General features: G+C 34.7%; 1 protein-coding gene across 5 annotated transcripts; it reads left to right on the plus strand.

The window, feature by feature from the left end:
* Positions 1-39,143: 39,143 nt before the first annotated feature.
* LOC149145494 (protein GLUTAMINE DUMPER 5-like) lies at positions 39,144-51,483 on the plus strand. 5 transcript variants are annotated; one of them, XR_016264165.1, is made up of 4 exons: positions 39,144-39,746; positions 50,539-50,657; positions 50,818-50,871; positions 50,981-51,483. XR_016264165.1 is itself a non-coding variant. In XM_089447171.1 (3 exons), the coding sequence occupies exons 1-3, from the start codon at positions 39,389-39,391 to the stop codon at positions 51,016-51,018; spliced, it is 450 nt and encodes a 149-aa protein (XP_089303297.1). In that variant the 5' UTR covers positions 39,150-39,388; the 3' UTR covers positions 51,019-51,478. The 5 variants fall into 5 exon arrangements, 1 of the variants encoding a protein (XP_089303297.1); XR_016264164.1 differs by lacking the exon at positions 50,539-50,657 and having other exon boundaries at positions 39,150-39,746; positions 50,981-51,165; positions 51,284-51,476; XR_016264163.1 differs by lacking the exon at positions 50,539-50,657 and having other exon boundaries at positions 39,150-39,746; positions 50,981-51,165; positions 51,299-51,475.
* The last annotated feature ends 20,606 nt before the right edge of the window (positions 51,484-72,089 follow it).

Raw genomic sequence — 72,089 nt, forward strand, 5'->3', positions numbered from 1 at the left:
ACCTCACGTTCTAGTTAAGTTTGTCTCCCAAAATAGATTCCCAGGTCATATTGTGTGTCAAATGTGTTTATGGGATTTTATTTTTTCGTTCTCTGGTTTCTGTAAAATTTTAATTTGCATGAAAAAATTATTAATAGTAATCCATAGATCTATAAATCTAGAGAAATATAAAACTGTAATAGTGTATATTTTGGAACTCATAGGTGTAATTTTATCAAGTACATTGTGACAAACTATCCAGTGGAATATCCATGGTAGTTTGCAAATCACACATGCATATATAACACATCTATTAAATTTATATTATTCTTGATGGACAATGAAGATCCAAAGGTTTGGATGCGGTATGTATTTTTGGCAGTCACTAAGTTGAGACAAAATCCTCATACTATTGTTTCTTGTATTCACAAATGGCACCTACCAATCTTCCATGGCCACAAATTCATATCTTCTTACTTCCTACTCTCCTTGCTCGTATTTACTGCCTACTCCACTTTCCTTCTTTTACTAGTTGCTAAGAGTGTTGCAATTATGAATTTAGCTAAATGTCTTCTTTATGCCTATTTAATATCAAGACACAATAATAGCTACTAGGAATCAAAACTAATTAAATACATGCATGAATTTTAATTAGAAAAGACAAGAAATAAGTAGTATTCAATTTAAAAATTAGTTTTTTTAGACAAATAAATAATTCTATTTTTGTGCTATTTTGTCATCTATATTATGAGTCATAATGCATATGTGCAATAATCATTGGGTCTATAATTCTTTTGGAAAAATATTCTTATTATTTATATTTCTTTTATAGAAAATTGTGTTGTTGGAGGTTTCAAATACTAGCCATTATTTTTAACATTTTATTATTGTTCTAGATCACAATAATGGGGTCTTGGATAGATGGTGATTGGGTTCCTTGTTAAGTCACTCCTTGATGTGAAGTCATTGGTCCAATTCACTCACCCCAGTCAGGGTGATATGTTAGACATGGTGAATATGTAGTCCCACCAAACTTAACAAAATAAATAAATAAAAGAATACTATAATTTGATTACTTTTAGGAAACTCATTGCAATTGTTTGAAGCATTATATTTACCCTATAAGAAATAAGAACAATGTTATTGTATTTTAGAGATGGAGTCTGTGAAATAGAAGAATAAATGGTTGGTCTTATTGAATTTTCTCATTATAATTCTTATATATATTATAAGTACTGAATTCCCTCCATATAAATTATATAGTGTAAGTAAAATTTCTTCTATTCCTTTTCAATGTGTTAGACATCATGTGATAGATCTCTTGATGATAAATGTACTGGTGCATTATGTAAATCAGTCTTTCTTTCTTTAAAAATAAAAATAAAAAAATTCTTCTATGTGATTCCTATATATTGTAATATTGATGAACTAGTGTCATTTAAGTATGTTCATTTGAATGTACTTGGAAATTTGATTTACCATTAACATTATTTGTTTGAAATTTTAAATTTACACAACTTAAAATATGAGTTGTATTTAGTGTGACTTTTTCGAAGCTTTTTCAGTCGGTTTTTTCGGTTTGATTTCTCTAAAATCCAAGAGGAATTTATTGAAATCACAAGTTTAATGGGTAACCCTGCACAATAAAAATTCCCTACGATTTTTTCAAGGTGTTGAATCCATATATACAATCAAAAAACCAGTTTAAATAACACAAATCAAGATTTCACCTCAAAAAGTTCCACTAAATTCTGACACCAAAAAGTCCAAAAAATAGCACTAAAGACAACTCCCTTAAAATAATGAAAGTATGACATATGAAATTATATAAACTTTTAAATTATTTTTCATTTTCATAGATTAAAAAAATATATATATATTGAAAATGTAAAATAAAATTAATCATTAAAATTAAAATATTTTTCTTTTACAAATTTAACCCCTATATAGTATTGTTTTGTTTTGTAACATAGCCCTTATATTGAAATTTAATCCTTGTATATTATTGTTTCATTTATTTTGTAACACTTATATATTTTTCATAAAATGGATCACTAAAATCATGACAACATATTCCATATCCTCTTAAATTGTGGAATATACAACTCTCATGTTTCCATTTAGTTGATGGTTGACTAAAGAAAAACACATATGTTTTGGAAAATAAAATGGAGTCAGCTATTCCATGTACATTACATTTATCTACCCTTTAATATAATTCCTATTCGTATGGTGCATAAAGTTCTGAATTGGGGTATAAGAAGTTAAGTAGCATAAACTAGGTTAATTTTGCCAAAAAATAATTGAATTCTGGTAGGATTTTGAAAAAAAACTCGTCGAACTTTTTTAATACATAGTCCATTTTAAATGGTGTACGAGTTGATTTTTCATGATTTCGTGAGGTTCATGTGAAATAGTTTAGACATCCTTCACCCCTTCATCTAAGTGGTGTCACATCCGGGCATTAATTTAACATAAGCATTGCCTCATTTGGTAGGTGGCCAAGCCACTTTCCCGCGATCTCCTGAAAATAAAATGAAACAAAACCCATTAGTTTAAAGAATGATATACTCCCATATATATTTTGTATGAAATTAATTCGCTAAAGGAACATGAATCATAGGCATTTCATATCAAGGTGTTACAACTTGCATGGGTTGAGAAAATCATGCTTCAATTTGAGGATCAGTTTCAAGTTTAGGAATTTTTGGGAGGCACTAATTTTGAGAGACTTTAATATTATGTTCTACATATGATGGTGATGTACTTATAGATTAAGTGGCGAGAATTACTTGTTAGCATTGCATCTTAGGTCTGCAATAACATGAACCTAGTGCTAGAAGGATGGAAGGGAATGTTACAACTCTCCCAAACAGTAATGCCCATGTTGGGGTGGGGAACTAGTGACGAACCGAAGGGGAACATGAAATACAATGATTCTTACCATAATGCCAAGTGGTTTTGATGAAGGGAAACATTCTTTTGTTAATTTATGGTTTCTCCCCAAACCCTAGTATGGCCAACATAACGAAAGCTAGATTGGAGCCTTTTCTGACCACTCACGGTGCCACAATTGATTGAAAGGCATAGGGATGATCTATAAAGTCATGGGAAAGACATCACACTTCCAAAACCCTAGTTGAAAGGTAGGGTCGATGCGCAAGATGGTGCATGATAAAAAAAATGCAATATATATCGCACGATTGCAAGAGTGAGTGCATCGATAGGGCCTGATAAGAACAAGCCTTGGGGGGGATTATCCAATGAACAACTGGAGCATCCCTTAATGGGTTGATGCTAACAGAGGGGGACCCAAAAGTTTAGATATGACAAAAATTTTGGGTTGTGTTGTAGCGGATACAATAATTGGTGAACTAATATTAGAATCTAGTATCTCTCTCAACATAGCTATAATGGTCTGTGTATGAACAATGATTCAAGGGAATATTGAGACAATTCTATGGGTACCCCTTGAGTTTCCTTCACTTTTGCACATGTGCCTTCCCTTTGTGTCTCAGCTAGGTATTTATAGTAAGTAAACACCCAATTAGAATTTCACACATGTTGGTAGTTGATGATGATGCAAATAATGAGGCATAGGGCTTATTATATTCATGACTGTAAAAGTAAGTTTCTGGTGTTTCTACATGGCCAGCGGGCCTGGATAGTACACTGGTGGAGTCACTCTAAGAAATTACAAGCATTGCTCCACTACCAGTGAGCCTTGTCAGTGCCTCGATGGAGCTGTTGCATTACCTCTCTACATGTGAAGCCTTTCTTGACCCTTTACCATTTATTTAATTTCATATTATTTTACGTGTGCATTTTCACTTATTACTGGGTGTTCATTGCACCAATGCGGATGAGGGATCTCAACTTATTTTATGAGCAAGAGAGGTTGTTTCTTGTTTGACAAAAACTAAGAGATATCTTGATTTAGGTTTTCCCTTATGCCAAGCTTCTACATATCATTTCTAGTTAACAAGTGAAAAAAGAACACAAGTCATTGCAGCAATGAAGACCACAGTGAGCACGAGGTTTAGATTATGGGTATAGGTTATTCAAATTGATTAGGGTACCCCACAAGAAATTTGTTCTTATCTTCCTTGTTAATAAATTAGAATCATAGGAGGGATATCTAGGATGCAATTTTGAAGACTCACTCTAAGATAAGATACCCATTGGCGTAACCATCACAACTTCACACAATCATTAGATCTAGTGTTTTAGTTCTAGGGCTAGGTGATGAGGAAAAATATCGTAGGTTTTTCAATATGTGTGAAGAGGTTGAAGTGATAAATTTACGATTTGAACATGTGAAAAAGGATGAGAGAAAAAAATTCACAATACAAAAGGTTCAAAATCTTCAGTCTCATGGAGGCTCAATCATGTGTTATGAAAAATAGAGGAAATTTCCAGGCTAGGTGAAGGGAAAGTGTATGTTAAGCAAGAAGAAAGATGTATGATGTAATGCAACAGATAGGGCTTATGATGTGATGTAATGCTATGTATAGAGGAGATCAAATAATTGCAATTAAAATATCAATGCAATGCATATGAAAAGATTTCACGAATGTCATGTAAAAATAAAAAATGCAAGGACATGAGTGTAAAAAGAAAATATAGGAAACTAACTACCTAGAGTAAGGAAAATGAAACATGACAAATTTAAATCATAAATAAAATTCCAATTATCAAACCAATAAGATAAAACTAAAATATAACTAGTCTAAACCCTAAACCCTAATTTAATCAAAGAGGAGGTCAGGTCATGTGAAATCAAGCTTCCAATGAAGCCACTGTAGTAGTTCCCGACCTACGAAAACAAAGATGATAGTGATTAGAATTTGTGGAAAAAGTTGTGCAAAAATTAAAGTGCTCACCTATGAAACATGCACAACAACGAGAAAGTCACATCTACTGATAGGGAAACGTACCAGAAAATACCATTGAAGGAAAAAATTCAGCCCAATTGAGGTAAACAGAGTCATGGACTTGAAATTTATAATCATCCACTAATGACATGCTTAAACCTAAGTCTAATGTAGTAAGTAAATATGTTGTTGGCTAGCAAAGGAAACCACCAGGTAAGATCCTTCAATCTAATCAACAACTTTATCATGATATAGAAGATGATCAACATGATGAATTTGAAAAAAGGGGCTTCTTTTGGCTGTAACTGAGATACATTAGGGTTTAAACACAGAAACCCTAATTTCAGAAACCCTAGTTTGAAGTTGTCCATAGTTTTCACAAAGGGCATGAGGACCTGACATAACCATCAACGGAAGCTCAAGTGCGTCATTATCCTAACAGATCTCTAAACTTTCAAATGGCATGCCATCAAATATCAGTAGCTTGGCACGATTTGCAGTTGAATGTATATGGTTATAATTGGTTGTGGTGGGACAACTATTAGTGAAAACATTATAGATTGGATTAGATGTCTGAATAATGATAAATGGGCATCTCAATAGATGAGATCCTTTAGATTCCTAAGAATGAACTGAATTGACCGAAACAGTCTCAGGAAGAGGAGAGACTAGGTGATTGACATATTCCCATATAGGAGATTGTGAGACATTATTTGCTTGTACCTGTTCGTAATCCATGTCTTTTGGGTGACATTATAAAGTATTTGATGTAATGGCTAGTAAATTCCTTTCAACAAACAAATTATGGTATAGAGGTTGATACATATCAGCTCAAAGGTGATGGAAAGACTTGCTCACAGAAAACTCAAATGAGCGACTTTCCAAGAGGATATCACATCTGGAAAGATGATGGTGAGAGGGGTGTGATGTGGAGAAACCCTAATTTTAGAAACCATAATTTGACTTGGTTCATGGGACTCATCAAGGACGTGAGAACCTGACATAACCATTAGCTGAAGTTGAAGTGCGCAACTTCCTGATGAGTCCCCAAACATTCAAAAGGTGGATCATCAAATTTTAGTGGCTTCATAGGATCAATAGAAGGATACAATTGATAATCACCAGAGTTGTTGGAAAATATATTTTTGGTTTAGTGACAATCACCGAAGCCACATGTTTGATTAGATTGGGTATCTAACACATAAGGCTCTTCCTGTATTGAGAGTGAAGAGGGATTAATGAGAGAACTAGATTGAGTTGGGTGAGAGGCAAGGCCCTTTTCTTCACCTATTAAAGACTACAGGTGGAAAATATTAGCCATAAGAGATTCAAAATCCACATCCCTCGACTATTAAACATCACCCCCATGTACATGATTACCATCAATGTGAGCAAGATAAAGATGTGAATGATTTATTGGAACTATCAGTGTAGTAGATCCATGGACTAAATTAGGAGAATGTATGGACATGGTCAGATCAAGGGGACCAATTGGACCCAGACTCACATCATTTCCATTTATGTTCGCTAAAGGGGGAGATTGATTTGCAGACATGATGTGGTTTGTGGAATTGATGGGACAACCAACTTTACTTGAGACAAGATGAAATCCATCATGGAATATAGTGAGACATATGTTGAATGGACTCGATCTCGGTTCCATCAGTAGGAAGAGATGTTATATAATTTTTAGGTTCCAGATCAAAAGGATGTATGAGGGATTTATAGCTAAGGCCATCAGATTCATTTCCCCGAAAGCACTTATCATCGCTTGAACCATTTACGACCAAAATGTTATTATGTAACAAGTGAAGAGGATGATGATAAATCCCACAAGTAGTAATCTCTTCCTTGAAGGCTAAAGGTTGTTTCAGATTTAGAGAGATAGGAAAAACAAGATTAGGGATAGAACTTGGACACTTTGTAATCTTCAAATTACGATGATACTCATGCAAAACAAGATTTGTTTCTAATTGGAAATGTTGTAAAGAAACTAGAACTGATTGTTGAAAATTTATATTCAAATACACCCAGTGGACTTCTTTTTCGGGAAATTAAAAACAAATATGTACAAATCTAAAAGTAAAATCCTCTAAAGAATCTTCAGGTTTCATCCTAAGCTCATTCATCCTCTTTAACACATCTTGAAAATTTTACCTATGAAATTCTTGTTGAAGCTTACCAATGAGTTCTTTGAATGAATGAATGGGCATTGATGGCAATGTGTGGCACCATTGCTTGACATGACCTTCAAGGGTGAGGAAGAAAAGCACACAAGAAAACTGCTCATCATTGATCTCAAAAGTTTTGTAAAACTCGAGCAAATAAAAAAATGTGCTCAATTATGGATGTTCCATCCTCACCATCAAAATTTAACTGAGAAAAGTGATAAACATATTCCTCGAGGATGGAAAATTGAAAAATGGATAAAGTAGATAAACACTCTGGGAGAAAAATTAGGTTAAGAGCCATTTAAAGATATGAGACTAACGACAGGCTCCAAGGGTTGAGATTGTGATTCATGCCCTCCTTCTAGCGCCAATTTGCCAATGGTTCGAAATGTACCACCAACAACTAAGGCGGGTCTCCCTAGTGTGAATTCGCAATTAGACCTCACACTATTTGGGATAGAAGCCCCATCCAATATGTAGGCCGGGTTGCCACCATGAATGTTTTTGCTCTTGGATATCAAATGAGAAGGTTTTAGAGTGGGGCATGAATGAAATGCTTAAGAAGTGAAACAAAATTGAACCAAGATTGACAAATTGCAAAAAGATGTACAAAAAATTCTCAACGACAAAAAGAAGAGATATGCCATGAGAGGGATTAGTGAGCTAAAACCCCATCAAACATAATAAGCAGGAACATGCCATAATTTAATTGAAAAGTAGTTCACAATAGGTCACCAGCATGGCAAGGAACAATTAAAGATGGATTCAAAAATGAAACATACATGCAACCACTATGTATCAGTCTATAACATATTGTGTATATGAAAGCACACAAACAAATGTGGCGAAGTATCAGACAACTAATACAACCACCATAAGAAAGAATTTGAATTAGTTCCAAAGATGAAGAGCATCTTATTAATGTTGCTCCAACTACAAATACACAACATGGATTGGTCAAAATCCAATAGTGGAACATGGGCTGCTCATACCATTGCCTAATGACAAAACCCTAGTCCCACTACAAATCCACTCTACTAGCTGCCAAGAGCTGAGTGCCTAGCTCTCATGCATAAATCAATTATCTCACCAAGCCTCAACTCAAGTGCTAAAGTCCCATTCCAATGAGGCATGAGGGTGCATTCATAGAGGTCAGATGACCATTCACCAACCATGACCTTCGACCTCCCCTCATCGCCTTTAGACTACCCTCGTGACTCTTGAGATTACCTGTTTGATTCTCAACCCTAATTGACCATTACATGCTCAAGTCAGACTTAACATAGTTTCTAATATTATGGTGATGAATATTTGTATCATGATCGAGAAGAGGAAATGGATGTTGAGGGTTTTTGTAAACCCGAGAACCCATTGTTGTGCATATGTGGCGAGGTCATTGATGCTTGATCCTGGGACATGCCTATTTTCATGCTATTGTGCTTCCATCGCATTCATCAATCTTCTGGTGATGCACCTTCAATTTTATTGAAATCTTCTTGGGAATTGGAAGGGGGAATCTAGCTTGCTGAAAGGAAACCCTAGTGGCGGGTCTCTTTGCTGACATTGTTGAGAATCCACGAAGACATGAATTGTTGGAGTGCCTACGATCATGCCTTTCCCACACCTGACAACCTCTTGTAGTTGTGTTCTTCACTGAAACCCTATTTGTGTGGGTTCTGTAGAAACTTAGCTCCCTTCATCTATGTCATATTTCTACTTCCTCCCATGATCTACATCAAAAAAACCATATTATTCACATACATACCAAAATTAAAAGAACAATATCAAAAATATTAAAATAATGACTAAGAATTAAATACTAATTTGAACCCCTGTTTAGTCCTTTTCAACACCGCAATGTTGTTAATGACTCTGAGTTTTCACCATCTTCTTTATCTTGAACCAATCTCATCCAAGGGTGTTTCAGGTGAAGGTTATGAAACATTGTTATCTTTTATTGGGGGGGGGGGCGTAAATATAGTGCCAATAGGTATATATATCTGTCCAGTTTTGGATTCAACACTCTAACATGTGAGGTTCACCACCTTGAATTCTCTTTTGTAGAGCTATGAAGGTTTCTTCAAAATGGCATAGAGATTTATCCGTGATCCAAGTGTTATAGTAGACCAAAAAGGTGACCTCACATACCTGAAACCAATGATGCAACTTGGATTAGTCACACTCGACCCTAGATGCTCTATCAACGATTTTGTGACTTAGCGACCTTGGGGAGGTCGTAAAATCATAACTAAAGGTAGTTTTCATCATTATGTGACAGGAAAGGAGATTGGGTGTGGTTTATCGCTTGTGGATGGGTTGCCTAAGAGGAATGCAACTTAGGCAATTTACATGGTCGCATTTTGGGTTCAACTCTCAGCTATGAAGTGCGCTACCATTTGGGGAAGGTGCGAATTACTAAGGGGTCGTGTTGGTGATGAGAAGAAGAGAGTGAAACCTGTACTAAATTCCAATCCTGTTGGCCACAGTCCCCGAATCGACTTCAAACCTCATCCAATGCACTATTTACATCTGTTATCGGGAAATCTATTGTCTATGCAAAGCTGCTAGTCCCACTAAGACTGGTAGCTATCTTAGAAACAAACAAACTAAAACTACTTTCGTTTTCCTTTATGAGAAGTAGATCAGAGTGGAACAAAGGAGACCAACCTCTGTCTTGCACTTGGTTCCTTGCTTGATTCTTCTCCCTTCTGATAGATCTTTTCCATTCACTTCCTTGTCTACCCAGCTTCAAAGAGAACCTATGGAATCAAAGTAGCATAACACTATACAAGAACAGAGATCTACTATCATAAACAATATAGGACTAGATATATATTGACCACACAAATGCATATATCATCAATCATACAAGAATGTGGAGGAAAACTTGAATAGCTTTATTAATAATCAAGAATAGAAAAGAGGATTACAACCAATTTTTCTGACCCAGCGTCATTCCCTCAGCAAGAAAGCCCTTCCTCCCCTCATGAAAAGCTTATATCACCCAACACTATGATGTTACACGAAGAAACCAGTAACACTTCCTTACAAGATACAAAATTCCAGCCTCTGGATCTCTGGGATGAGGGATCCATAGATGTTTGTAAGGGGGGAAAGTCAGCTTTTGAGATTTGATTAGTGTCCTCTATATGATAGTTCTTGATTCCACTCGGAGATTGATGATCTCTTACTCATCCCTGGGCAAATGCAGAGAGGCAAGTGCCATAGGAGAAGTTTCTGGAAGATTCCATGATCGTCCACCTTGCAGATTGACCCTGCCATTTTTCCACTCTCTCCCATTGCACCACATAGAAGGGCTTTTCAATATGCATCGCACCTCCCGTGTGCATTTAGGTGAGATGCAATGCACTTTGACCATGGAGCAGGTGAGATGGTCCAGTTTTGACCAGTTCTGAGTAGTTTTTCATGGAGAACTTCTGGGAGATGATGTAATCAGCTGACCTTGTTCTTTTATGGGTTGGAACAACAGTTTTAGGGACTTAAGAGCCCTTGGTTTATGGAAATTTATGATTGGGGTTGCAGTGCCCAAAAATTTCTATAACAGATGCCCCCTAAAGCATGAGGTCGTTAATCTTTTGATGTCTGGTGAAATGCTTTATCATGAGGATCCGAAGTTTTTTCGAGCTGGAAGGCAACCTGTAATAAGATACAATACAACACATTATCTTCATAATATTTTCATGATCTAGCTGAGGCGGGCATTCCCATGCTCAGCTTTATAAATTCATTTTCATATATATAAGACAGACAATCTTCTGAGTGTAGACTAATGATTCTGGTAGAGCCATCATCCCATGGATTGGATGATTATCTGTGCAGCAATGATGTACATTCGATGTCTTTATTTTCCTTAATATATATCATAGCCCGGATGGATGAAACTAGATCCGGGGTCTTCAATCTTGTTCGATCTTCACTCAAAATACAAGTCGATCCATGTGAGAGATGTTCTGGAGTCGAACATGGAAAGACATCACCTGATTACCAGCCAATGATGTAAGTTGTTAACAGGCGCGAGAGGAATCACCGATAATGATGATGACCCTCAACGTACTATAGTACAATTCACTTGGTGTGATAAGGGACTTGGCATCAAACACCACGCAAAATCTTCTGGTCGAAGCCCATTGATGTAAACCTGTCGCCGGAAGTGAGAAACTTGCCATTGAGGCATGCAAGCTTCAAAGTACTGAAAGGGTTGTTCGTAGATCAACTTCCTGGATAATGAGCTAATGTCGACAAGAAGCGATCTATCATAGGAGGGCGTTAGTGAATCCCACATCAATGACACGGAATGGAGAGAATTATTTTAGTGGAGGTGAAAACGATCTGATGATATAAGGTTCACAGTGGCGATCATGAAAGAATGGAACGTAAATGTATTGCAATGGATGAGACACAGGTGAATTCTCTGAGAGACTTCTCTTAAACATATTGGCGACACTGACATGATGGATTGGTAGCATTAACCCCAAATATGGATGGTTTTATGGACCAATGGTGATATGACCAGTGAACGGAACAACCCAACCCGACTCGGATGTAGAGTGAAAGTGTCATGTTCAAGAGTGACTTGCTACCAATAAATTTTCTTCAAGTTTTCTTTCCAATTTTTCCCCAGTCATTGCTGACTAGTACCTCTTTATTTTTGTCATGCTTGAGGAGGATAACATATCCTTGCTCTATAATTTCCCTTTGGGAAAACCCATCGCTATGTTTTAACAAGCCTAGCGATAGTGAAACTCGTTCTTGTTTGTATAGACAAGTTTGTCGCTATTCGGTTTTAATGAGTTTAAAGACAAAGATAAATCGATCCTTTTCAATTTTAGAGAGTCTGAAAAGGGACGTAAAGAAAACTCCAATAATCCTTTTTCATCATATAATCCCTTAAGTCTGAAAAAGTATAAAATAATACAAAAGGGATGGATTTTCGATAATCTTAATGAGCCGAACAAAGCAAGCGCTTGATCTTTTTGTGTAATAATCCCTCAAGTCCAAAAAGATTAAAATCTAAAGGAGGGATGGCACTTCCAGTCACTTTAACGAGCTGGATGAAAAGAGCTTAAAGGAGACTCGTTTTTCGAGGAACAAGTGATAAATTCGGGTAGCAACTAATTACAGGTAAGGTTTGGAATTTTCCAATCATGGCAGTGTCACCAGGATGTCTAACAGGAACAATCTTCACAGTTGTTCCTCAAAAAGGTAAACAATCAAATGGAGGTGAATGATAGGCCAATACAGAGTGGAGGTGATGATGACAACACGACCAAGGTTTAAAAGGCTGATGATAATGCACTCACAATGGCTATTTACCGGAAATTGCTTCATTTTTTAATGAGCTTAAACTCTGGGGGAACGTTTGCTCGTTGCTTATGTTTATTCTTTAACGAGCTTGAATTCCACATTAAAACTGGTCGATCCAGTTGTATAATAAGGATGTCTCATTTAAAATGGCATTTTTTCAAAGCTTTGCCCCGCATCCTTTCTTTATGCAAGTTAGGAAACGACCAATCCTACGAGTTTAAAGGGTTAGAGGACCTACAAATTTAAAACATAAATGGTCACTCTTCACTTGCACGCCAAAAGGTTTGCATGCCCCAGGGTATGGCAAAAAATTTCCAAGTTACCAAAGATTGTTCTATCTGTACTGTGGACAAAACACTTCCTCGACGATGTCTACCGAAATAAACAAAGGCGAGTGGTGCAACTGTCTCCACTCACATAACTTTGACGAACGAACCTTATTCCAGTCTAATCTCATAAACCAGTCATATATCCTTCGCAGCAACCTACCCTATACCCAAGGTTTTCCCTGTCGAAACAGACCAGGGTGCATGCCCCTTGGGTTTCAGTCATGTCCTCCGAATCACTCGTGCTCATCAGGTGGACGGACTGGGGATTGATGAGACATTCCTTGCATGAAAATACCATTCACGGATGGTATTTGACTATTTGCTATGTGTGAACCGGGGAATGAAAGCTGGTCTATGAACTTGACCACTCTTACTTCATGCAGAAAACACATACTCTAAAGAGTGAGGAGACAATGGCTCCCATGCAATAAATATAGTCGCGTCCAAGGAATAGATTATAATCCAGGGGTCCCTGGACTATCATTACGTTCATGTGAATGGTTATCCTTCTCAATGTTATCGGCACATTGGGAAGGATCCCTAACGGTCGATTGGTTCCTTTGTCAAAGCCTGTTAGATTTCTCATTTTAGGCAAAAGCGATGGCGAACTAAGCACTTTCCAAGCAGTTGAGGAAAAGTTACTCACAGAAGCCCCTTCCTCTATGATGGTACCGGCCATGACCATTCTATATATTTGAGCAATGATTCGAAATGGTACACTGGCCGGTAAACAGCGTCTTCCTAGTAGATTCCAATCGAAGGAAACAACTAGGTTGCTTGGAGGTGGGACCAAATAGACGTCCGGATATGACTCTGATGAACCTCCTTCCTGCGGTAAAGGAATGGGTAGACTGCCCCCATGTTCATCGGAGTCTGTGCTTACGAAGAGAATTTGAACGGTGTCGTTCTTGTTCTCTCTGGTGACTGTATCATCTGAAGATCAACCTTCTGAAGGCAATACAGGGTCAACTACCGCCTTGAAATTTTGACTTTGACGCTTCAGCCGACAACAATGGCGTGTTAGCCGGATTTTCAACTAGTGACGGACTCGCCAAGAGTTTCTTATATCTAGGAGGAAGCTGTAATGGTGAAACTGGACGGTCCATTACAATTTCCTTTTTGTCCAGGGGCTTCACTTTCACTAGTTGATGGTGTATTCTCAACATGATCTTCAGAGGTTGATGACACCAGATTGTGCAAATGAGGAGACCATTCCCTTAGGATCCGAGGGATGCAAGGACAATCTCGATGATAGTGGTCTCCTTTTCAAATGACACATGGTGATTTAGGCCTGGACGGTGCAGTGTGTGGATTTTCACTAGACGACGCTTGGTTTCCCCTTTTCGCCTTTGGCCCCTTCTTCTTCTTCTCTTTCTTCTTTTCCTCCTTCTTCTTCTCAGTTACTTGCTTTTTTGCTTTACCAGCTTCATCAAGCGAAGAGGAAGGAGGAGAGCGAGAATTGGATGAAGTACAAGGTTGGGGGGTAACCCCAGTATCATTTAGTTGCTAACTTGATTGTTCAGGAATCACGGTGTTCTGAACAACAGAGGTCGATAAGAGCCATACGGGCAAGCTGATTGTCAATCCTGGAAGCGACAATGTGGCCATATGGGGTGCACCAACATCTCCCCAAGAGGAGAAAGGACTAGGATTTCCTCCAAGGGAAAATCCTTAGTTGGTGGACTCCATTTTTCTCAACCTAAGACCGACGTAGGGAAGGGGATGTTTATTCCGATAAAAATAAATTTTAGATGCTTTGACACAACTTGTTTTTTCAATTTTTAAGAGTCGAGGAAAAGCAAAAGATGACTCTAGTCGCCTTCAAATTTTAATGAGCTTGAAGTGACAAGTGCTCAGATGGACCTTTTCCTTTAAGGAGTCTAAAAAGGAATGAAAGAGACTACTCTGGAAATGTAAACAGAGGGATTACCAAACCAATCACAAAACTGCAGAATACATTTTACGGTACGGCAGGCAATCTTCCCGAATGCTTTGTTTAGTGCATTGCGATCGATAGGGCAACAGACAAGGCTTCCTATGGATGAAGGATAAAGCCTATTGTGGTCTCCCAATATATACTCGATGGTACGTTGGAGCACAAGTCTGTACTGGCACTTGTCGTCTCAAAGTGGAGGAATCACCCAACCAGCAATGAAAACAACAGTTACCAGGCTTTACGACGTCGGAATACGTCTCTAGCCTAGACTTCTAAATGTTGTGCGTTAGGTTCCAAAGCGTTTTTAGATTCATTAAATTTATTTTACAGTTGATCTTGCTTAAGAAATTTGCCTTTCAGGTTCACCGCGTGATGTAGATATACAAGTCCTAAAATGCAATCTAAGATGATAAACAATCGTTTAATCTTCTTTTTGCAATGAAAATCCTAGATACTAAAGAAAGAGAGATGATATTCTTTCAACATAGAGTAGAGAGCACACACTATATGCACTGTCCTAAATCAAACCAACAGACAGTCTAAATGCAAATGCACATGCATGTATTTGTTTTCAGCCTTCTTAATGTGTGAATGATAAAAATAAAGCTAAGCACAAACCTGAATTATTTTTCAAAGCGACATTACTAACAAGTTTTTTTTTAAGACAAAAATGAAGAAAATGACGACACTTTGCGATTTGGAATTGAAAACTTGCTTTTGACACTTGAAAACTACTAATTCAAATCAAATACAAGAGTAATAGTGTAATCGACTATCAAGAATAATCAGATTCTCTTCTATGACTGAAAATGACACTTGTGACACTTCCATATCAAGAAACGACAGTTCAATTACGCTACTTCTTTGTAAAAGAGAATTGAAAATGGCTCACAATACATAAAAAAATTTACAGTTATTTGCACAATGGAGGTGGAATAATGCCAATGAGGGGGGTTTCCAACAGAGATATACTGACTACAAACAACAAAACTCCTAAATAGAGCTGAAAAGAGTGAAAAAACCAAAGTCTGGAGGCAAAATTAGCCCTTTCTGATCAGTGCACCTGTTACACAGGGATTCCAATATGCATGCCACCTACAGCACACGGGAAGTGTGATGCATACTGATATCCTTGAAGAGAGGGTGCGATGGTACAGTGCGAGACTTTTGATCCAGTTCTTGATCACAGTTTGCAACACAGTTTAGGGATTTAGGCCGAGCAAGTGGTAATCAGTAAATAAATCACAGGGATAGATATAAAGAGGTTACTAGAGCCACCACAATTGCAATTAGAGAGTTTGTAAATCGATTGTTCGGTTCATAAACAAAACCCAGAGATAGACTGAAGTAGCATTGATCTACTTTGCATTTGCATAGCAAATGCAGTTTGAAGGCTAGCTGGCTTGACTTCAGGCTCCGTCTGTAAGTTTATAAAGCACACAAATATATACAAACAAACAATCTATTCGCTCCCCAGAGGAGTCGCCATTTTGTTATCAGGAAATCTAGTGTCTATGCAGAGCTGCTAGTCCCACTAAGACTCGTAGCTATCTTAGAAACAAGCAAACCAAAACTACTTTCATTTTCCTTTATGAGAAGTAGATAAGAGGGGAACAAAGGAGACCAACCTCTGTCTTGTGCTTAGTTCCTTGCTTGATTCCTGTCCCTTCTGATAGATCTTTGCCACTCTCTTCCTCATCTACCCAGCTTCAAAGAGCACCTATGGAATCAAAGCCGCAAAACACTATACAAGAACAAAGATCTACTATCATAAACAATATATGACCAGATATATATTGACCACACAAATGCATATATCATCAATCATACAAGAATGTGGAGGAAAACTTGAATAGCTTTATTAATAATCAAGAATAGCAAAGAGGATTACAACCAATTTTTCTGACCCAGCATCATCCTCTCAGCAAGAAAGCCCTTCTTTACCTCATGAAAATCTTAGATCACCCAACACTATGATGTTACACCAAGAAACCAACAGCACTTCCTTACAAGATACAAAATTCCAGCCTCTGGATCTCTAGGATGAGGGATCCATAGATGTTTGTAGGGGGGGTGAGTCAACTTTTGTGATTTGATTAGTGTCCCCTCTTTGATGTTTCTTGATTCCACTTGGAGATTGATGATCTCTTACTCATCCCTGGGCGAATGTAGAGAGGCAAGTGTTGCAGGAGAAGTTTCTGGAAGATTCCATGATCCTCCACCTTGCATATTGACCCTGCCATTTGTCCACTCTCACCCATCACACCCCATAGAAGGTCTTTTCAGTATGCATCGCACCTCCCATGTCCATTTAGGTGGGATGCAGCGCACTTTGACCATGGAGCAGGTGAGATGGTCCAGTTTTGACTAGTTCTGAGTAGTTTTTCATGGAGAACTTTTGGGAGATGATGTAATCAGCTGACCTTTTTCTTTTAGGTGTTGGAACAACACTTTTAGGTAGTTAAGAGCCCTTGGTTTATGGACATTTATGATTGGGGTTGCAGTGCCCAAAAATGTCTATAACAACATCCTCATGATTTTGATGCTTGGCCTCTTCTGCAGTATATTGTTTATTTTATTCCACCACATGGGATATTCCATGCTCTCCTTTCCTCAGAGCATTATTTTCGGTGATCTCATGAGGATTTGAGGGGTTTTCAAAAATATTTGCATTTATACCACTATCGAGATGAGTCAACCTTAAATTTGTGTTTTCCTTTCGACGAGGTGGCCGCAATCTCATAAGAGCCTAGAGGTCATTTTCTAACTTCAACACCACGTCCCCAATAAGATAATTTTCCTCCTAGAATTGATCACCTAATGAAGCTTTGAAATCTTTAGATTTACCAGTCACACCTCAAACCATTTGATATTTTTTATAGGTAATGCACCATCGATCACTCAGGACTTAGAGAAATATTTTCTCCGACGTATTCTCACAAACATGTTATTTGACATATTAGAATATGTGGAACCATCCTTTTCAAATTGGCATGATATCTCTCCCTCCAGTGTCCATTAGAAGAACTTTGAGTTGCTCTTCCTTTAACCTCATATTCCTAGCTTGTGCGATGACCCATAAGAATCTGCTGGAATAATTTTATGGAATTACTATGCATTCCTTCAAGTGTGAGCTTCATAGTCATCTTGATGTGATGTATTACAACTCAAATTGTGGCTTGTTGTGTGGTGAGAATGTTAGTACGACCATTATCCATTTGGATTGTTCCTTTATCGCTACCCTGAGCGCAATGGTCATAACCCAACACTAAAATCTTGTGTGCTCCTTTCATCATGGGCACATATATGACTCCTTCACATCTGATGTGTTCATTTGGACATTTGTTTGAATATTTTTACATTATGTTTGTAAGTCCCATCATGTCCACAATGGCCATCATTAGGGTCGCCTATTGAAAAGTTATTTCCCTTATTTATAGCCATCACACACATGGCATATCTAATATTTCCATGGTGTCCAGTGCATGCTTTCACTTGCCCATGCTATTCATAAAGAACTTTCTTTGTCCCTCTTGTGCTCACGTTCCATCGCCTTTATGATATACTTAGTAGTAATTCTCATTGTGTATGACATAGGACTTTCTTCTTTCTTTCACCAAAGCGCATATCATTTCCCTTTAATTTGAATGTCCATTAGGCATACCTATTCCATTTTAAATGTTCCATGCATTGATTTTGCATGACTTTATGAGGATCATGTGAAACATTTAGACATCCCTCACCCCTTCATCTAACTAATGTCACATCAGGGCATTAATTTAACATAATCATTGCCTTGTTTGATAGGTGGCCAAGCCACTTTCCCTTGATCTCCTGAAAATAAAATGAAACAAAACCCACTAGTTTACTGAAATGATATACTCACATATATATTTTGTATGAAAATAATTCAGTAAAGGAAAATAAATCACAGGCATTTCAAATAAAGGTGTTACAACTTGCATGGGTTGAGAAAATCATGCTTCAATTTGGGGATCGATTTCAAATTTAGGCATTTCCAGGAGGCACTAATTTTGAGAGACTTTAATATTATGTTCTTCCTATGATGGTGATGTACTTGTAGATTCAATGTCTAGAATTACTTGTTAACATGCATCCTGGGTTTGCAATCACATGTGCCTAGTGCTAGAAGGATACAAGGGAAAGTTACGACTCTCCCAAACCCTGATGCCCATGTTGGGGTGGGGAACCAGTCATGAACCCAAGGGGAACATGACATAAAGTGATTCTTACCATAATGAAAAATGGTTTCGATGAGAATGCAACTCTAGAGGTAGATGAATTCTATTAAATCAAAAGGGGAACATTCTTGTGCCAATTTAGGGTTTCTCCCCAAACCCTAGTATGACTAACATAATGAAAGCTATATTGGAGTCTTCTCCGCCTACACATGGTGCCGCCATTGATTGAAAGGAATATGGATAATATCTGAAGTCGTGGGAAAGGCATCACACTTCAAAATCCATAATGTAATGGTAGGTTCAATACGCGAGATTGGGCATGATGAAAAAATGCAATATATATTGCAGAATTGCATGAGTGAGCGCATCGATAGGGTTTTATAAGATTATGCAATGGGAAACTAGAGCAACCCTTAATGACTTGAGTCTAGCAGACTAGGACCTAAAATTGTAGACATGCCCAAGAATTTCAGTGGTGTTGTAGCATCTATAATAGGTTACTATAAGATCCCCTATAAAAATTGTTATAAAACTATGCTATTTAATCTTACAATGGCTTCAAGTAATCTTTGAGTGAGTGAATTTTTCCTCAAACTTATATGTTTTATTTGAATTCTTAAGTTGATTCTACTTTATGATTGTGATCATATTAGAAGTCGAAAATGGATGTTTTATATTTGAAAACTTATCTAGGAGGATCCTTGAAATGCTCAACGTTCAAAATTCTAAGATGCTCATGAAATCATTTCCATCTCGAAGAGGTCATCGCACTAATTCCGCTAGCATATTCGATTCCAAAAATGGCCTCCATATGAGTGAGAAAATGCATTTTGAAGTTATTATCAAAGAACCAAAATAATGGGCCTTTACAGGCCAAGTGTCAGTTTCACATATCATGACACTTGGTAGGTCAATGTCAATGAATGTGGTGGTCAAAGTCAATGCACATGTTAGAGGTCAAATTGGCAGGGTCGGGGAATGAACCTATGATCTTTGAATCAACAATCTAAAATCTTTCCATTAAACCATGTCGTTTCTTAATATATAATGAGCACAATGTGTTATTTAAGATTTGTTTAAATTTCATTATGGGGTAAGGGTTGGCAGAGCTCGCCACATTCAGTGGCCCCGCCAAACGCTTGGTTGTATTAATCCACACCCTAATGTTACTGGTGGAGCCTCCACTCTAAAATCGGCGGGTTTGTTAAAACATTTTTTATAACAATAAAGTTGGCGCAGGGTCAATGCTAGTGATAAACCTCTAGTTGTAACCATATGCCATATTTAATATATCATCATCAGATGATTGTTATAACCATATGCTCTGTTTAAAACATTTGATCCTGTAATGTTAAATGCCACGATGATATGTAATATTGTCAGTCCAATGATATACATTGATTAAAAACTTTTGATATGATCCAAATATCACATGTCGTGGATTATTACAAAATATCATATTAAGTTGTAATATATTACTATGTACTAACCTGTAGTTGCAATGTATTACCATTCAAAACCCTGAGAGGTCTACGGGTTTGACCCCGAGACTTTCGTGAGGCCTTATAAAAGGTTTTACTAGTGCGCCCTCGCTGTAAGAGTTGTAAGGTGAATCTCAGGAACTGGTGTTATTTGTGCTTGTAAAATGCTTTTGAGGCATAACTTGGCCAATATTGGGCCTTTTTGAAATATGTAAGTTACATTGGGAAGCTGAGGTTGATTCCTATATTCTGACAGTATCCATTGATGCCTACGTTCACAGTCCAGAGTGGAGAAGTTGATGTAAATATACTTCTATGAGCATTTTAATATAGCATATGCCCACTTGGAACCGGCCTCGAAGATGTAGTCTGGGAGGGACGAACTTTGTCATCAAATATCTTGTGTTTTCTTCTTATTTCTATTATTCATGCTTATTTTTTTATTTCAAGTTTTATGTTTAAGGCAACTAAAATCAATTTCTCTCATTCATTCACATAAAATAAAACTTAGTTAGTTTTTGAAGAAATTGAGCAAATAGTAAATTTTGTGTTTTTGGATCATATTTTGGTATCAGAGCTAGGTTAATAATGTATGAGAAGGATATTTTCCAGTGTGAATGTTGACCAGATTGGGAAACTTGAAGAGATAAATCCAGAGATTGGAAAGAGTAAAGTATCACAAAATATGGAAGTTTCAAATGAAGGAGAAGCTCATGAGACAAAGATTGAGGATAAATTTCAACAGATGTTCCTTAATATGCAAAGGATGATTGCAAAAATTTATGAATACAAGAAGACTAGAGATGAAAATTCATCTTATAAAGGAACAAAAGTGAGAAAGGGCAAGGAAAAAGCTGATGGTAATGAACCTCCCCCTCCTCCATCTTCGTCTTCTTCTTCTTCCTAATTCTCTTATGTTTCCTATTCAAATTCAGGCTCACAAAAGAAGAAATATCCTCTATTGAAGCTTGATGTTAAGTTTGAATTATCAGTACGTGATGGTGAAATGAAACCTGAAAATTTAGATATATAGATAAAGAAACCTGATGTGTATTGTAGAGCTCAAAATCTTGTAAAGGAATCTGTAAAAATTGAGTTAGATACATTTAGAATGGGGGAAACAACATTAATTTGGTGGGAAATTAAAACTCAAACTGATTTGAGGCATAAAGGTAAAATTATCTCTTCATGGTCTAAGTTTGTTAAAGCTATTAGAAATAAATTCTATCCTTTATGGCAAATGCAACGGGATGTAATGGATTGGCAACATTTGAGGCAAGGTAAAGGACAAAGTGTACAAGATTTTACACAGGAATTCAAGAAAAAGGCATTTAGCACTTAATGTTCCATTAGACACATGGGATAATTTGTTAAATTATATTAGAAGTTTACATTCTTATTTGTAACATACCTTACTTATGTTTAATGCAAATAACTTTGATGAAGTGTGTGTACAAGCGATTCATATAGAATTCGGTGGCAAACCTTTTCAGTCAAAATTTTCAAAGAAAGAATTTAAGCATTCAGAGAACAAAGATTCCAAAGAAGGAAAAGGGAAGAGCAAATTGAAAGGGAAGAAATTGAAAACAACTAAGAAATAAGGAGAAAGGCCTACTTGTACTAATTTTCAAAGGGTTGGACATGACGATTCCAAGTGTTGGAAACTTCATCCTGAACTTAAGCCAAAGAAGCTCCTTGAGATGAAGGGTGAGATGAAACCTAATGATGTAGTTCAACAAGATTTTGGATCTAACTCCAATGATGAAAATAACATAACCACTATGGGGTTGATTGGTAATCCTTCTGAATCTAGAACTAGTTCTACTTGTTCTACATCTTCTTCAAAATCTAATGATGTGATTGAAGAAAAGAAAAGAGCTGAATTGTTTCATATCAGGATTATTTGCAAGAACACTAAGACAGATACATTATTCGATAGTGAATCACAAGAAAATCTAATATCTGAGGAAGTAGTAAGGAAATTGGGATTGGAAACTAAAAATCATCCAAAACCATACCCTTTAGGATGGTTGAAAGAAAACACTCAGATGCAAGTCACGAAACAATGTCGATTAATGTTTGCAATTACAACTAATTTTGTTGACGAAGTTGAGCTATATGTGATTCCTTTGGATATATGTAGAGTTGTGTTGGGTAATCCTTATCTTTATGATCAAGATGCCAAATTTCACAGAAAGGAGAATAAGTGTCATCTTGTTAAGGATGGAATTGAATACATTATTAGGACACACATAATTAAGTCAATATTGGATTTAATCAATGTTAATCAAATGAAAAGACTCATAAATTGAATTAAAAGGTATGTTCTCATGTTTGTTAAACAAAAACCTAAAGATAAATATGATGATTTTGAACAGTGTGATTCTCATTTTAATGGAAAATTGGTTGAAATAGTAGAGTCTTATAAGGAATGGTTTAAAGAACCAAAACGTCTACATCATAAATGAGAAATACAACATGAGATTCAATTACGATCTGACGTTCCTCTTCTGAATATTAGCATGTACCATATGTTGGTCATAAAAAATGAAGAAATTAAGAAACAAATTCATAAATTGGTTGACAAAGGCTTCATTCAACCTAGTTCTTCTTCATATGGATCACTGATCATATTAGTCCCTAAGAAAGATGGAACTTGGAGAATGTGTGTTGATTTTAGAGCTTTAAATAAAATCACCATCAAGAACATGTATCCTCTTCCTAGAATCGATCATTTGCTTGATCAATTAAAGAATGGTGTTTACCTCACGAAACTGGATTTAAGAAGTGGTTATCATCAAATTCGTAATTCAAAGAATGATATATGGAAAATTGCATCTAGCAAGTTACACATGGGATTTATGAATGCTTTTTGATGCCATTTGGTTTATCCAATGCTCCAACAACTTTTATGAGAGTGATGAATGATGCCTTTTGTCATTTTCTTGATAATCGTTTCATAGTCTATCTGGATGATATTCTTATTTTCAGTTCAAGTTTGGAAGAACATGTAAACCATGTTAAACAAGTTGTTGATGTGTTGAAAAGAGAGAAACTGTATCTCAAACTTTCTGAGTGTGAATTTGGCAAAATTCCTTAGTCTATCTTGTTATAGTTGGAGGAGGTAAACTAAAAATAAATCCTGCTAAAATTGATGTAATTATTAACTGGCCAAGACCTCAAAATGTGATGGAAGTTAGAAGTTTCTTGGGTGCAATTTACTATTGGAGGAAGTTTATTTCTCATTTCTCTTCTATTGCATCACCAATTCATGCTTTAACAAGTTCTGAAGTTTCCTTTTAGTGGGAAGGAAAAAAACAAAAAATATGTGATATTTTAAATCAAAAAATTGTGACAACTCCAATATTGGCTTTACGAGACCTTCAACAACGATTTGAAATAGAAACCAGTGCTAGTGGGTATGTAATGGATGTAGTGTTATTGAAGAAAGGAAAGCCTACTTGTTTTCATTAAGAAACATTTCCTAAAGCAGTTACTAATTATCCAATTTATGATAAAGAATTATATGCATTAGTGCAAAGTGTTAAAAAATGGAAACATTATTTAGTGGGTAAAGAAATAGTGATTCATATTGATCATCAACAACTTCAGTACCTTCAATCTCAAAATAATTTGCAGCAGTATCGACATTATAGATGGATGGTATTTTTTAAGCAATTCAAATTAGTAATCAAATATAATAAAGGTACCACCAATAAAGTAGTTGATATGTTATCAAGAGCTTCTTTGAATGCTTCAGTTATTCTTCCAAACAATTCTATACAACATGAAAGTTATATTGAACAATATGCTAAAGATATTGATTTTAAAGATGTTTATGAATCACTAACTCATGGAGGTCATGTGGAAGAAGTGAATTATCATGTTCATGATAGGTTATTGTACCATCTTGGCAAATTGTGCATACCACAAGGAGAAAGAGTGCATGTGATCAGGGAAGCACATTCTTCTCATGTTTCAGAGCATTTTGGTGTAGGTAAGATAGTGGCATATTTACAAAGGCTTTTATATTGGCCTCGAACGAATGAAACAATTGTTAAGTTCATTTAAAAAATCCAAAAGATTCATGAAGCAGTGCAGGATCAATTGGAGAAAAGTTAGGCCAAGTACATAATGCACCATGACAAGCATCAAGTAGATCATGACTTTCAGGTTGGTGATCAAGTATGGCTATACTTCAACAAATAAGGGATGAAAGGTGAAGGTAAAAAGTTCAAACATATTAGGTATTGTCCTTTTAAAATTATTTAAAGGATTTGGCACAATGCATGCCGATTGAATTTGCATTCATACATGCACATATATTTAGTTCTAAATGTTGCAAATTTGAAGTTGTATGATCCTCCTATGACCATGGATCTAGAGGAAACTACTAAAATTCCAAGTGTAGATGATTTTGCACCTCAATGTATGAATGAGTTACAAGATGATACCATATGAAACAGGAAGGTCCACACTTCCAGGCATGGAGATGTTGACTATCTTTGAGTGGGACTCAAAGGAATGAAGCCAAGAAAAGAAAGGTGGATAAATATCAAAAGGGTGAGGGAGTTGTACCCTCACCTCATATTTTCTTAAAGCCAAACTTTTGGTGGACCAAAAACTTCCTGTCGAGAGGAATGATCTAGGAGGATACTTGAAATGCTCAAAGTTTGAAAGTCACAGATGCTCATAAAACTAGTGGCAAGTCGAAGAGCTCATCACACTTATTTCTGTGGTATATTTAGTTTCAAAAATGGACTTTGTATGAGTGAGAAAACACGTTATGAAGTTATTGTCAAACAAGAAAAAAAATGGGCCTTTGTAGGCTAAGTGGGAGTTTCACATCATTGAAAATGGCAGGTCAAAGTCAATGGATGTGGCAGTCAAACTCACTGCATATTGAAGAGGTTGAATTGGTAGGGTCGGGGGTCAAACCCGTGATCTCTGAATCAAGAATCTAAATTCTTAACATTAAGCCACAACATTGGTTAATAAACAATGGGTGAAATGTGTTATTTAAGGTTTTCTTAAATTTAATTATGGGGTAAGGGTTGGTAGATCCCACCACATTTGGCACTCTCACCAAACCCTTGGTTGTATTCAACGCCCTAAAGTTATTGATGGATCCCCCATTCTAAACTCATCAGGTTTGTGAAAACATTTTTTATAACAATCATAGTTGGCACAGGGTTAATGCCACTAATAAACCTCCCCTAGTAACCATATGCGATATTTAATATATCACCTTCGAATGAATGTTATAATCATATGCTATTTTTAAAACATTGGATCCTATAATCTTGAACACCACACTGATATGTAATACTGTCAGTCCAATGATATATGTTGATTAAAAACTTTTGGTATTATCCAAATATCACATGGTGCAAATTATGACCAAATACGGTATTAATTTGTAACATATTACTCTATATTAACATATAGTTGAAATGTATTTCCATTCAAAATCGCGAGAGGTCCGCGAATTTGACCCAAGAACCTGCGCGTACCCTTATAAAAGATTTTACCAGTGCACCCCTGGTATAGGAATTGTGATGTGAAGCTCAGGAACTGGTATTATTTGTGTGTGTAAAATGGATTTTGAGGCATCACTTGGCCAATATTGGTCCTTTTTTAAATCTGTAAATTGCCATGGGAAGCTGAGGCCGAGGCCTATCTTCTGACACTAGCCATTGATGTGTGTGTGCACTGTGTAGAATGGAAAATTTGATGTAAAGATACCTTTATGTGCATTTTAATATAGCATACACCCACTTGGAAGGGGACTCAAATATGTAGTCTAGGAGGGATGAACTTTGTCATCAAATATCTTGTGTTTGCTTCTTATTTCTATTGTTCATGCTTATTTTCAGATTTCAAGTTTTAGGTTTTAGGCACCTAAAAATCAATTTCTCCCATTCATTCACATAAAATAAACCTTAGTTAGTTTTTGAATAAATTGAGCAAATAGTAAATTTTGTGTTTTTGGATCATATTTTGGTATCAGAGCCAGGTTGATCATGTATGAGAAGGATACTTTCCAGTGTGAATGTTGACTAGATCTAGGTTGCAACATGAATAAGGGAAACTTGAAGAGATAAATCCAGAGATTGGAAAGGGTAAAGTCTCACAAAATATGGAAGTTTTAAATGAAGGAGAAGCTCATGAGACAAAGATTGAGGATAAATTTCAACAGATGTTCCTTAATATGCAAACAATGATTGCAAAAATTTACAAATACAAGAAGACTAGAGATGCAAATTCATCTTCTAAAGGAACAAAAGTGAAAAAGGGCAGGGAAAAAGTTGATGGTAATGAACCTCCCCCTCCCCCATCTTCGTTTTCTTCCTCTTCCTCATTCTCTTATGATTCATATTCAAATTCAGGCTCACAAAAGAAGAAAAATAAATATCATTTATTGAAGCTTGATGTTAAGTTTGAATTATCAGTACATGGTGGCGAAATGAATCCTGAAAATTTAGATAGCAAGATCAAGAAACTTGATGTGTATTGTAGAACTCAAAATATTGTTAAGGAATCTGAAAAAATTGAGTTAGCTACATTTAGAATGGGGGGAACAACATTAATTTGGTGAGAAATTAAAACTGAAACTGATTTGAGGCATAAAGGTAAAATTATCTCTTCATGGTCTAAGTTTTTTAAAGATATTAGAAATTCCATCCTTTATGACATATGCAATAGGATGTAATGGATCGGCAACATTTGTGGCAAGGTAAAGGACAAAGTGTACAAAATTTTACATAGGAATTCAAGAAAAAGGCATTAGCACTTAATGTTCCATTAGACACATGGGATAATTTGTTAAATTATATCAGAAGTTTACATTCTTATTTGCAACATACCTTACTTATGTTTAATCCAAATAACTTTGACGAAGTGTGTGTACAAGCGATTCATATAGAATCAGGTGGCAAACCTTTTTAGTCAAAATTTTCAAAGAAAGAATTAAAGCATTCAGAGAAAAAATATTCCAAAGAAGGAAAAGGGAAGAGAAAATTGAAAGGGAAGAAATTGAAAACAACTAGGAAATAAGGAGAAAGGCCTACTTGTACTCATTTTCAAAGGGTTGGACATGATAATTCTGAGTGTTGGAAACTTTATCATGAACTTAAGCCAAAGAAGCTCCTTAAGAAGAAGGGTGAGATGAAACCTAATGATGTAGTTCAACAATATTTGGGATCTAACTCCAATGATGAAAATAACATAACCACTATGGGTTTGGTTGGTAATCTTTCTGAATCTAGAACTAGTTCTACTTGTTCTATCTTCTTCAAAGCCTAATGATGTGATTGAAGAAAAGAAAAGAGTTGAATTGTTTCATATCAGGATTATTTGCAAGAACACTAAGATAGATAAATTATTCGATAGTGGATCACAAGCAAACCTAATATCTGAGGAAGTAGTAAGGAAATTGGGATTCGAAACTAAAAATCATCCAAAACCATACCCTTTAGGATGGTTGAAAGAAAACACTTAGATGCAAGTCATGAAACAATGTCGATTAACGTTTGCAATTACAACTAATTTTGTTGACGATGTTGAGCTATATGTGATTCCTTTGGATATATGTAGAGTTGTGTTGGGTAATCCTTATCTTTATGATCAAGATGCCAAATTTCACAGAAAGGAGAATAACTGTCATCTTGTTAAGGATGGAATTGAATACATTATTAGGGCACAAATAATTAAGTCAATCTTGGATTTAATCAATGTTAATCAAATGAAAAGACTCATAAATTGAATTAAAAGGTATGTTCTCATGTTTGTTAAACATCAACCTAAAGATAAATATGATGATTTTGAATGGTTTTATTCTCATTTTAACAGAAAATTAGTTGAAATAGTAGAGTCTTATAAGGAATGGTTTAAAGAACCAAAAAGTCTACATCATCAATGAGAAATACAACATGAGATTCAATTACAATCTGACATTCCTCTATTGAATATTGGCATGTATCATATGTTGGTCATAAAAAATGAAGAAATTAAGAAAAAAAATTCATAAATTGGTTGACGAAGGCTTCATTCAACCTAGTTATTCTCCATATGGATCGCTGATCATATTACTCCCTAAGAAATATGGAACTTGGAGAATGTGTGTTGATTTTAGAGCTTTAAATAAAACCACCATCAAGAACATGTATCCTCTTCCTAGAATAGATCATTTGCTTGATCAATTAAAGAATGATGTTTACTTGACAAAAATGGATTTAAGAAGTGGTTATCATCAAATTCATAATTCAAAGAATGATATATGGAAAATTGCATCTAAGACTACACATGGGATTTATGAATGTTTTTTGATGCCATTTGGTTTATCCAATGCTCCAACAACTTTTATGAGAGTGATGAATGATGCTTTTGGTCATTTTCTTGATAAGCGTTTCATAGTCTATCTGGATGATATTGTAATTTTCAGTTCAAGTTTGGAAGAACATGTAAACCATGTTAAACAAGTTGTTGATGTGTTGCAAAGAGAGAAACTATATCTCAAACTTTCTAAGTGTGAATATGGGAAAATTCTTTAGTCTATCTTGTTATATTTGGAGGAGGTAAACTAAAAATAATCTTGCTAAAATTGATGTAATTATTAATTGGCTAAGACCTCAAAATGTGATGAAAGTTAGAAGTTTCTTGGGTGCCATTCACTATTGGAGGAGGTTTATTTCTCATTTCTCTTCTATTGCATCATCAATTCATGTTTTAACAAGTTCTGAAGTTTCCTTTTAGTGGGGAGGAAAAAAACAAAAAACATGTGGTACTTTCAAGCAGAAAATTGTGACAACACCAATATTGGCTTTACGATATCTTCAATGACCATATGAAATAGAAACTAATGCTACTGGGTATGTAATGGATGTAGTGTTATTGAAGAAAGGAAAGCCTATTTGTTTTCATTAAGAAACATTTCCTAAAGTAGTTTCTAATTATCCAACTTATGATAAAGAATTACATGCATTAGTGAAAAGTGTTAAAAAATGGAAACATTATTTAGTGGGTAAAGAAATAGTGATTCATATTGATCATCAGCCACTTCAGTACCTTCAATCTCAAAATAATTTGCAGCAGTATTGACATTATAGATGGATGGTATTTCTTAAGCAATTGAAATTAGTAATCAAATATAATAAGGGTACCACCAATAAAGTAGTTGATATGTTATCAAGAGCTTCTTTGAATGCTTCAGGTATTCTTCCAAATAGTTCGATAGAACATGAAAGTTATATTGAACAATATGCTAAAGATATTGATTTTAAAGATGTTTATGAGTCACTAACTCATCGAGGTCATGTGGAAGAAGTGAATTATCATGTTCATGATAGTTTATTGTACCATCTTGGCAAATTGTGCATACCATAAGGAGAAAGAGTGCATGTGATCAAGAAAGCACATTCTTCTCATGTTTCAGAGCATTTTGGTGTAGGTAAGAAAGTGGCATAGCTACAAAGGCTTTTCTATTGGACTCGGATGAATGAAACAATTATTAAGTTCATTTAAAGAATCCAAAAGATTCTTGAAGCATTGCAGGACCAATTGGAGAAAAGTTAGGCCAAGTACATAACGCACCATCACAAGCATCAATTGGATCATCACTTTCAGGTTGGTGATCAAGTATGGCTATACTTCAACAAATAAGGGATGAAAGGTGAAGGTAAAAGGTTAAAACATATTAGGTATTGTCCTTTTAGAATTATTTAAAGGATTTGGCACAATGCATTCCAATTGAATTTGCATTCATACATGCGCATATATTCAGTTGTAAATGTTTCAAATTTGAAGTTGTATGATCCTCCTATGATTATGGATCTAGAGGAAAATGCTCAAATTCCAAGTGTAGATGATTTGGCACCTCAATGTATGAATGAGTTACAAGATGATACCATCTGAAGCAGGAAGGTCCACACTTCCAGGCATGGAGATGTTGAGTATGTTCAAGTGGGACTCAAAGGAATGAAGCCAAGAAAAGCAAGGTGGATAGAGATCGGAAGGGTGAGGGAGTTGTACCCTCACCTCTTATTTTCTTAAAACCAAACTTTTGGTGGACTAAAGACTTCTTGTTGAGAGGAATGATCTAGGAGGATACTTGAAATTCATAAAGTTTGAAAGTCACAGATGCTCATAAAACCAGTGGCATGTCGAAGAGCTCATCACACTGATTTCTGTCGTATATTTAGTTTCAAAAATGGCCTCTGTATGAGTGAGAAAACATGTTATGAAGTTATATTCAAACAAGAAAAAAAAATGGGCCTTTGCGGGCCAAGTGGGAGTTTCACATCATGGCAAATAGTAGGTCAAAGTCAATGGATGTGGTAGTCAAACTCACGACATATTGAAGAGGTTGAATTGGCAGGGTCGGGGGTCAAACCTGTGATCTCTGAATCAAGAATCTAAAATATTAACATTAAGCCACAACATTGGTTAATAAACAATGGGTGAAATGTGTTATTTAAGGTTTTCTTAAATTTAATTATGGGGTAAGGGTTGGTAGATCCCACCACATTTGGCACTCTCACCAAACCCTTGGTTGTATTCAACGCCCTAAAGTTATTGATGGATCCCCCATTCTAAACTCATCAGGTTTGTGAAAACATTTTTTATAACAATCATAGTTGGCACAGGGTTAATGCCACTAATAAACCTCCCCTAGTAACCATATGCGATATTTAATATATCACCTTCCAATGAATGTTATAACCATATGCTATTTTTAAAACATTGGATCCTGCAATCTTGAACACCACACTGATATGTAATACTGTCAGTCCAATGATATATGTTGACTAAAAACTTTTGGTATGATCCAAATATCACATGGTGCAAATTATTACCAAATACGGTATTAATTTGTAACATATTACTCTGTATTAACATATAGTTGAAATGTATTTCCATTCAAAATCCTGAGAGGTCCGTGGATTTGACCCAGGAACCTGCGTGCACCCTTATAAAAGATTTTACCAGTGCGCCCCTGGTATAGGAGTTGTGATGTGAAGCTCAGGAACTGGTATTATTTGTGTGTGTAAAATGGCTTTTGAGGCATCACTTGGCCAATATTGGTCCTTTTTTAAATTCTGTAAATTGCATTGGGAAGTTGAGGCCGAGGCCTATCTTCTGACACTAGCCATTGATGTGTGTGTGAACGGTCTAGAATGGCGAATTTGATGTAAAGATACCTTTATGTGCATTTTAATACAACATACACCCACTTGGAAGCGGACTCAAAGATGTAGTCTAGGAGGGATGAACTTTGTCATCAAATATCTTGTGTTTGCTTCTTATTTCTAGTGTTCATGCTTATTTTCAGATTTCAAGTTTTCGGTTTAAGGCACCTAAAAATCAATTTCTCTCATTCATTCAAATAAACTAAACCTTAGTTAATATTTGAGGAAATTGAGAAAATAGCCTATTCCGTGTTTTTGGATCATAATATCTATGGTTTTTTATATGATGGTTAGTTACAAATGGGTATGAAAACTAAAAATTTTAAGGGTGTAGGTGAATATTTAGTACTTCATAACCTGACGTTTGATTTAGATAAATTGGATATGTGACAATACGTACTTGTGAAGGAAGTCATGTGCTACCAATAGTGTAAAAAGTGACTCATTAATCCCTCCCAGTAGTGTAAGAAGTGACCAATAGCACTGTACTAGTGGTATAAGGAGAAATATCCTCCAAAAGTGTGAAAAATAAGCATCCAAGTGTAGAAAGGTAGTGATTTAGTGTGATGACTTCACTAGGTCCTTATTGAATTTTAGGTGTGGAAAATAGATGTATATGCTATGCAATATTTATTAATCTAAAATAGTTTTTTCATAAGTAATTTCTGTTATAATAAGTGTGTATAGATGTTATAAGTAAAATCCATATGTAGAAAAGAAAAAAACACATCACACTAAAACAACGCTTCATTCAATTAAAGAAAGATGTGATCATATTAACCTAGATAATTAAAAAAATTAAGCTAACTCTAATTGAATTTGGTTGAATTTGATTACTTTTATTTCCTTTCAGCTAATAGAACATCTTTATACATAAATATTGATGTTATGTATGTATTTTTAATATTTATATGAAAATATATAGTATAATTTAATGTAATGGCCTATTTTTAAGTTAATCTATTTGATTTACATTCATATAAATTTGAAAATTATAAAAAGCACATTAAAAAAGATTACATTAGCAAACATAAATAGATAATAAGGAGTGAGATAGAAAAAACTCAAAGATAGTTGTATTTAGATATTTAATTATTATCTTATAATATTAAGAGATTATAAAAGGCACATAAAATGATACGAAGAAAGTTACACTAGAAAATAAGAATATATAATAAGCACCGGAAAAAAAAAAAGAGAGTGTGAAAGAGTTTATTTCGATATTTATTTATTATTTTATAAGGATGAAGATTTAATGTATTTTTTTGAGCTATATATTGTAATTTAAATATTATAAGTTATAAATTTATTTTATATCTAAAAAATATTAATTAATTTTATTTTTTAACAAAATATGAAAAGAATAACCATTTAAAATTTGCTTTTAAATATAAGAAGTATGTCGACCATTATAAACTTATTTAATTTTAGAATATAAATTATATCCAATATACTATATATTTTATATGAGAAGTAAATTAATGATCCAACACTACACATAAATGATGATGAACATATCTATGATGGGACTAACTCAAAAGTATTGAGAAGTTTTCGACCTTTATATCTTTTATACCATATTTAGCAGTTAACAAATTTTTGAATTTATTGAACTCGTATTCTTTTATTATGTTTTTACCAAGTGAATATGACTAGAGCATAGAAGATGAAGGGAGTAGCGATACACGTTAAATCCAATTAAGTGGATGAAATTTTGAATATTCCTATTTTTCTACAAGTTCACATTTACGGGTTGTGGCATTATACCACTTACAAATAGCGAGTCCAATTGATTTTCAATCGCCTCACATACATTACACATACCTAATTATTTCAAAATTTTGTCGTGTTTATATTTATTTCATATTTTTTCGAAGAAAAAAAATTAGAGTAATCATATTGTTTGGACATGGTCTACGTTTCAAACCAATTAATGTGGTTTATCCCTAAGATTAAGTGAGAAATCTATTAATGAAAAAGAATAAATAGTAAAGATACAACATTGCCTAGAATTAGTCTTTCTAACTAATTGACAATGAATTAGTCAATAAGTAAATAAATTAATTATGAGAAAATTAGTGATAAAGAAAAACTAGTTGTTAAGAAATAAATAAAAATAAAATATTGAGTTTTAATCTTATGGAATTAATGTAAATTAGTTATTTAATAATAAATTATATCATTTTGTTTGTTATAGATTGACTAATTAAAAACTAACTATTATGAATTAAACATTATTATAATTAAGTTTATAATATTTTAGAAAAGAATGATTAAGTTCTTCAAAGAGGAAGCCCTGAAAAATAAATCGAATTAGAGTTAAAGGATAGCAAGAAGAAATAAAATACTAGAAATTTGAAAATTTATTAAATATTAGGTTGGTAAAATTTACACTTGAATAAATCGATAAATCATTTTTTCATCAAAATATGAAATTGATTGAATTTTAATGGGTAGGGTGTTTTCATAACAATGAAGTTTACTCTTGATATTAGTATTGTGAAAAAACTATTAAGTATTATTTTATATTAATGGTTAATATTAATTATATTAGTAAGGTTTGTAAATATTATAAAATAATAATTAATAATGAGTTAAATAAAAATTAATAATTAAATGGTCAATTCAGTTTAGTTTGTTATTTTTTAGCTAAATTTAATTTTTATATGTGATATATTAAACTTATAATACATATTACATAATAAAGATGGAAACATTTATTTCATAGTAAATTTCACAATGCTAAACTAAAATAATCATAAAAATAAATTAAATTATAGTTACATTATTATTATTATCGATGAAACGAATATATATATATATATATATATATATAAGTGTAACATTATCATCATATATATATAAGTGTAGCAAGATTATTAATCATAGAGATTCACCCCATTTTATTATGGAAATTATAAAATTTGTTATAATATTGTTGGGGAATACCATTACCTTTCAATACTACTTGCTAAAAAAACATAAATTCATTTAATTTTACATAACATATGTTTATGACATTTTTTTCTATTAATTAATTTAAAAAAATACATAACTATATTTGGAGGAAGATTGAGCAAATCCAGAAGCGTTTTATAACTTATAACCTGAAAATTAAAAGTAATACACCCTATCCTATTCTCCTTATAGAAGCAGGTCTCTCTCCTATTGAGAGCCTAGCTATGCGCAGGTTTCTGTTGTACAAGCACAAGCTCAATAACATAGACAATCATAGACTTCCTAAGCTAGCTTTAAATTCCAGCCAAAACCACCTAAGGCTTAACCGAGGATGGCATAAGGACACAAGGGCCTGGCTAAACCATTGGGAGATCAATGAGAATGATGCTTTGCAAAACATAAATAACATTAAAGATATTGTTACTTCTAAGTTCAAAGAAAAATTGTGGTGTGAGAAAGATTTAGCGTCTAAAAGAAAATTAAGTTATTAGAAGAAGGTCATCAACCCCACCCTTGAAGATCAAAAGTATCTCTCTATTCTAACTAGCTCAAAGAAGAAAATTAATATAGCAAAGATTAGAACAAATTCTCATGAGCTCCATATTGAAACTGGCCGCTCGGCAGTTCCTAAAACGCCATGGATGGAAAGTATCTGCCATATTTGTGAGAATAGGAGCATCTAGGATGAAAACCACTTCCTCTTAGAGTGCCCTGCATACAACCACATTAGATCTCAATTTCACAACCTTTGTTACAATATTGACCTTCCTAGCCTTTTACAATGCCAAAATTATAGTGAACTCGGGAGGCTTCTCTCCAAGCTTTTTGAATAAAATCTTAAATCAAAATAAATAATTTGTCTTTTTAGGTCCGATAGATCATTATTTGGTGTCAGCGGACGTTAACCACCACCACCACCATCACCATCACCATCACCATCACCATCATCATCATCATCCTCATCCTTTAATTTATATATACTATTAAAAATATTAGATTAACCTTAAATGTTTACCATACATCGTATTGCATTGCATTTTATATCTTAAAATTTAAATTTTGAAAATTTAAATTTTGAATTTTTGTTAGGACCAATATTTTCATTGAAATAAAATATTTTAAAAATCATTAATAACTTGTTATACTAAAATTATTCAAATATAACTTCTATATGTTTATTAATTTTTATTATAAATATAACTATTTAGTAATTTTTAATATAAATTAAATTTTATATATAATAAAATTAAACAGAAAAAAATACCGTTACTATGTTGATACCCATATGCGCAATATAACCGTGTAATATTTGTTAATATCCATATGTGCAATATAACCGTGTATTATTTATATTAATAATATGTGGATAGGTTTGAGGATTCTATATTGTTTTCTACTAATTTAAACCATAACAAAAAATATATATTTTTAAATAAACTAAATTAATTAGAAAATGATAATATTTTTTGAAATTTAGGTAGTTCAATATTAATATATGTTAAATTTAAATATATTTTAATAATATATATACATTATATTAAAATTATAATAAAATTATTCAAATATAACTTCTATGTTTTTGTTAATTTTTATTGTAAATCTGACTTTATAGTAATTTTTAATATAAATTAAATTTTATATATAATAAAATTAAACAAAAAAATTCCCTACCACATGTTAATATCCATATCTGCAATATAACCAAGTAATATTGATATTAATTATATGTTAATAAGTTTGAGGATTCTATATTGTTTTCCATCAACTTACACAATAACCCCACAAAAAAATTAAATTAATTAAAAAATGATAATATTTTTTGAAAATTTAAATAATTTAATATTAATATATGTTAAATTTAAATATATTTAAAAAATATATATTAATTTATTTATATAACTTAATTAAATATAATATTTATAAATATAGAAAATTATATATTATTTAATATAAAATATAAATAGTAATATAAAATGAATTATTTATAAATATATGAAAAAATAGAAGAGAGATAAAGTAATAGCCCATAATTCATTGTATATAGAATGATTTAAGCCTATACCATTTTATATATTTAGTTTAATCAACCTCAAAAATTTCAAAATATTTAAATACTGATATAAAATTAACTACATACATATAAGATAAAATAAGATAACACGATAGTTCATAATTAATTATATATATAGAATAATTTACTTAAGATCCTATATCATTTTATATATAGTTGTTTGAACTTTATAAATATAAATGGTTATTTATAAAATAAATTTACTCGAACAAAAACTCATCAATTGAGATTCAACATAAAAATCTAAAAAATCATAAAAAATTTCCATCCTTGATATATTTTTATGAATTGATTATATTATTTATTAATATTACATTTATTTATTTCTATATATATAGATAAAATGTAATATTAAATCTCATATTTATGTATCAACATCTATTTCTCTAAGATATATAGATTCATTGATTCATGATAATAAACCAGATCAAATAGAATATTTAGATAAACATATATTTAAAGAGAGAGATTTTCACTGATTGATTGTCTAAGAGAATGCGATAACAGGACCACCATCACTATCGTGAATAAACCATGCAACTGAAATAAGAATAAACAATTCAACATAAGTTGAATTGTGATCATAATAAACCATATCAATTGGAAATGGAATCGGAATAGTTATTAATTTATTGTGCAAGAGAATGTGATAACAAAACCACCGTCACTATCGTGAATAAACCATACAACTGGAATAAGGACAAACAATTCAAGCATTCCAAATCAACATCACATTAAAGTTAACCTAAGTTGTCGTGTCATGAGAAACCATGCAATTTTGATGATTATATATTTGACAAAAACAGACGCAGAGCGGCGATGGTAAGATGACATTGATTTGAAAGGAGCCTTATCATTCTTTCTTTACTTTATCGTATGACACTTTATAGGGAACGCCATTGTTTATTCTAACCTGAGAGCACCCGCATTAGAGTTTTCATTACATTTATTCCTTGACGATTTTATTTTAAATAAGTTTTTTTTTTACTTTACATTAATTTTAAATTAAAAGAAACACTAAAATAATAAAAAATATTATCAATCCAACTAAGCCACTAAAATCATAAAATATCCACCGTATATGTACAATTATTAACTTACTCCGTTACACAGTGCATTTATATTATTATTTAAAATCACTATTTATATATATATATTTTCATGAATTTAATTTGAATTTATTATAAAAGTAATTCAATTAGCAATAACTATGATATGAAGCAGTGTATAAAATGTAATGTATATATGGTTGGGGAGATGCAGGTTGGATAGCCCGCTAACAAGCGAATTCTCATCTTTTATTTAGTGCCCACTTTCCAAATTCAAAATGGTAGCGGGCTATCTAGCCTGCATCTCCCCGGGCATTTAATGCCCTATGGCAGGGTGGTTAGCCACTGCCATGTATATATGAGTCATACGCTGAAGCTTACTTATATTAATTTATTTATTTTTTTGCTTCCGCTTGTTAAATAGTTTGAGTTTTGAAATTTGATTTCAAAAACTATAATTTAAGGACATTCAAGTTATTAAATTTACTGATGATCGGATTTTGTTTGGGCATAGTAATTCTTAAAATGCTTAAATTTGTGTGTGAGGAATTTTGAATTAGTAACCTTTACATTCTCAAATACATTAATGATACACCCACTCACAATTTATTCTATATCCTACTGGCTTTTTAACTTAAATTTTAAATTCACTCTAAAGAAATAATTCAATTAACAACCATAGTAATAAACAGTATTTTGTAAAATGTAAAATTAATACTACATATATACTAGCTTCTTAACTTAAAGAAATAATTCAATTAACAACCATCGTAATTAGCAATATTATGTGAAGTGTGAAATAAATACCAGATATATTCAGAACTTTTGTAATTTATTTAATTAAGTTTATAGACTTAGTTTATTTTAGAATAGATTTTTTAAAATTTTGATTTTTTAGAAAGTAAATAATTATAAATAAGGTAAATAATTTTACTTATATAATATAAAATAAACTCTAAACTATTTTTCGGATTCCTGCTTTCACAGAGGTCTCAGCTTTACAAATTCTCAACACTATGAATATTATAATCAATATATTTATGTATCATTTACTTTACATACCTCTGCTGGTAGTTATCCGATTCCTCTATTAAATACAAAAGTTGATGTTGATGTTCCCTTCAGACAAATATGGAAAACACGCCAGTCTACTCATTCTTTTCTTTTCTTTCCTTTCCACTTTCAACGAAACCATCATTTCCATCCGTGATGACTGCGTCAACAGCCCACGAATCCATCAATTTTCATCCGTGACGGAGTCCGTCAACTGCTCGACAGAACCAAGGGAGAAAAGAATCGAGCGAGACTGGTCGCCTTCTTTGGTCCGCCCTTTAAAATGCGATTTACTCAACATGAACCCTAAACGAGTTGCACGTTCCATGCCTACTGCTACTGGTGTCCTCCTACCGTAGCAATGAGCAATTTGAGAATAACATTTTCTCCCACACCGACAATAAATTAGGTGAAATAGCGCGACCCACTACCATATAATTATATTTATAATGCTTGCACTTTCCTCACTTCATGACTCAGAGTCCACAAAAAATAAAACGGATTGGCTTAATGGTTTCCATCGTCTGAAAGTAGAGGGCCCCTAATTTCGAGTGAAGAATAGTACATCCTCATCTGAAACCCACAGGATAGAAAATCTGTTTCTTTACCACTCAGAGACGAACAAGTATTTTATCAGCAGTATTCATGGCAGAAGCCCAATATCAAGTGTACTTGTCTATTCTAAATTAATATCATAAAATCATGCAATGTCATTTGTGGATCGCCGATGTTTAACGGAATTTACGAGTGAAGGGCAGTCCAGGAGCTATTGCAATGTCAGTGACATCAAATATTAGCAGCGCTACTCAATCACTGGGCAAAACTCCAGTTCCCTATCTGTTGGGTGGAGTGGGTACCATGCTTGTTCTCATAGGGTTTTCTCTGATTCTTCTGGCATGGTCCTACATCAAAGACTGCAGTGCTGCCCATTCAGAAGAAGAAATTAACAACAGATCATCAGGGCCTCGTCTTATTGTTGAACATGGTGATGGTGGAGGGAGAGAGATGACGAAGGATATGGCAGGACTTTCAGATGATAAGGGCGAAAGAGTGATTGTGATCATGGCTGGCGATGAGGAACCCACCTTTATTGCTAAACGAACGTCTTTGGCGGTTGAAATTTTAAATGCCAGTGAGTAGATAAACTGTACCAAATTTCTTCTTCTTGTTTTGTTGATGTAGATCTGTGAGGCCAGGCCTGAAATATTATGATTTAGGATATCAGCTGTTCTGAGGTTGAATTTCACCAGCGTCTACATTTAATATAGGCTGGGAAATTCTAGCCTTACATATGCAGAGAAAGAACGCTTAACGTACATTGTTTTATGGTGTTTATGGCTAAATTAGTTTGGTGTTACTAGCTGATCTTCAGCTACGCTTTTCCAACTGGTTGAATGAGTTAATCCATGAGATAGACATAGATTCTGTAGCGTTTAGAAGACCATTGTTGATATTTTTTATTGAATTGTATAACGTCCATATTAGAAACCCTGAATTTTATCACTTCAGGTGGGTCGAAATGTGTTGTTTTAGGTTTAGAAATAAGTGTTATATAATAAGGAGCAACATGTAAATTATGCATAAACGATCTGAATAATCGCTCCAAAGAGTAACCTGAGTATTTTTTTTTGTTTGCTTTCAATCTTCAATCCTCATGTGTATTCTTTTGTTTGAGTTGTCATGGAGTTCAATCCCACCGTGAGTATCTTTTGAAGGGAAATAAAAGAAATTTAAGAGGAGATTTAAAAGTTGAGGGCATACTTCAATGTAAGTCAAAGTATTGAAGTCATTAAGAAGGTGTTCGTGTGGTTACAACTATTCTCTAAAATTTTGTCTATGTTTTGATTTTGGAGCTTTTATTCTTATCTAAACCAGTTCATCTCGCAATGATTAAGGTATTCATGCTTTGATTGAGACTTATCTTTCCATTTTTTCTTGTGTTTGATCACTTAGCTATTCTTCAACGTCACAAGTTGATCTCCCAACTTGGTCGCACAATTGTTTTGGGCTTGCCTCCACAAATTGCACGATCCTTGAGGGCAAGCAACCTTGATGACAAATTGCACGATCCTTGAGGGCAAGCAACCTTGATGATTGGAATTGTGTAGTCATGATTGCGAGTAAGTCTTGAGCTAAAAACTGCACAGTCATGGGAGGCAGCGCAACAATGAGCGAGAAATTGTGCAACCTTCACTGAGCTCAAAAAATACATAGTGCACTCAGTGGGAAAGTTGTGAGAGTTCCCTAGAAGTGCATTGTGCATGGCAAGTTTCCCCAAAAAAGAAAAAAATAAAAAATAAAAAAGCATCCCTAAAAAATAAGGACCTATTTTTAGAATCCTGAAGGAAGAACTTACGGAATTTTTAGAAACTTACTTAAGCCAAGTGTTGTTTTTTCCTTGATTTTAGGCATGCGCATCATAAACCCTAATTTGTCCAAATCTATTTAATCAATGCTTCTAGAGCTCATTTTCACATTCGATCTTAGAGCTCTAACATTCCTGAGGAGATCAAGGAACCTTCATTGCGATCATCAGTGCTTTTCCTGATGAGTTTTTCTTTTCTCATCTTTTGCCACTTTTTCTGTCATTTTTTTTTGTTTCACTTGTGTGAGTGTTGTTTCACTTGTTTCTCTTCGTTGTTGCTCACTTTTTAACTTATTTTAACTTGTAGAAGTTTTGTTTAAAGTTTTAGATTGTCTTTACCAATTGTCGCATTAGTTTTCCTGTTTTTACACCAACGGTTGTCATTGCGGCTACTCTCCTCACATACTTCATTTTCCTTTTGTTTGATTAGTTGCTGCACCTGATTTGCATGCATTTACTTACACTTAGTATGATTTTCACTCAGCATCACACTATCTCTCAAATTTTCTCATTTTCCACACTTCCCTTTGGCATATATGCATTCCCCTTTCTCAGTTTTCACTTTGCCTAGTTGGCACTCCGCAATCCTAAGGCTCAAGCCACAAGCTTGGCCTTTGGAATTACGTAGCGCATAGTCCAAGCTGGATCCAACTACGAACTGTGCAATTCTAGGAGCCAATATGCCATCCTTGGTCACTGAGACTGCGCAATGCGCAGTCTCTCCCAGGCATCTCCCTGGATTGAACTTCACATTGCATAGTTTTTACCATTAAGCTTCCATCTTGGCTACTGGGACTCCATAGTGCATAGTTCCCATGGGCAAGTAGTCCCTCTTGACAAAGATTTCTGGGCAATCCTCCCTATTTGATGCCTAGTTTGCTGCTCGAACTTGCCTTGTAAGTTGTTTTTCTCAAGACTGACATTTTCCTGCCATGAGTGTCCTTTCTGTGGCACAGTTACAGTAGTGGTTGAGCACCTCTCCAATAGTCACTATTACCATGGAATCTAAGATAGATGCATCAAAGGAAACCACTAAGAGAAGTACTGGGGAAGCAGTTGATCAAACATCATTTGATTTGCCAATGTATGCATATACTAAGTTGTTTATAGAGAATGGATCATCTCTGACATGGCAATGAATTAAATATTCTTTTGCAAAGGACTTTGAGCCAAACTTAGAGGATCAATAGGTTTATCTCAACATCTGACAATGAGGGCTATACAAAGTTTCATGCAGGTATCCGTATTCTTGTTTACATAAATCATCAAGTGGATTGTCTCACTCATTGATGAGAAAACCATGATGTTGAGCAGTGCCAGCGGGCATACTTACCACCTTTCGGGCATAAAACTTTCAAGAAATGTATCACTTGCCTAAGCCAGTAGAGCACATTGACTCACTCTTTTATGCCACCCACAACTATGTGAAAAGAAGACACATTTTCAAACGTTGGGTGAAAGAGCCATCAAATTTTTGACAGACACCCATCCATGTGTATAAGACAAAGTACCTCAGGAAGGCTTACCAGCTCTTGGTTATCTTTTCTTACAGAATCCATGGTCAAGAGAGCACATAAACCTTTCCTGAAGGGTGGGCAATCTTATTGGATTCGTTGGTGAATGATGGTAGGTCGTTTAGCTGGTTAGATCTATTGGCTCGACAATTGAAGGCCCATGTAGCACATGGTCAGAATCTACCCAAGTGCAAGCAAGCAAGGTTATATATATATGCATACTTACTCGATGCAATATGATTGCAACAAAAGTTCCCTAGCATGAACTGGACATGGATACCACGAGAATATGTCATCCACATCTATTTCAAGTTGCTTTCTTAATGTAGTTATCAAGGAGCAATGTCATGGCTAACTGACCACTTCGTTATCCCACTATACAAGCTTATCTGTGAAGAATATCTTCCTTGCATGTCATGAGAAGAAATGGAAGCGATAATAGACATCGTAGGATTGTATGCCCCACCAAGTGGCACCTTCATTAGAGTGTTTGGCAGACAGAAGCTTCTCAAGAAGAAGAAATCACCATGGCCCAACCTTCCTTTGGAGATTGGATTATATACGAGATAAAGAACTTGAAATTCACATATGTCGAGGCTAAGGAGATAGTGAAATTTCAATTCGATGTTAAGGACTTTAATTTGTATGATCCTCGCAGTATTTTCGAGGACCATTGTATGAGAGTTTATGTTACGTGGATCAGCAAGGCATTTCATTAGTGAAAGGAGGACCTATGGTGGTACTACTACAATGCCTTCAAACACAATGAGTCAGTTAGAAGGCAATAATCCCATGGAAGACAAGGGAAAGAGGAAGATTTTTTATAGTCTAGAGGGAGAACAAAGTTATAAAATGAAAGTGGATCCTCTTGTCGCAAAAGTAGCTTTAGCAGCAAAAGTAAAGAGGAGGTAGAGGAAACAGAGAAAAGAGTAGATAAAGAGAGAAAAGAAGAGGTTGCAGGAAGTAAAAATGAAGCTGCAAGAGAAAGAGAAGAAGCAGAAGGAAGGATAATAGTTGAGGAGGAAGGAACGTGAAGAGAGGCAGAAGCAGGAAGAAGAACAAAGGTAAGACAACATGATAGAGGAAACAACGCAATATAGGTGGAAGAAATAGAACAGGAACAACTGGTTGTCGAAGAGGAAGGTGAACAACTGCAGTATCGAGATCTTCCTGAGTATATTGAACAATTGATCTAAATGATAGACATGGATATGGAAGAGGAGCCACAAGACGAAGATGTTGACCTGATGCTGAGAGCACTATAGGTTATCCCTTAGTCTCCCCCACCTCCAGTAGAAAATCTAGCCAAGAGTGAGCAAGGGGATGTTGTTCTCCTTGATGACGATCCGATAATGGATGTGTACAATCTATCATTCGATGAGTTATAAAATAGGATTGTATAAACACAGAGAAACTACTTTCGATATGATCACACATCACTTGCATTCATTAAAGAAAGGGTGATAGTGTCGGACACTATGAAGCATCCAAATTCCATTTTCAAAGAGAGCTTGGCCTATGTAGGAGAAACAAGATCAAATCTTCAATATTTGACGGCCGAGAATGAGCAACTGGCATAAAACTTTCTCATTTTTCAAGTTTGAAAGTGTGTACCTTCTTCTCGTCGACTCACAATGTGTTTGACACCATGGTACATCCGTAGAGTGCCTGTCATGTTCTTTCCATTTTTACTTTTCTACGGTAGAATTCAAGCTTCGAACATTCTGGTATGTATTGTCTTACCTGTCTTGTTTATTGGTTTCCTTGTATATCCTTTTTAACATACATGCCCTCACCTACATAGGCTATCTAATGCATCGATGACTGCATTAGAAGTATCACTTTACGTAAGTTGGCATATGCTCTTCTTAGGTTAGGAGTAGGATTAGTTGTTTCCTTTTTGTTTTTATTTCCTTGATTTTCTTTCATTCGCCTCTACCCTACTTCTTTCATTCTCCTTTTTTCTTTTCATCTATAGATTTTTTTTTGCATGAAACTGTGTTTGGATTCTAGACAGGCAAGGCGAAGTCCAAGAGGAAGCTATACTACTATAAAGGCTTCGTTATATGTCTATTCCCTTTCCTTATGTGAATCTTGAATTTTATTTAGTAGATGATACTTTGATGAAAAATATGTCCCTTTTGGAGAGAGTCATTTTCAAATCACCATGCTTTCACTTTTAACTACTACCACCTACTCTAGTCGATCTTATATTTTCGGTTAACCCTTGTCAACTAAGTCAAGTAGAGTAAGGAGAAGGGGAAAACATTAAAATGTATGTCAGAGGTATATATAAATATCCTTCTTTGAATGGACAACCTCATCTGCTCTCAATGAGTCGCTATCCCTCTTCCACCCCATGAAATAAATAAGTGCTTATGTAGAGTTCTTTGAAAAAAATTAAGATGAAAAAAGGGAAAAATTAAATAAAGGGTGAAAGAAGAGAAAGGATTCCTCTGCATAGAGGTGAAGAAAGTTACTCTGTCAAGGTACTATCCAGGCTCGCTGGTAGTGGAGTAATTCTTTTGTTCTTGAGGTGACTCCGTTGGGGTACTGTCGAGGGTATTGAAGTGACTCCTGCTTTTGTACCAATGGTCGCCATTGCGGCAACTTTCCTCACATACTTATTTTTCCTTCTATTTTATTAATTGTTGCACTTGATTCACATGCATTTATTTACACTTAGTCATATATGTGCTCATCTCATCACTACCTCTGAGATTTTCTCATTTTTAACATTTTCCTTGGTCAAATCTACATTCCCCTTTGCTGGTTTTCACTTTGCTTAGTTGGCACTATGCAATTTTCAGGCTCAAGCCACAAGATTGGCCTCTGAAATTGTTCAACGCATAGTCCAAGATGGCTTAAACTATGCACTGCACAATTCTAGGAGTTAGTCTTCCGTACTTGGACATTGAGAATGTGAAATGTGCAGTCTTTCCCAGGCTAAACTGCACATTGTACAATTTTAACCATCAAACTTCCATCTTATCTACTAGGACTATGCAATGCATAGTTCACACAGGCATCGAGTCCCTCTTGCTAGGGAAAACTACACAATCCTCCCCTTCTTATGCATGGTTTGCTGCTTGAACTTTCCTTGTCAGATTTTATTCTTAAGGCTAACATTTTCTTTCCATGAGTGCCATTTCTCTCCCACGGGTACAACAATTGGTGAGCACCTCTCGAGAAGTCATTGTTACCATAACATCTAAGAGAGATACATCAAAAGAAACCACTAAGAGTAGTACCAGGGAAGTAGTTGAGCAAACATAAATTGATTTGTCAGTGTATGCAAGTAGCCGGTTGTTTTTATATAGAAGGGATCGTGTCTAACCTAGAAGCATATTAAAGATTATTTTGCAAAGGAATTTGAGGAAAACTTAGAGGATCAAGAGGTTAATCTCAGCATCCAATGGTTAATGATATACAAGGTTGCATTCAGGTACCCCACCTTCCCATGTATAGATATCATCAGCTCAATTGTCTCACACATGGATGAGAAAACCATGACATTGAGTAGTGCCTGCATGTAGAAGATTGCCACCTTTTGGGCCCAATATTTTAAGCGAATTTATCACTTGCCTGAGCCAGTAGAGTGCATGGACTCACTCTTCTATGCCACCCATAGCTATATCAACAAAAGAAACATTGTCAAATGTTGGGTGAAATAACGATCAAAGTTTTGATAGACACCCACCCATGTTTACAAGATAAAGTCCCTCAGGAAGGCTTACCATCTCTTGGTTATCTTTTCTTGTAGAATCCATCATCAAAAGAGCATAAAAACCTTTCCTGAAGGGTGGGTTGTCTTATTGGATTAGTTGATGAATGATGGGAGATTTTTCAACTAGTTACACATGTTAGCTCAACAATTAAAGGTCCATGTAGCACAATCTTAGAATCTGACCAAGGGTGAGTGATAAATGTTCTCTATGTCTGCATACTTACTAGATCCAATCTATGTGCAAAAACAGTTCCCTAGCGCGAACTGGACATGGACACCATGAGAACCTACTGTGCACATTTATTACAAGTTTCTCTCGGAACACAGTTATCGAGGAGGAATGGCATTGATCACTACATCATCCCATTGTAAAGCCTTATATTTGAAGAGGATCCACCTTGCATGTCACAAGAAACAATGGAGGTGATAGTAGACATTGTAGATTTCTATGCCTCACGAGGTAGAACCTTCATTAGAGTGTTTAGCATAGAGAAGCCTCTACATGGCTTATGAAGGTATGCCACTAACAAACTGATCATGCAAGAAGCATCATACCATCTTTCTATAGGGTAGTCAGCAGCATTGTACTTGAAGAAGAAAGAACCATGGCCCACTCTTCCTTTTCATATTAAATTTTACGAGATAAATAACTTGAAAGTTGCCTATGTTGAGTCTAAGGAGATAGAAAAATTTGAATTCGACACTAAGGACATTAATTCGTATGATCCCCATAGTATTGGCAAGGATCATTGTATGATATTCTACTTTCCGTGGATCGATGGGGCATTTCATTAGCCAAAGGAGGATCCTTGGAGGTACTACTACAATGCCTCTAGACTTAATGAGATGGTCAGTTTAGAAAGGAATTCATAGGATGCTACACAAACAATGACAACTTTCATGGAAGAAATGACAACAAAAGGTAGCAATCCGGTGCATGACAAGGGAAAGAGGAAGATTGTTGACAGTCCAAAGGGAGAAAAAGGTTTCTAAATGAAAGAATATCCACTTGTCACGAAAGTAGTCTTCAGAGAAGAAGCAAATAGCAAGCAAAGGATAAAGAGAGAAGAGCTCAGAAAGACAAAAAACCATCAATTGTAGGAAGAAGAACTGAAGTTGCAAGAGACAGAGAATAAGCTGAAGGAATAACAAGAGTTGAGGATTAAGGAATGAGAAGAGAAGCATAAGAAAGAAGAATAATAAAGGAAATGCATAATGACAAAGGGGATAATTCTGATATAGGTTGAAGAACTAGAATAGGAACAAACAACAGCTGAGGAGGAAGGTGAACAGATGCAGATTTGAGACCAAATTTAACAATTGATCGAAGTGAAAAACATGGAGCTAGAAGAGGAGCTGCAACGTGAATTTGTTGACCTGATGTTGAGAGCACCACAGGTCATCCCTCAGTCTCCACCACCTCAAGCAGTAGATCTAGCCCCAAGAGAGAAAAGGGATGTTGTTCTCCTTAATGATGATTTGATAATTGATGTTTACAATCTATCATGCGATGAGTTCCAAAAGAGAATTGTATAAGAACGGAGGAATAACTTTATGGATGATCACGCAAAACCTACTTTCATTAGAGAAAGGATGATAGTGTCAGACACTAAGAAGCATCCAAATGTCATTTCTGAAGCCAACTTGGCCTATGCACGAGAAACAAGATGAAATATTCAGTATTTGATGGTCTAGAATGAGCAACTAGCATAGAACTTGGAGGCTTCCAGGCAAGAGGCATAACAAATCCAACCAGGAGCGCAAAATGTCATTTCTGCATTGTAGGAGATGAGAGCAGCGATACATACTGAAGTATCAACACTTGGAGGAACCACACAAAAGATCTATGACAAGTTGGTCACCATACATAAAGAAGTTGTATGTTTGCATGGCTTACAGCAACAAAGCATACAGTTTGTTAAAAATACCAAAAACATACAAGCTTCCATTCCCTATGTGAAAGTGTGGACAATGTGGCACAAAGGGGCCCCACTTGACTTAGTTAAGAAAACGAAGCCATGGGTAGAACTGGAGGAATTGAAGGTTCGAATGTTGATTTATAAAAACAAGCAGCTCACCTCATTCAATGGAACTATTCAAGCCTCATATGTAGGGTTGTATAGTACCTTGGATGTCTTGGTTAGAACACACCAAATCCCATTAGTCGATTCCCTCACCAAAGATAAAGCAAAGAACCAAGTCTGACAGGATGTCGAAGAGAATTTGGAGCATCTCAGATAAAATTCCACCAGGGAAGACTCGAATTTGAATGAACAGAACATGAAAAATTTCATCGATGGTCCTCAAAAAGTCACAACAATGCTTCTCATCATTCAAAATGAGTTGGACATAATTTCCAAGGCGATGTACTCAAATGCCATGGAGGCTAGAGTATGCTTCCAACAAGTCACTCTTAAGTAGTTTGGGGGAACCATCACGCAATACCAAGCCTGGCACCAATATGTGACCAAGAAACATCAAGTGGAGGTTGTTGAGCTATAGTTTTCCCAAAATATAACATCATAGTGTTGTGTCTTGTTAGTTTGTTAAGTTGTCTCTATCATATTTTGTCTTATATAGGTTCAAGTGTAAAATGCAATATTATTTTTAATGATGTTGTATGTGAAATTCCAAGTGTCAATATTGGAATATGGAAAGTCATCATGTAATGTAATGTGTTATTTTGTGAAGAAGTTGAAGTGTGATGAGGATATTCTAAATGTCACAAAGGGGAGTTGAAGAGCCACCCCCTCTTGTTATAAATAGAACCTCATAACTCATATAACAGGATTTTGGAGCCAAATGTTTTGCTAGGCTTAGGCTTATGAAGAGCTTGTATAAATATTTTGAAGACGTGTTTTTGTGATAACCTATCACTTTGGATTGTGGATTATTCTGCTTTCATCCTGTGATGTCATTCCGATTGTGTGTTCTTTTCAGGCTGCATACTATTAAAAGCTTATAAGGGATGTGTGAAAACCCCCATGCATCTCACTTGACTCGCTGCAAGGTCATACACTTGCTTCTCACAATGTTATCATACTTACCTTTGTGCACTACTGCGGTCAAGGCCCTACATTACTAACCACTACTAGGACTCCTACTCCAAATGGTGTTAGGTCTAGTTGGGCTTCTTACGAGAGAGATCCCTTCACATGTTGGTGGGTCTAACACCGTAACACCTACTTATTTTTCTCTCCCATATTTTGAAAGAATAGCCACATATATCTAATCATGCTCAAGTATACAAGTTCCCATGTCCATATTGTCCTCGTTATGTTTCTAATGTTTTCTTAAATACTCTTCAATACATGTTTTTAAATATAAAAGAAATTTCCTTTCAACGTTGGTGTGATTAGCTTAGTCAAAGGTGGTTGTGTTTATTTATTACTTCGGCTTGGGGGGAATTTGATGTTACATGGTGTACATGAGGGGTTAACCTGGAAAACTTGTGCTCTCATTATGTATTAACCTAAATTCTACTTAGTATCGGATTTCATTACCAAGTGGTCATAATATGTAATGCTTACCCCTACCCTAGGTTACACCTATGCCCATCAAGTGATTGTATGCCCTGGGTATTCGTGAACCAATCCTCTCCGTACACCTATACGTCACCCATGTGATAGTCATGTGGATTGTAAGATACCCTTTGTGTCGATAATTGGATGGAGATCTCAACACATCAATGGTAGCTATTGCTCCTCTATACCCTAAGTCTATCTTTTCCTCGGGTCTTCACACATTCACCATTTTTGTGCCAAAGGTTACCCGCTCCTGTTGGTATACCATCGTTCAACTCTGGAGTGCAACAGCTAGCTAGGGCTTGAGTTGTGGCAATTTCCTCATTCCTTATGTTGACTGTTGCGATCTTTTTAGCTATCATGATGAATATTGTCAAGGTGTAGATATTCCATGATGTCGATACTCTCTCATTTCCTTTGCGGTGGATCTGCAACCTATTCCAAAGGATTATTACATTTCACTTATTTATTTTTTATACTATTGGAGTTTTCCACTACAAAAATAGAGGATTAGAGTCGTTCTTCATTTCACGATTTCAGAAATGTAGTGCAAAAGGTCTACAACCAGTCGATTTCATCAGCCTACCATATGTCGTCAGGCAAATTTTTTGTATTTCATCTTTCCTTACCAGAACCGAGGTTATTTTATCATAATCACTTTGTCTTTGGTCTCTACTATCTGTAAATTTCACCTACATTCCTCACACATTCTCTGTACGGTTCTTATTCTTTGCCGGTTAACAAAGTTTTTTTTTTTTTGTTTTAATTGTCTTATATTGGTTCACAGCTTGCAGCTGATATCTCTTTAGATTACTACCCACGTTTTCCTCTCTCCGTTACAAGGATTATCTAATGTCACCTCCTCGAAGCCACAGTCTCGCTTCCTGGTGGAACCAACGCGAGTCCTGCTCAGGTAATATGAGCATTTTGGTGAACCTGAGGTCCTGGGAATCTACCATTATTCACTGGTTTATAAAATTATAGTTCGGCGATAAGAAAATCTATTGGATTTCTCATTTCTTGTTTTAATTTACTGATTCTAGCACTCATATTTTTTCATGTTCCTTTGCAAGAGTGTGGCTATAAGGAGGTGTACACGAACAGGCTCACCCACGATGGGGTTTTAGGTACTCTTTACTTTTTTCATTCCTTCATTTCTTACACTACATTTTTTTTTATTGTACAATTTCAGTTTAACCCACCTAGTACACATTCCCTGACTCCCCTATCTTACAGGTGCATATTGCCTCGCCATCAATATACGTCTTTCTTAAATGGGTCGACACCATCAATAATGGCATAGAATCCCTTTTTCTACCAGGTTGGTCTGAATTCCCTTCTTTGTGGTTCAACTGTTACCTGGCTTTCTATGCAAAGATGATTTGGAGCGTGACCCGCGCGACCCACGATACATGTTTCATGTGAGAATTTTGGATATTAATTTTTTTTTTTTTTTTTTTTATTTCACTATGAAGGTCCTTCGTTCTCATCTTCTCCTCCCTAGGGACTACTTTTCTAGCCTAAGTTATAGTCGGTCAGTGTTTTGTTTTCCAGGTTTGCACTAAGGTGACCCTATCTTATTTGGGCACAGTCTCTATGAAATTTATGATAAGAACAACGCGGCCTTTAGTTTTAATAAAATGTAAATTCTTGTATAATTCATGACGATTTTTGAATATGGACTTTTCTCGGCAAATTTATTTTTTATTTTTCCGGATAACAGTGGTGTAATTCTACCTCTACACTATTTAATGTGTATATATATATTTAATTATTTCAATACCATTTATCTCTCATGTAAATGGAGTTATTCCATTCATTTTCTACATTGATGTCAATTATAAAGATGGAATTTCTACTTCATTAATGGTATCATTGTAACTTGTATTTCCCGAGCTTCTAGTTAATATATGTAAATACATTTCTAATTGTATTTTCCTTTGTTGTCAAGCAACCAAAGGAATTTAGTGATTTATGCATGTGTAACAACAAATAAAATAGTAATTTTTGGATGTATGAAGGCATGTAAACTAGTTATTTTGTTTGGTATTTTCTTATATACCATTCATTACTATTTCTCATTTTGAAATGCTGGCATGTATTATCTTATTACTTATGTACGATACTACTATAAGTTGTAATGACTTTCCAACTAGTAATTTACTCTCTAGATTAATTTAGTAATTGATTTAAAACAAAATTGGATAGGTTCCTATGGGTCCATTATTTTTAATTTCCACTACTATATGTGACAATTACTACTTACGCCTTATAGAAATTAAGTGTCATTGATTGTTGCAATTTCAAGTATAAAATAAACTACATTTCTATGAACTCCATACTACATATTCCATTAGATATTTTATAAATGATCCGCTCAGCTTCTTTAGTTGTTTCCCACCAAATTCATTTTTGACCTATGCAATTGTCTGATAATTTCGTCTTAAAAATAAATTTAATAGAAGGAAAGGAATTAAATCCATTATATGTTGAATTCTAGACTTAACACACTCGATTCATATTTAATCCCTCTCCTATTCTAAATTAACAAACATGATTTATCAAATATAACATCCACCCCTTTTGTGTGATTTTTGAATAAACCCACTAGTAAAAGATACATGCATCGTAGTAACAAAATTTTGTTTAATATAATTGATGTTTAAGTAATACGATCCATGCTTTTCAATAAAACAGTAGAGTAAATCTCCTAGTTGATTGCCATTTCAAATCACATAATCACGGGTCCCAAATACCTGCATCTCTATAGTAGGTTCAATTTTCTAGAGAACTAGCTTTATACTACAAATAACGCTAAAATGAAACAAATACATATGATAATTTTGATGAAATAATAAAATAGTAGTTAGTTCAAATAGAATCACCACTAGGGGTACTTGGAAATTTCACACCTTTTTCCATACATCCTAGAATTGTTTCCTCCAGTTCACCACCAAGTTGAGAAGTTCTTGCTAGCTAGTGTATCAAAAACCTCTATTGATCCTTCAATAGGTATTTTAAACCTTTCTTTCATGATAACCTTTTCCTTTAGTGGTGTCCCACTTTTGTTCTCCTTAATGTCCACTTGCCTAGGGTTTTCCTTAGAAGCCCTCCTTTCTCTCACATGATGCTTTTATGCTTATCGAGGCTTAACATATTTCCCTAGCTAAGAAATTTAATGGATTTTCTCTCCTATCGACTAAAAATTATCTAGAATCTTTATCATGAAATAATTATCCCAATCTCTTTTACCAATGAGATTTTTTTTTCTTTCTTTGGCAATAATCTCATATTCAAGTGTTTCATACCCATGTACTTCAATTCCATTTATTTATTTATGAATAAAATTATTTGTTTATTTACACAAATATTTCAATGTATTTCATAGCTTTTCCACCATTCCTACTAAAATCATCCAGTCTTAACAAGGAAACAACATTACATCAATTGAAGGGTATTACTTTCCTCCCCCCTTTTAATTCACACTATCCTAAGTGTTTATTTACCAATTATTTCCCTATCGAACAATGTCAGATAGTTCTTCTGCATCTCATCTTCCTACTCCCATGTACCGTCTTCGGGAGTAAAATGCTTCCATTTCATTTTAACCTGAATGATGGCTCGAATATAAAGCCAAATCTCTTTCCAGTCTAGGATATAGAGAGGTTCTACCTTAAATTATCCTTCAAGTTTTACCTATAGCATTCTCCAATCAATTATGGGAGTTATCATGTACATATTTCTGAAGTAAAGATACATGAAAAACATTATAAAATTTAATATGTCTGGATAATGATAATTGATAAGCTATGGGTTCAATTCTAACCAAAATTTCAAAAGACCTACAAAACCATGGTGCTAATTTTGGATTGGTGTCTATTCGTAAAGTACTTTTCCTTGGTTTCACTTTGAAATAAACATGATCTCCAATTTTGAAATACATGTGTGTCCTTTTCTTTTTTATCTTCATAGCTTTTCTGTCTATCATGTGTGATTTTAATTTTCTGTTTAATCCTCCTTACTATTTGTTCCCTTTTGTGCAAGGAATCCATCCCTAAGATCAGTCTATCCTCTAGTTGAGTCCAATTGAGAGGTATATGGCATTTTTTGCCATACATAGCTTCAAAAGGACTCATTTTAATGGATGTTTGATAGCTATTAGTATAAGGAAATTTTGCTAAATGTATAAATTATTCCCATCTATTAGGCTTATCCATGACATACATCCTTACCATGTCCTCTAAAATATGATTGTTCCTCTCAGTTTGCCCATTAGTTTGGGGATGATATGTAGTGCTGAAATTTAACTGAGTTTCCATCCCTCCAAATAATTCCTTCCAAAATTTTGAGGGGAATTTGGCATCCCTATCTGACACTATCATCTTGGGTATTCCATGTAATCAAAAAATTATGTTCGTAAAGATATTAGAAATTTTTGTCATGCTATAATTAGGTTGTACGAGTATAAAATGGGTTCCCTTACTTAAGGTATCCACCACCACCATGATGGAGGCATGTTGCCTCTTGGTCCTCGATAGTCCTATGATGAAATGAAAAGAAATTATTTCTCATTTCCATTCAAGGATAGGTAGTGGATTCATCAACCTTGTAGGGTGTTGATGTTCAACCTTTACCACTTCTTTCTTCATATCTGGAAAAAAGAAATTCTTCCTTAATGTTGTGATCATATTTTGGTACCTAGGATGTCCTGCGTAAGGTTCCTTATGATATTCATCATGTATCATTTGTTTCAAGGAATGTAAATTAGGAACATATAATATTTTCCTGTAAATTAGCAATTTTTTAGATTTTTTTGTGTAACCAGGAATGTTAATATGTAGTAAATTTTATTGAATTTCGAAGTATTTTGGGTAACTCATTATGGAATTCATAATTTTCTCTATAAAATATATATTAACACTACTAATAGAAACCTCCATTAGAGTGTAGGCATGCCTTCTCAAAGTGTCTTCTATCTTGTTTTCTTTCCCTTTTGTGTATCTAATGCCAAAATTGAACTCACTAAGAAACACCATCCACCTAGCTTGCTTGGCATTGAGATTTGGTTGGATAAAAGGGTATTTTAAGCTGATGTGATCGGTTACCAGAGTAAAATTATTACATAACAAATAATTCCTCAACATTTAAAGGCATGTATAACAACAACTAGCTCCAAATAATATACAACATAATTTCTTTAATGCGTTTTTAGTTTTCTAGACTCATAAGCGTAAAACTCCTCCTAGCCCCCCCATATAGACATCGGTGCAAAATGTAAAAAAATTATTTGGGTTTGAAAGTTTCAATATTGGAGCTGTTGTAAGAAAGTATTTTAGCCTATCAAAACTTTCATGACATTTGGTAGTCCGTCCAAATTTTACTCCCTTCTTCTATAGAGAGGTGATAGGATATGCTAGTTTCGAGAAGCCTTTATAAAACTACAGTAATATCTCGTAATTCCCATAAATGATGAAACAACAGACACATCCTTTGGTATGGGCCAGTTTACCATGGCCCTAAGCTTCTCTAGATCAGCCCCTTGTCCATCCTTTGTAATCATGTGACCCAAATATGATATTATGCTTTTATAAAACTCACATTTACTGAATTTGGCATAAAACCAATGTTCCCTTAGAGTTTTCAATACCAATTTTGAGTGTTCTTTATGTTCTTCTTCATCTTTTGAGTATACCAGGATACCATCTATAAACACCAACACCAATTTGTGCAAATAATTGCTAAATGCATTTTTCACCAGACACACGAAATTTGTTGGTGGATTGGTAAGGTCAAATGGTAACAATACAAACTCGTAGTCACCATATCTAGTTCTGAAGCTTGTCTTATAAATCTATTCATTTTTTATTCTCAATTGATGATATCCAGTCCTTAAGTAAATTTCTGAAAAATTGGTTTCCCCGCTTACTTGTCGATAATTGACACATGTCCTACTATTCTTGACAAATAACATGGGAGCCCCCATGGTGATACACTAGGCCTAATATAGCCTTTGTCAAATAGTTCCTACAACTGCATTTTCAACTATATTAATTCAGGTGCAATCATTTGATAAGGATCTCTAGGCATTGGGACTGCACCGGGTACAAAATTAATGGAAAATCCTATACCCCTTTGAGGGAGGAAACCTAGAATTTATTCCAGAAAAACATCACAGAATTCCTTAATAACCGACAGGGTACCTAAGTTAAATTTCTCACCTTGTTGTTTACCTACTTCTACATGAACCATAAATAATTGACACCCATTCCATGCACTATTTTTCCTTTGTAAGGATGAAATTTGTCTAATTTATATGGGTTTTGGTATGCCTTGAACTATTTGAGTTTGTCCTTGCGGATTCACACATCTCACTGTTTTTTCTAAACAGTTTATAATGCCCCCTTTTCCAACCAGTCCATGCCAATTAGTACATTATATGATACTAGGGGAAGTACATTTAAGTTTACTGTTGTAGAATATCCCTTTAAGTCAAGATTACATTGCTTTACTTGGATGACCACTCTTATCTTGGTGTCTATTACTAGCTGTACCAGTCAAGATGTATTGCATTTTTCAGTTTAAAGTTTACATTTTTTTACCACCTATGGTCCAATGTAACTTAAACTAGATCTTAGATCAATTAAAATAGAAACATGTTGGTTGGAAATAGTACCTTCAATTTCAATCATTGTTGATTGATGTTATGCTTGTCTATCCTCCAAGGTTGCACTTATCCTGGAAATATTTCTAGCAATGTCATTCACTATGGTGGCTTCATAGACAAATTGTACATTTTGAATAGATCTAGGATTATGAGGACAAGCCCTCAACAAGTGAGGTTCACCATACCCCGAACATCTTAGGGGTTATTTTTCTTTACCCCCACTGATATTTTTATTATTCAAATCAATAGGTTTTGCCACACCTTGAGAGTGTGTTAACATATTTATGTTCCCCTTGCTATAATTTTTCTCTTGATGGTACTTTCCAAAGTTTTTAAGATAACCAGGTTTCTATCATTTTACCCCACTTATAGGTTTGGATTTATCCTTATTCAACCAAAACTTAAAGCCTTCTCCCTGATTCATAAACTACTAGTAACACATCCCAACCTTCCTCACTACTTCATCCATTAACTTGGGATTTCCAAACTCAATCCATTCTTTCTAAATAGTAGGAAAATAGTTAACAAAACATTGTAGGTTGGTTTTTTCTTATTTATTGTAGGCAACATACCACAAAAAAATTGTAAACTTTGCCAAAAATTCATCCAGAGTTAACTGTCCCAACATTAACTCATGGAACTCCTTTTCATTGTCATCATAATAGCATTCGCTTAAATAATGGTTCTTGAAATCCTTCTAGAATTCCCCCCAAGTTCCTATCTTTACCTCCAAGATATGCACACTTTTGGCTTCCTCCCTTGAGAGAGCATTTTTACCTTGCAGCTGATAAATGACCAATTTTGCCTTTAAGTTTCTCTCATATTTGTAGACTTGTAAATATTTGGTCATATTCAGTAATCATGCTTCCTCATCCTCCTCCTTTTCCCCATCAAAATTAGGGTGCTTGATTTTCTAAAATTCCTCTTACAACTCTATCTGTCTCTTTCTCTTCTGTGTTCTTTGATATGTTTCATCAGACTCCCCCCAATTTCAAATTTCTCTGATTCTCTGTCTACTTTATTTCCTCTTTAGAATTTCGGGTTCCATTGTTCTATGCCTAAAATTTTCAGTGAACCCTCTGATCATCCTTTCCTGATCCTCACTAGCCTTTAACAGCCGCTCATTTTTGCTCCTCAGGCATGCAAAATCTTGTTGAATATTTCTAATGACCTCCATAAACTGAGTAGTTGTTGGGGTAGCTCCATTTCGCAATTCAACATACAAGTCTTCACCTGAGGTAATAGTTGGAGCCTCCTCTGCCATCTTTTTTTTATTCGGTTCACGTGCTTACCTTGCAATTAAAACAAAACCAATTGTTAGTTCTTCCTTCTATACTTCACTTCTTCAGGTTTACACAATGTAGTAGATCACCTAAGTTTTCTTATGCAGTACAAGATTTTTTATTTTTTGTATCTACCTGTGCATGTATATGGTTCCTTTCTTTGGTTATTTAAAATTGTTAGGATAGGGTTTTAATCAACCCTCCCTACTTATTTTCCTTTCCCATACTTTGAAATAATAATAACATATATTTAATCATTCACAAGTATACATTTTCCCATGTCCATACTGTCTTGCTTATGGTTCTAATGCTTTTCTAAATAAACTTCAATCCATGTTTTTAAACATAAAAGAAAATTCCTTTCAACATTGGTGTGATTAGCTAAGTACTCAACAATGGTTATGTTTATTTATTACTTCAACTTGGGGGAAATTTGATATTACATGGTGTGCACGAGGGGTTAACCTCGACAAGTTGCACTACTCATTATGCATTAATCTAATTTATACCTAGTATGGGATTTCATTACCAAGTGGTCATAATAGGTTATGCCTCCCCCTACCCCACATTGTGCATGTCTCCAGCAAGTGGCACGTATGCCCTGGGTATTCATGAACCAATCTTCCACATAAACCTATACCTTACCCATGTGATAGTCGTGTCGACTCTTAGAAACCCTCGACATGTATGGTTTAACGAAGATATCAACACATCAACGGTAGATATTTCTCCTCCAAACCTTAAGTTTATCTTTTCACAATGTCTTGATCCATTCACCATTTTCGTACCAAAGGTTAGCCGCTCCACCTAGTATATCGTCGTTCAGCTCTAGAGTGTAGCAGTTGGTTAGGGCTCGAGCTGTGGGGCTATCCTCATTCATTATGTTGACTGTAAGGATATTTTTCACTGTTAGGGTGACTATTGTCAAGGTGTGGGTACTCCATGATGTTGTCGCTCTCTCCCTTTCTTTGTAGTTGGTCTGCAAAATCTTCCAAAGGATTATTACAATTTACTTGTTTCTTTTTGATACTATTAGAGCTCCCCACTATAAAATTATGTGATTAAAGACTTGTCTCATTTCGTGCTTTAAAAAATGTAGCACGTGGGGCCTGCAACTAGTCAATTTCATTAGTCTACCTTATGTCGTCAGGTAAGATTTTTGGTTTTTTGTCTTTCGTTACCATAATTGACATTATTTTTTCAGAATCACTTGTCTCTGGTCTCTGCTAGCTATAACTTTCACCTAAGTTCCTCACTCTTTCTTTGTACATTTATTATCCTTTGTTGAATAACAAAGTTTCTTTTTGTTTTGATTGTTTATGTTGGTTCAGAGCTTGAGACGTCTGTCTCTTTGGATTACTACCCATGGTTTCCTCTCACCCTTATAGGGATTATTGAATGTCACCTCCTGAAAGCCACATACTCGCTTCTTAGCGGAACTAATGCGAGTTCCACTCAGGTAATATGAACATTTTGGTCAACCTTATGTCCATCGAATTTACTAATTTTCACTATTTTATAAAATTATAGTTCTGTGATTAGAAAATATGTTGGATTACCCATTTCTTATTTTAATTTATTGATTCTACCACTCACATCTTTTCATATTTCTTTGCAAGAGTGTGGCTATAAGGAAGCATACACAAACATGATCACCTACTTTTGTGGCCCATTGGCCATGAATAGTAAGTGTTTTAGGTACTCTTTAATTTTATCATTGCTTTATTTCTTACACTACATTTTTTACTATATAATTTCAGTTTAACCCACCTAGTACTAAGACTAGTACAAAATGACTAATTAGTTACTAAAAAAACAACTAAAATTGGCATATAAATGACCATTTTTCAGTCGGTGACCAATAATAGATAATTATAGTATCTTATAATGCAACCAACATTTAGTCATTTTTAGCTTAGTCATTAATTGGTTTCCTCAATTTTACCATCTAGTAGTATATTTAACCATAAATTTGGTCATAAATTTTTCATTGGTTTAGTCATTAATTGTCGCAATTAATGACCAAATACACAAAAAAAAAAATATTAATACATGAATCCTTGAGGAAACCAATTAATGACCAAGGAAATATGACCAAAATGTTGGCCGTGTTATAAGATACTGTAAATTAGCTATTAATAGTCATATATATGCAAATTTTAGTCATCATTTACAACCAATTAATGACCAAAGAAAATGACTAAATTCTAATTGTGCTATAAGATACTATCAATTAGCTACTAATAGTCATATATACACAAAATTTAGTCATTATTTTAATAAAAAAATTATCATTTCATTGGTAACTTATCTTTTTCTGGTATTTCATATTCATTATATAAACGAATGATTTAGTAGTTTCTATTCATTCCATTTAATTTAGTTCATAATAATTATAAACGACTAATTTAGTCATATATTCATTTTATTCATGTTCATCATTAGTTAATATAAAGTACTAATTTAGTAGTTTTAGATTTATTTTATGTGTTTATTATTATTCAACATAAATTAGTTAGTATGATTTTGCAACTAAATTTAAAAAAAATCATATGTGCGCTTGTTTATCTAATATGATAATGCAAAGTTACATATGTTAATTACAAGCTTAAATGATATCAAGTGAAAAATAAAAACAATTTCAACCATATAAATTTTATTATAAAAAATATCAATCATTACAATATGAGTTTCCAACTTAATATCGGTCGGACTACAATTTACACGTCAAATATTATTTCGTCATTAAAAACATTATCACTGTTTTGCAAAAGCATTGCAAGTGAATTCATCAACTATGAAGGTTTGACCATCAGTCTTTATGAGTGTGTCGTCTCTATGAGTGTGTCGTATGGAAGATATTGGCTCTAAGGGTGTCACTAGACATATTCTCTTCTCTCTCTCATTTTTCATTTGTCGATGTAGTGTTATTATTATCCTCTTTCTTCAATTGCTGCTTCTTACCATCAATATTGAGTTCCTCTCGTGAAAATTAAAGATACAATTTAAATTATAAGACATGAAAGACGATGAATACTTGAATATAAAATAAGGTAGACTATTTATACGACCTATACCTCAACATCCAATAGTGGCCACTATGCAGCTAGATGACCTGTATAAACAAAGAAAATAAAATGTCACCATGGAAAATAACACCTTAGGAACTTAGTATTCAACCTTCAACAAAATCTTCGGTACAATCATACCCAATAAGGTACATGTTAAAAATATCCGGCAATAGATAACTTGTGAAAACAAATGGAAAAAAACAAGATCAGTGTAAAAAATATCCTTATTGCTTTTTCTAAAAGATTCATGTTCCTTAAATTTGCATATTCTTTTTCGCACAATAAAATTTCCTCGCTACTATGGCCTATGTTCTTAGGATCATGAGATTGCTCCAACATCATATTGGATTGTGGAGACAAAATGATTCAACTTTACAAGATGAGTACCTCACATGGTTGAGTGAAGATGCTAGTTGTGAGTAGTGTTAAAACCTTAGGGAAGAGGAACACTAAGGCTTAAAAAAATATATCACCACTTGTCCACTGAAAGAAAACATTACAATCCCACAATGGCCTCTAGGAGTCAATTCCATTGGATGGGTATCACACTCTGAGAGATGATTGTCTAATATAATGAGAAGTGTACATATATTGTCACAATTCCCCTCACAGTCAGAGCCTATAGTTGTGTCCTATAATATTAATCATATTATACTATTTAATTATAAATTATGACTATTAGATAATTATCAGTTTCAATAATTAGTCTGAAGTTCTGTTTTTAGTATTTATGTATACATGAAAATATTAAGAAAAAAAGGTACTTTTCATGACTAGTTAATTTCAAGTGAATCTAAATACACAAGAAATTATGATGCCTCGATGTTTCTCTAGTGGTTATCCGTTCATTGTACCAATTGCTCCAATCTTCTCTATTGATTTTGGTGAATTCCTCTTTGATGATGTCCAATGCCAATGCATTGGACATTTATCCTTGATGTTTTTCTGAGCCAAAGGGAAGATCCACAAGTAACAACTAGAAAGTAGCCTCAAATATATTATTGGGGGCCAAAATTCAATAATTATATGACAAGCCAAGAAACACTACACACTAATCATCTTCCCTTTAATATTGATTAATAATTTATTTGCATGATCATGTAATACTAAAGTGTCAAGTAGGGACATTTAAAGTTAGTCGTCCATCAATATCACCTTTGAGAGTTTTTAGTAGTTAATACTTCATATTACACACACATTAGATCACCAACTTCAAGGATAGGAATATAAACACAACAAAAATGAAATTAAAATAAAGGCTAGGAAGTCAAATGCAACTAATCTTGAGCCATGAAAATACCAAGCCCTTCACATTAGCAAGGAATTCTTAGGAACTAGAATAGAAAATCCTTCCATTGCATCATTTTCACTTTCTCTTTAATTTCTTTAATTGAGAGCATAAGTTTCAAGAGAAAAAAATTCATTGAAAAAGGTCTCAAAATCCTAACAAATTCCCAAGTGATTTTTGTAACAATCAGACAGAAAGGAAATCGTTCGATATGATTTTAACTTGTGGAATATATTGAAGAATATGAAGCTTTCTCATCCCTTTCTCCTAATCAAATTATAATCCATGGGTTCCAATCAAGTAATCAACTTCCCTCCAAGATAGTTAAGAGATCACTTTCGAGAAGGAATTATAGAAGCATTGGGATAATAGAAATGGAATTAACTAGGAGGAAAATGAAGAACTTTAGTGGGTGCTCCAAAATATTTGAATGCAACTGAAAATGATTTATACTCCCTCCACACACTTTAAAACATAAACCATTCAAGTGCATCTAATTTATTTTCCACCTTTCTGTAATATGTAATTCTTTAAGAAAGAATAGATCATTCCTAAATATTGTCATGAAATAGGAGTCTTCATAATCCTAATAAGTTGGGCTCTAACAAATAAACAATTTCATGTAGTAAATAAATCTTACATGGTAGATTTCAATGATTAAAATTAAAACTTTATTTTTAATCCCATTATAATGAAAATAAATTCAACCCTAAATAGTTGGGATCTAATAAATCAATAATTCCATGTAGTAAAGTAAAATAACATGGTAGATCCCAATTATTTTCAATGAAAACATTATCCTTGATCTTATTACAACATAGATAAATTCAAGAGTACATACATATTTCCTTATCTGAGACAAACTTTGAACACATTCTGAGATTTCATAGAAATATAATGAAACGATTTACCTGTAGAACATGAGAAAGTTATCTACATCTAACACCCATCACTAGACAATAGTGTTATTGAGGCACCATCTTATGGAATTATAATCATGTAGATAGATAGTGTTATAGAGATACCTTGAAACGCCTATTCAACACTACCTTTAGGCATCAAATTCATCAATTGATTTACTTTAGTAGCAAATTCTAGTGGGATTTCATTAATTACAACCCCACAAACGCCGTTTATGATAGTTGTCATTGCCTTCTCTGGATCTATCCCCATCTAGAAATAAAATAACTGATATTCCCTGATTTTTGAGGTACCTGCTTCATATTCAACATGGGCTATTGGGTTCTTCCCGTGGAAAAGGTTGAAAATATTATATGTATACTGGAAACAAGCATGCAATTCAAGTTTTCTCGGAAAGTCTCTTGGGTGAATTATAAAACACCATCTACTTAAAACATGATAGATCGTAGTAACAAAAACTACCCAAGATCCCACTTAAGAATTCAAAATGTTGGAAATAGGAGATGTCTTAAACAATATCAACTATTTAATTGCATAATCACAGTAAAATAGACAAATTTTTAAAATGTTGAAAAGTGTGAAAAAAATGAAGTTGGAATATTATAGTAGATATAAATACATGAAATGTAATTTCTATATAACATTCTAAATATCCTTTTTCAGTCATTTGAGAGACTAACATTTTTTTATATTTGGTTAATAACTTAATACTCCACCAAAAATAGCGTTGAATTGGTTCTTCACCAACCAAGGGGAAATTTTAAAACACTGTGAAAATGCTTACTCATTTCACTCCCATATTTATGATATTTTATTTGTGTGTATATTTAAGCTAGTGTAATGTAACTTCTACATATTTGACAATTTCAATGTAAAAAATTACCCAGATTGAAGGTATACAATTAACATATGCACAATAAGATACAATATGCATGAGTTATAACTAAAATGACACTTTCATGTTATATAAAGACAAAAAATTTCTCATAGTTTTATTCAATATTATCTTGTACAACTGGAAATAAAATGATGTGGGGGATGGTGTTTCTCGTGATTTTCAAACTTGTATTAATTACATAAATCTTGCTTATTTAAAATAAACAGGGGTGGTGTTTAGAGTGAGTTTCAAACTTTTTTTAGAGTAAATAGTTGGACTGACCATGTTATCTTCAAGTTAGTAACTTCGCTTAAGGGCATCTTCATGACATCCACCATTTCTAAAAATTATGAAATATTGGTAGTGTCTTGCACTAAATAGACAACGTTTTCATAGAATCTTTTATTGTGTTTTTTTATTTTGTGTCACAAATTTATTGATATTTTAGGATTCTTGGTTTTGATTTCCATGCTAAGACTGGATTCAGCATGCCTGGTAGTACTTTTAGTTTTGCACACATCATATTGCTCACTTCTAGTTGTAAAAAAAATAGAGATTATGCATAATGACATGTAGTGACAGGCGACTGTCTATTTTACTCAATGATATGTTTGATTTTTTAACCCATTCCAATCCTACCACAATGAAATTAAGAGACACGAGGACACAATAAGGACTATCAATAAATGAAACTAGATACTTTAGAATGAAACTCAATTGTACCTGAATGTAACAATAAGTATTTGTAGTTCACTGGTCACTGATGAGGATCAAATCACACTTTGAAAAATTCCTTGCATTATGAGAATTTGATTGCACCAGTAGTAATCCTCTGTAGTAGTTCATTAACTTGCCTATAGATATAATTTTAGAAACAAACCTACTCCAAGTCTTCCCTATATGTATCATATTTGTCTGCCCCTATTGATAGTTATTTTTCAAGGAAACAGAATAGAACTCTCCAATTGCATCATCGCCTTTCAAAACAATGCTTGAATATTTCCAGGTGATTGTCGAACCATTTTCTACTCAAGTCCATGAAATACTTGATTTGTCTCCATCGCGCAAACCTCTTTTCGTAATAAAATTATAAATCCCACGTTTCCATTCCTCGTCCTCGACATACCAATTCTTTACATTGGAATACTTTATCATTGCTCCCTTGGTGCAATAGAGATCCACTACTGTGGAATGGAGATGCTTGGTGTCATAAATTGGTGTAGTGCATGCTTCAATATATTTCATAGAACTCCTCTCACCTCACAAAACTCCTCTCATCTACAACAATAAGAATCCTCTCAAATTGTCTAGTCTCCATCTCATTCATCCTGAAATAACTGGATATTTCTATGGGTGACAAAGTGTGGTTGGAGATTTAATAGAAGGAAATATCACTAAAAAAAAATACAATGCAGCATAATATTTATCAGTAGGAGGAACAACCCTGCCAAACTACTTCCTAAATAGATAAAGATACTCCCGAATTACCTCTTGTAATGAACAAAATATAACCTAAACTTCCTATAGAGTCTACCTATGCATGGTAGCAATGAACACATTATCAAAGAAAACATCTACAACAACATTGGTCAATCTTTTCTTCTAGTCAAGGGCATGCCCAACTTTTGAAAAGTATCAAGTAGGTCAGGGTCTACCTCATCTAGGCTCCTCTTGTTCTTCTACTCTCTCTCTTTAGGTTCATAATAATAACAAAGGTCTTGAAAATTGATGGGTGGGTAAAAGTTATCAGACCATTTGGGTTCTTCCATTTTTAATGATTGTCTATAAGCATTGAATCTAAATTGCAAAAGCCATTCATGTTCCTTCTTTTTAGTTGAAATTAACCTAATATTTGGAGAGTTGTAAGGTTTAATGGATCTAATTATATTCTACTTAAAATATAGTAACACGGTTTAAAACTGTAAGCATTGAGATCAAAATCTATGGATGAAACAGAAAATATTTTATGTCCATGATTACAAGAAATTTTAATTTCATGTAACAATGTTTGAGGAAGGTCTAGCATTTGCATCCTACCAGAAAATTTTCTTGCATCACTCGAGTCCTTTGAATTTGGGCACGGTAGAGTCCATTACACAAACAATCAACCACTAAAAAAATGATGAAAAGAAAAAATAAATTTCATGCATTCTAACCATAGAAAAGTTAGGGAGCAATGAACTGATCTGTACAAGAAGGAAATGAAAAATTCTTACTTTTCCATTGTCTTTTGATGCATTGTTTTCCGTAATCAAGATCTGCATTATCATAATCATTAAACCCTTTGTACAATAAGGACATTGTTGGGTCCCTATAATACTAGTGATTACCCCATTAATATTGTAGTTATACCACGTATTTATATTGTTGTGCCCCTATTACCCCCATATTGTTACTTTTGTGCCCCATAGAATCCCTCTATTGTTATTTTTGTGGCTTTAAATTATTATTGTTAGGTCGGCTAGATTATATTGTGACTCCTTAGACTCCTATATATAGAAAGGAGGTTTTGTCATTTGAATCATCCAAGAATTGTTCATTTATGTAATGTAAAGAAGGTTTCCCCCTCGAAGAGGCTGAATTCTAAGGCGTTGATCTATCTTTTCTATCTTTTCTTGAGCTGGTTTCATAACATTTGGTATTAGAGCTTTGGATTCTAGGGTTTCGCTGCTCCAAACAGGTCATCGTGGAATTTTTGCTATAACTTTTTTTCTGTGACGTTTCAGAAGTCGCAAAAAAAACCCATTTGGGAAGACATCGCTTTGAACCTTGGTTCCTAATTTCAGAGGTTTTCACGTGATATTTGCAAAGATATGATCTGAGGAAGTTGGTCTTTTTTCAGACTCCTGAATTACATTCAAAACAGGTGACCTGGGGAAAATCATCATAACTTTCTTTTTCGGAATCAGATTGAAATTTCGTAAGAAGGTACCGAAAGAGGACAGACTGTAGTTTCTTGTGTATCGTTTTTAGAACCAAAGATCAAAAATTGTACACGTGGCAATTCATACCAGTTCGCTCTTCTAGAAAGGTCTATAATCGTGTCATCTTCAGAGATTGTGCATAACTCTTTCTTGGAGAATCCAATTTTGATCAGACTGGTGGCATTGGAAGGAGGACATAGAGAGCTACTGCAGGTCACAAATTCAGAACTAGATGACTGGAAAGTACAGAGATACATCAGAGGCAATATCGAGCTCCTATAAAGTGAAAAAAGGTGTGTAGATTTTTTTAATTTTTTGCTTGAGCTTGGTTTGAAAATTTATTTTGAAGGAATTCAAAGGGCATAGTAGAGAATTATTATCGGTAACTGATGCCCCGAGGAAAGAAAATGCAAACACCTAGTAAGGAACTTGAAAGCTCTAGCATGACTCATGAAGAAGAGGAAGAAATGCTACATGATATATCAAAATTACAAGAACAAGTGCAACAAATGTCACGCTCACAAAAGTTAACAGAAGCTAAGATAAATGGTGTGGAAGCTAAGATGAATGGCATGGAAGCTAAGATGGACAATTTGAAGATAGATTTGAACGCAAATTTGAAGACAGGCATGCAGATTTGAAGACAGATTTGAGAAATTTTCTACAAGAAATACTTACTAATGGTGAAAAGGTAGTAAAGGAAACTCATGATGAGAACAAAAGAAATGTTAATCATGATTCCATAGATGCTAATTTTGGATCGAAGAATCACCATATTCCAAAAATCGATATGAGGAAGTTTGATGGCAAGGATCCTGCCACATGGATATTACAGAAGGAGCAATTCTTCGATCTCAATAATGTGAAAAATGCACAAAAGGTACGTATGGAAACTATATATTTGGAACCAAATCAGTTTGTATGGTATCAATGGCTTTGTTCTCATAAACAATTTATCACTTGGGCAATTTTACGGAAGAATTGATAGCACATTATGAGGATACAAAAAGCAACACTTTTTTTAGCCAATTGATAAGTCTCAAACAAAAGGGTTCAATAATGGAGCACATTGAGGAGTTCCAAAAATTGAACATAAGGGTAAAAGATATTCTAGAGGAGCATATGATTGATGTGTTCATAGGGTCTTTAAAGGATAATATCCAACATGATGTTCACCTTTGGGAACCTGATTCATTAGAGAAGGCATTCAGGTTAGCAAGAAAAATGGAAAGCAACATTATGGCAACTAGGAAGTGTTAGGACTCCACTATGTACCATTTTTGCTATATATTTTGACACCCCTCTACTCTTAAACTATGAACTTCAATGTCTTTTTCATCCACTTTATCCCAAGGTATATAGAAACCTCTTCTTTATTATATGATTAATCTGTCTTACATTTAATTCCGCAATACTCTTATATTTCATCATTAATTGAAGTGCATTGTTGCTAACACAAGTCAAAGATCGCAGATAAGTTATATGCCTTGTTGGGAACAAGCGGCCGTTGCTGAAACAGCTGACTCTGTTGCTGAAACAGCTGACCCCGTTGCTGAAACAGCTAACTCAGTTGCTGAAACAGCCGCCAAGCATGCAAATCCCGTTATGCGTAATTTGCGATTCTGGAAGAACTTTTTGTGGAATAGTAGCAGCAGCCCGAAGATACGGTTACCTGGATTATCCTGAAGATAGCACCTCTGTTGTCTCGGTTGTAACAGTATCTCTTTTTAAAAGAATAGAATAGTCTTGTTTTGGAGAAGAAAACAGAATCGAGATATTCGCTCTCATTTAAATTGTAAATGATGTCTCCTCTTTAAAAAGAGGAGACATCATCATTAGAGGGGGATTGAATTGTAAGTTACAGGACAGTATTGTGGAGAACTGGAGCTAGTCTCCTTCTGTAATGTATCAGTTACTTTGACAGATGAATAAAAACTTCTTTTGAGCGTTCCAATTTAATTCTTTCTCCTGGGGAATCTTGTGAGAAGGAAAGGGCCCGCCTTCCTCACAAGATTCACCCTTTTGGTTCCTGTAGTTTGTTTATCTCTTTATGTGTTTGCACTTCCCTTAATTCTGTTGTTGAAACACTAGTTACATGGTTTGCAATACTCTGTTTCTTAGCACTACACGTATTGAATGCACGAGTGAATGATGTTGAGAGCATGTGCTGAAGATCCCTGCATAAAGGGATAGGGTCTTGCTCCCATTGATTGCTTTCCTTTGCCTGCAGTGTGATTAGAAACAAGAGGACAAGTGCTGAAGGTTCCTGTTCCTGGGAATAGGGTCTTGATCTCTTGAAGTTACTTTTCTTACAGTGTGATTAAGTGCCAGGCAGCAGGTGCTGAAGTTCCTCACCAGGGAATAGGGTCCTGTTCCTGCTATGGTTGAATGATTTCTTTCCTTATAGATTGATTTTCCTTTGCTATAACTGAGAAATCGTTTCTGCTATTGACTTCAGCTTTAATTAAGTAGAGTGTGAATTAGTAGATTAATGAATTCAACAGGTGTGTGTCTTTCTTTCACTACAACATCGATTCCGCTTTTGAAATTGAGCATATCGAGTGCGCTATTATCTTTGAAATAAAAAGACCTTCTCGGGTTGACAATTTATGTGGAGCTCGAATTGTGAAAACAATTAGAGCGACCAACATTTTGGCGCCGTTGCCGGGGAAGGTAATTATAGATTTCAAAAGCATTCATCTTTTCTTTTTAATGTGCAGATTGTATGAGAGGACGAGGAAACCAGAAGAAAAATAACCGCACAGGTGGCAAGGGCTGGGGAGGACGAAAAACTTTTATTGACGAGATTGTATCGAAGGCTGAATCATCACAATGATTAAGTTCTCGGAAATCAAAATTCCAGCGTTCTCCTCAGTCAGATTACAGAACAGAGGAAGTTGTGGGTCCTGAAAATACAGAAGAACCAGCAGCCAGCGCTGAAGAGTCAGAGGGAAGTATTAGCAGATCAGTAGAACACATTGAGGAAATAGTAGAAAGCATTGGACGACCGGTAGAAAACATTGAAGAACCAATAGAGGATTCTGACGATCGAGAAAGTGCAGTAGGAAGGCCAACGATGGAAGATAACAATGATGCATTCCTCTTTGGAGGAGGACGTGCAGGTCCTGAAGAAGAAAGAAGGGATGAAAATTCCCTTTCTACCTTAGGATTTCCCATCAGTGATCTTCCTGCAGGAACAATGAAAAATATCCCATTGTCTGCTCTACCTAAATTTCATGGTTTATCCACTGAGGATCCTGACGAATTTCTTTTTGAATTTGATATTTTATGCAGAAGTTATGATTATGTTACTAATGCTCAAAAATTGAAACTGTTTCCAGCCACCTTAAAAGGGAATGCTTTAAGGTGGTTCATGAGCCTTGGAAGTCAGGTAATCACAACATGGGAACAAATGAAACAAAAGTTTCTGCTTAAATATCAAGACTACTGCCGGACGAGAGAGAAGAAGGATGAACTATTCAATATGGCACAAAAATCGGATGAAAGTCTGGAGGACTACATAGAAAGGCTGCAATACAACATACAGAGATCCGATCATCCGGATATAAGTAAGGAAATTCATAAAACAATATTACTTAGAGGTTTAAGGGATGATTGTTTAAATATGTTAAATATGCTTGCTAAGGGAGATATATCCAAAGAATCATATGATGAGATTTGTGAACTTGCTAAAAGGTGCTCTAGGGGAGCTGCAAGAAACAGAATAAGAGACTCCACCTATTCAAGGGTGCAGAAATCGGCCAATGGAGGAGCAACAAGAGCAGAAATAGGTAATTTACTTGAAGAATTTAAAACCGAAATGTTAAGTTCTTTTGCTTCGCAGATTGACACTTTGCAGGTTAAGAAGAAGCAGGCCGAAGCAGAACCAACTCTGGCTGTCTTTTGCCCGAAATGTAGAGACAAGCATCCAGTAAGGGAATGCCCAAGAGATAAAGTACCAGTTTGCACCCTTTGTGAGAAAGATCATGAGACAGAACAGTGTCCATCTCTACCAGGAATAAAAGCAGCGTTGCAGCCAACGGAAGAAGAAGCTGAGGCAGTTTACCTGCTAACTCAAAGAAGACAATGGCAACCTAAAGGGCAAGGTACGAACTCTGGTATGCCATTTAATCGTTGGAACAATTATTCTGCTTTTGGCCAAACAAGTTACCCCCCCTTCAACCAAATGCAATATCCACTTTTCAATCAAATGAATTTCCCACCCATGCAAATGCAAAACCCTCCCTTTGTTGATCCTTCAATGTGGACTCCTTGGCCTCCACAGCAACCACCTCCTTTCAATCCTTGGAACCCAAATTGGAATAGTCAATCACTCCCGTACCCAAATCAAATGCCTCAATTCCAACAATCACTCTCTCTGCCATCAAATGCTCCGCCAAACAACCAAATGAGACCCCAACTACCTGTGCAACCAAATCCTAACCCCAATAATAAAGTTGTGCAAGTCATTGATATTCAGAATCAGTCTATATTCCCTACTATGCAATGTAATGATATTCATCTGAGATCTGGAAGAATAGTAGAGCCTATTATTGATGACATAACTAATTCAGATAAAAATGAAACCGAGAAACAAAAAGAAGCTCAACCACCTCCTAACAAAAATGTTGAATTAACAGAAGCACCATTCCCTGAGCGTTTGGTTTTAACCAAAACAACTGAAACACCTGCTTTTAATTTTATGGGGGAATTGCAAAATTTGTATATTAAAATTCCATTTTTACAAGCATTAAGAGATGTACCAATTTATGCCAAAACATTAAGGGATATTTGTGTTAAGAAACCTGGTAGGAAAACCAAGGATCCCCTTACAGTACATGTGATGGGAGACTTGTCTGCATTAATGTCCGGAAAAGCCCCTCCTGTAAAATATGGTGATCCTGGCCATCCTACTGTCACAGTTCAGATTGGTAAAGCAATGATTCCCCGAGTTCTGGTAGACTTAGGTGCAGCAATTAATATAATGACTCTAGAAACTTCACAATTGTTACAGCTGAATAACACAATCAGAGATACACCCACCATCTTAGAGTTAGCTGACCGTTCCACAATTAAGCCAGAAGGGATTGTTGAAGACCTACTCATTTCAGTTGAATCCTGGAAATATCCAGCTGATTTTGTTGTATTGCAAACTAAAACAAAGCTGGGGGGACATCCCTTAATTCTAGGAAGGCCATGGTTGGCCACAGCTGATGCATTTATTAGTTGCAGATCTGGTTCAATGACAATTTCTAATGGTTATGAAACAAAACAATTAACTCTTTATCCTCACGCTACGCCAGTAGTCAATAATGAA

The sequence above is a fragment of the Pinus tabuliformis genome, chromosome X (assembly GCF_031772625.1).
Source record: "Pinus tabuliformis cultivar Carrire ecotype Pingquan chromosome X, CPIR1, whole genome shotgun sequence".
Taxonomy (NCBI): domain Eukaryota; kingdom Viridiplantae; phylum Streptophyta; class Pinopsida; order Pinales; family Pinaceae; genus Pinus; species Pinus tabuliformis.

Bases quoted from the DNA above. Each gene is read 5' to 3' on its own strand.
- LOC149145494 (XM_089447171.1), top strand. From the start codon at position 39,389: ATGTCAGTGACATCAAATATTAGCAGCGCTACTCAATCACTGGGCAAA. The intron at 39,747-50,817 runs GTGAGTAGATAA...TTCCTTTGCAAG, and splicing joins GGTTGAAATTTTAAATGCCA to AGTGTGGCTATAAGGAGGTG. The intron at 50,872-50,980 runs GTACTCTTTACT...CCTATCTTACAG, and splicing joins CACCCACGATGGGGTTTTAG to GTGCATATTGCCTCGCCATC.